The sequence below is a fragment of the Sceloporus occidentalis genome, unplaced genomic scaffold, assembly GCF_023333645.1.
Source record: "Sceloporus occidentalis isolate IW3139 unplaced genomic scaffold, rSceOcc1.0.p SCAF_198, whole genome shotgun sequence".
Taxonomy (NCBI): Eukaryota; Metazoa; Chordata; class Lepidosauria; order Squamata; family Phrynosomatidae; genus Sceloporus; species Sceloporus occidentalis.
In genome coordinates, this window is record NW_028317178.1 from 844316 (window position 1) to 916404 (window position 72089).

At 46.6% G+C, this 72089-nt stretch overlaps 1 protein-coding gene across 1 annotated transcript; it reads right to left on the reverse strand.

Moving 5' to 3' along the window:
- Nucleotides 1–766: 766 nt before the first annotated feature.
- LOC149278201 (zinc finger MIZ domain-containing protein 1-like) lies at nt 767–24826 on the reverse strand. The gene is made up of 21 exons (XM_089502207.1): nt 24767–24826; nt 24332–24445; nt 23880–23985; nt 8398–8542; nt 7748–7862; nt 7019–7236; nt 6700–6898; nt 6161–6430; nt 5672–5854; nt 5341–5418; nt 4228–4406; nt 3886–4023; nt 3574–3784; nt 3353–3458; nt 3010–3170; nt 2824–2891; nt 2589–2657; nt 1967–2214; nt 1569–1732; nt 1173–1412; nt 767–874 (listed from the first exon to the last, which is right to left on the reverse strand). Exons 1-21 carry the CDS (start codon nt 24824–24826, stop codon nt 767–769), a joined length of 3180 nt encoding a protein of 1059 aa, XP_089358333.1.
- Between the last annotated feature and the right edge of the window lie 47263 nt (nt 24827–72089).

Consider the following 72089-nt stretch of genomic DNA (forward strand, 5'->3'; position numbering starts at 1 on the left):
TCCGTGGTGTACGAGGTCAGGCTATAATGTCCCTTGGATCCTATGATGTTGATAAAAGTCTATGCACTAAGGGGGATTGCGGACTCTTGTGGGACTAGTGTCTGGCCAGAAACCTGGTTTTTGCTTTTTTTTTTTTTTTTAACTGCCATGATAAAAAGGGGGGTAATTCAGCCATGGAACAAGCAAAAGCAGGAGGTCCCCGACAAGGTTGTCCTCTATCTCCGCTCTTGTTTCTTTTTCTGCTGGAAACATGCTGCCTGCCCGTAACACTCATGTCTTGGGAGCTTTGTGCTTTGTGTGTTCGTGCATTTATTCCATCTTTTTTTATTCCCAACTTCCTGGTTCAGTTCTTCCTCTTTTTTTTTTCTGTTGGTGGTAGTGTGGGGTGGCAGAGGGGGCAAAACACCGGACCTCATGAGGTAATGCCCTTAAGTCTTCCCGTCACTGGTTTGCCTCGTTGTTTTGCCTGCTGAAATAACTTTGCTCTTCAAGGTTTCCCGTTTTGCAGTCTCGACAGGGAAACACCAACAAGTACCAAGTTTGTTGCCCACGGCCTGATTCCTCGTTGCCTATCGGGGGCGCCACTGAAAACGTGTCAGTCTGAGGGAAACAGGGACGCAAGAGCACCAGTAAATCAGCTACGACCGGGTGGTGGGGCATTACGTAGTGGAAGGGGTTGGAGTTACCAGAGCTGTCCCCACCCGCGTGTGGCCAGGTGGGTTGTATTATGGATCAGAGAGCGGACAGAGAACCGCCATCTCTCGCATTAGTTGTTCTCAAAGAGGGAAAGTAGATCGTCATTGCTGTTGTTGGGAAGATCTGGTGGATCCAGGTAGGAGAGAAGCTCGTCTGGATTAGTTAACTCCGGAAGAAGCTGCAGGAAAGAAGTAGAAATTGCCATATCAGTAACGTGGTGAGCTATAACTAACGGGCTTTTAGTACGTCTTCCCAGTCTCTAACTGGTTACCGGAAGCGAAGTCCCATCTATTAATTTGCGTTGGGAACAGAGGTGTTCCATTGCAGAAAGTGCCTTCTGTCAGCCGATCGAGCTGTTTTTTTTGCTACCTGATCGGCCATTAGAGATTTTGAGATTTTTTTTACGCATTGATTTGGACCAATCAGATAGTGGTTACTTTAGAAGTGCCCAAGATATGGTAAAGCATGAAACTTACATCCAGTGATGGTTCTGGCATGTCAGGGGCTCCCTGTCCACCAGGTTGACCTTCTAAAACTGAGGAGGGGTTAAAGGTCATGTCCCCGTGCGGGTGACCGGCAGCTTGTGGTGGGTGCCGAGACTGAGGTGCTGGTCCGCCGTGATGTAAAGGCTGCCCAGGCTGGCTACCTGGGTGAGGCGGGTGTAAGCCCTGAGGCATGGAGCCGTGGGGAGGCTCAGAATTTCCCACGTGCGAAATCTGAAGGAACAAGTGGCAGAAAGAGAGATTCAGGGTTAAATTAAACTCGAGCTGAACACGTATGCCACCCAAACCAGGATCTACTCTCCCCTTTAATAGATGCGAGTTGGATGAAGCCACCGACAATAGCACGTGAATGACGTAGATGGTACTTACTGGGTCCTGCATGGAGTGGCTGAGTGGTTTGTCCAGGGAAGACATACCCCCGGGCATATCAGGAGGGTGAGACAACTGAGGCGCGTGCATGAAATCATTCATCGACGTGCCACCTGGAGCTCCGTGAGGGAAGTCAAAATTGCCATGGCCTTGGTAACTGTTTCCTGCAAATAGGTTTGGAACACTGGATCAGTCACACAAGCCTCGAAAAGAGCACCTTAGGGTTCTCTACCACCAGAGCCAACAAGGTGCCCAAGGCTTATAAAACAACATGGAAGACCAACAACAGGATTACGAGACACCGAGACAGAGAAGCTCCTCATAACCTGGTCTGGAGGCTACGTCTTTATCGCTGTTCATGGTGTTATCTCCTGACGTTAGGGCGTCACGTGTCTTACCTTGGCCGACGTACTCTCCGGGGTTATTACCGCCGGGTGGAGGGGGAAGCGACGGATAAGGCGAAGGGCCCGGACCAAGTGCCGCAATCATCTCCATAACATTGGGCATGATCATTTGACTGGGACTCATGGTCTTGAACCTCTTGGAGGGCATCCCGTCAGGGTCATCCTTAATGTGAATCTCAGACTTGATTGGTACCGGCCGCCAGCTGCATGTGGGGTCGATAGTCACCTCTTCAAACTCAGAACTAGGGCGCGAACAAGAGCGGCATTAGAAAACCGAAAGAGGCAACCAACTTTTTGGAAGACTCTGCTTAGGAAATGGAGTCATTTCGTTTCGGCAAAAGAAATGGAGCCATTAGAAGAAATATTCTTTACTTTGTACTATAACTTCTCCGGTCAATGATGACCCAAATCGTCAAGGCTTGGGACGATGAAAACAAGGGGCGTCCCTTGTAACATTGCTACTTAACAACAAAATATATGTGATTCAAATGCATAACCTGACATTTTATAAGGTGAAATTAATCATCGCCCAACATGAAAATGGCCCTTTGTTTTCAAAACCATATGCCACCCGGTAGATGGGAATAAAGTTGGGGTAGTTGAGGGTGATACTTACTTCTGTATGGCGTTCAGTATGCCCCACATGTACTGATCGACTTCCAGACCCTCCAGAAGAGCCGTTTTACTAAGAAAGAGAAAAAAAATCAAATAATAAATATATATATAAATTAAAAAAATGTATTTTCATCCTTTTTAGAGGGTTGCTTAAATTAAACAGATTTCTGGAATTATGAGGGTTTGCGAAGATGTTTGGGGGTTGATGTTTGGAGGGTAAGAGCCGCCATACTTACTTGCAGACAGGACACCTCCACGTCCCCCTCTCGCAGTTCAGCTGTAGGTAGGATTCCAAGTCGAAGCACTGAAAATGCACAGAAGCAGTGGGGGAAAAAAAGGGTTCATTTCTGCTGTTCTGCTCTTGAAGGAAGCGTCACAGAGACAGAGAATAAACGGAAGGAAGTATGGTTTTTGAGACCTACCTGGACGTGTTTGCAGTCGTGCCCCCGCGCCGGGAGCTGAATCCGCCGGAACGTGATCGGACATTTCAGCGAGACTTTAATCGCCGTTTGCTCCACCCCGTCTTCCCCGTTAAGAGCCGCGTTACCGGATGACGCTGCCACGCTGCTAAAATTCCTCTTTACTGGGGGGGGGGGGGGGAAGGAAGAGTCAAAATATGTAACAGCGATAACCCAAACGCCTTCTAACAGTCGACCAAACTGCTTTCCTGGCTGGTGGAGCAAGGCGCGAAGCGCGTTGGGGACGAGCTAAGCCCAAAAAATCCACCCCAGAAGAGCTGAGTGTTGACATGGCGCCAGGACTTACTCTTTGTGATGCAGTGCTCCGCCGGAAGCAGCCTCTTTTTCAGGAGACCCTGGAGTACGGAGCGTACCGACGGCCGATGAACCAGCTGCAGCACGAACAAGTGAGACTGGAAAGCAACGTGGAGGGAAGGCGTTATAAGACGGACTGATGACCCAACAGCAAGTTGTGGGGTGGGGGGACAAGTTAATGCGGAGGAACCATTGCTCCCTATAGGCACTTACACAACAGCAGGCGGTGACTGTGATCTGGATGGTATTGCGGCCCGGCTGGCAAACGTGCTTGAGGTGAAGAGGTTTGTGGGAAGTCTTGTTGTCGCCCCGTTCGATGGTCAGCGGCGTGGCGTTGACACTGACCTGTACCGACGCCGGCCAGTTGGTGTTCATCTGCCGGTCTTCGTGGTGGTAGCATTTAAACTGCAGCTCCAAGTCCGACCTAACGTAAGATAGGACTTTAGATGATTGCATCCAAATACTCTCCAGGCTTTAGTGCCCTTACTTTGAGCCCATTTTGACAGCCACCCACTCCTGACCTACCTCCACATGAGGGTCTGGTGGACCGTTGGCCGCAGGTGGAACACGTGGTTGCTGACGGCCAGGTTGTGCTCCAGTCGGAAAGGTTCCAGCACCACCCCGTCCCGAACGGGAAAGGTCAGGCGCAGCTCGTCCGCGTGGCTGGCTGAGATCGAAGAAGGAGAGAAAGCGTGAACTTTCCCTTTAGCATCTGCGGTGTGACAATGCAGAGATGGGTCAGCCAAACACAATAGGGTTAAAAAAAAAAAAACCACAACCACCCGTCACGGGACAACGTCTTATTTTAGGGTCTGCATACGTATCAAACGGAAAGAGACCTTCTGGGTCTCCTGCATCAGGTCCGACTTACTTGGAGGAGGAGGTAAGGCGTTCATGTTGGGCTTGATGTCCGGGGGGAAGGGAGGCTTGACATCTTGGCTGGGGGACAGGTATGGGGGCATGCTGTTGCCGGGAGTCATGGGAGGCGTGGGGTTCCCTGGGACAGGCGAGTGAGGATAGTTCCCCACCGGGCCGGGCCTGGACGGCTGCAAGACAAACAGAGACACGGAATACAACCTGGAACTAGGATGCAGGCTATGAACCCAAACACATAATTCCAGTCTCCTGCCTTGTCCTCTCTCTCGTGGCTTCAAGAACATCACTGGTGACTCCGCGGCTCCATTCTAGATCCCTCCACCAGTGTGTCCTCCTCCTGAAGACCCTAATTCTTATCACACCCCCCACGACCAGTTTCAATTTCCACGTTCTGCTACTAATCCCATTTCCATACCATTCATTAAACCAGTAAGCGACCAACTAATCTTAGCATGTCTATGGGGCAAAATGGGCCATACCACTTCATAACTGCCCCAGCAACGTCTAGGGAATGATGAAATAAATCATCATATATTGTTATATGTCCATCCGTTGGTGTGGTGGCCCATGGTTTGTCTACGGCCACTATGTGTATGCGCGAGTAAAAAGCATCTGGACGATGAAAACACGGACTGGCAAAGCTTCCCTTGTAACGTTACTACATATATGTCATTCAAATGCACAACCTGACATTTTATAAGGTGAGATTAATCATCGTCCAACATGAAAATGGTGGCAAAGGGAGTGTTATCTGATCAAATTCCTGTCCTAAACTTCTCCTCCTCCTCCTCTCGCTTCCAAAGGCTGCCTGAACCAATCAGCAGAAACCAGCAACTTAACGATAGGGGGGAGATGCATTAATAGGGAGGAGCAAGCCTGCGGATCACGAGAACAGGAAGTTAAGGTGGCCGCTCCCATGGTGTACATGTAAGGGGGGGGGGTTCTAATACATAGATATTGCTTATTGTAATGCATAGTTACACCGGTTTGCTAAAAAAATAATTATTTGTGGGTTGGTTTCAGTAAGTTTAGCCAACCGGTAGCAGGACCCCCAACCCCCTCCGTGGATGACAAATTTGGTAGGATTTTTTTTTTTACACTCACCCCGTTCATACTGCCTTGGCTATAACTATTGTATCCGCTCCCAGAAAAGCTGTTATTTTGTCCATTAAACTGCTCTGGCTAGTAAAAAAAACAAACAAAAAAACAAACAATAATGAATTAAAAAATGCTATTTAAAAAAAAAATAAAAAAAAATAAATGCTAACCAAACGAAAGGAAATTGGGCAAACGGAACGGGAATTGGCTGCGATATCTCGCTAAATGACCCCGCCAGAGACAGTAGAGTTGACTATTGATCTCGTATAACCATCTCCTTGGGTAAAAGAAGCGGCCAATTCACTCGGCAAAGCGTTAACGTGGAGAATTGACTCACCTTATAATATTGCCCCATGTTGACGCTGGGAGGCGGGTACTGTCCCGACGGTTGCTGCCCCGCCATCCTTTGACCGGGGTAGTTAGGGGACGCCATAGGCCTGGAAGGGTTTGGACTCTGGTACTGCCCCGGCTGACTGGGAAACTGGCTACTTGGTCCGTATTGCTGGTTGCCATAATTGGGCTGTTAAAATTAGGGGGGAAAAAAAGAGGACATAATGTAATTTTGTGTTCTGGTTCCACGTGGCGTTCCCGGCTAGGTCACCAGAACCAGAACGCCGGTCAAGAAAATCATGATAGCCTTTGGTGGGCCGCCATATTGTTCAAGTCAAGTCACGGCCTCGGAGGTCCCAGACCCAACATCGTTAAGACAAAGAAGATACTGGTCCACAGAAGATGCCTATTAATGACCAGATGGGGCTTATTACTAGCTTGGTGGAATCCTTTTTGGGATGATCACAAAGCTCTCTACCATCTCCCCGGCGCTCACCTCTCCTGGGTAGGGCCTCTTTATGCCTTGCATGGGCATGGACTGAGGCCTGGGACCTGGGTAGGCTTGCTGGGGCATCCTCTGCCCGTGTGCACCAAAGGGGTTCATGCCAGGCCGGGGCTGGTTCATCCCCATGGGCGGGCCGCTCATGTTGTTCGGCGCCATGTTTGGACCCATGCCTGCTGGGTTCATGCTTCCCGCCATGGCAGAGGGGACCCTCGGGCCGGGCTGGTTCATGAACTGACTGTTGTAGGCCTGCGCCGGACCCATCTGGAAAGAGGAACACACCTTCAACAAAAGAAAGAGAGAAGAGTAAAATGCGACATGCGTGTCAGACAGGGCTCGTGGATCGGCGGCGACAAAGCTGGTATTTGGGTCATAGGGCGATGGGTGCAAAGGGATGTCGCATTTTTTGTAACCCAAACGACGTCGATTGACCTCTTAAGACACAGAATCATCAAATACGTTACTTTTAGGAAAATCACAATGCTTTTAAGTAAAATATGCTGTAGTGGTGGAACTGCACCGACTAGACTTACCGGGCCATACTGGTTCATGTCCTTGTTTTGCGTCTCCTGCAGTGCCGCCACCGTGGCGGTGGCAGTGGCGGTGGCAGTAGCAGCGGCTGCCGCAACTGCGGCCGCAGCGGCGGCAGCTGCCGGCTGCGTGAAATCCGCAGGGGGTCGAGTGTGAGGAGGGATGCCCATTCCTGATGGGTTATTGGGGCCGCCAGGGTAGCTGGGGGGATAAAACGGGTTGTTGTGAGGATACCACGCAATCAGACCGCAACGTGAGTCACTATATTGTGCGGCTATCCCGCCAATTGCCTCATTTATAAACATAGGATTCCAGGCTTACCTGCCACCAAAGCCACCTCCTCCTGGGTAGCTGGGGCGCCCGTACATGCTCTGTTGCATGTATGGCTGGTTGGATCCCCCTTTTGTGGGAAAGGGCTGTTGCTGTCCGGCAAACTGCGGAGAGTTCATCCCGGCGTTGTTGCTGTTCATGCCGGACGCCATAGGATTACCACCTGGGTTCAGCGGATTGTTGGCGTTCACCATGGGGTTCCCCAGGACCTGGAAGGAAAACCAAGGAACATGGCGTCCTTAGAAGAGCAGACTAATAAACTGTCCTCATCATATAGCATGGAACAAGCTACCCAAATACTAAAGGGTCAGTCAAAGAGGCCTCCCAGATCCCCATGATGAGCCCCATGGTTGTCCAACTGCGACCAGAGTAAGAAGGTCAGGTAGAAGGTCTTCTTGGTGGCCAGTTCTAGGGTTTCAGGCTATGACCACCAGTAATCCTCGAAGGACATTACAGTTGTGGACTTGGGGTGGGAGAATAAAGCTGAACTCAGGAACCCCCCCGCCCCAAAAAAATATTGATCCATCAAGTCTTCTACCCACCAGTCCTCCAATGCATGCCTCTGGAGGTAGTTATGGGACCTAAGTATGACCTGGTAGGCTACAACCTGTCTACAGAACCAAGTTTACTTTTGGATATTAGGAAGGAGACCTCCAAGACTCTGTGCATATGTCACCATTATGACTACAACGGAGGTTCCCAGTCGCGTGGTGGACTTACCTGGCTCTGAGACGTATTTGTGACTCCCCACACCGTAGTGACGACAGACAGGGAACCCGGGGGCTGACTGCTGTTCTGCTGCCAAGGGACAGAGTCGTAAGGGAAAGACCCATCACTGCGGGGAGGAAAAAAGAAACAGTCAGACCTATAAATCTTAACAAGAGAACAAAAACGTGTTTTTTTTTTTCTTGGGGGGGGCCGTTTTAAAACAGACAGGATATGAAAAATTCAGAAAACTAGTATTACTGAAAATAAAAGGAAAAATCTGAATTATTAATCCACTTTTATATTAAAACAGCTGTGCTCATTTCAAATGGAATGCTCTGCACGCTATGTTTTTTTCTAGGCACTTCCTGTTGTAAGATGAAACAGGAAGTGCTGTGTGCATACAAAAAATCCTTCCCCCGACTAGATGGAAGACAAGACATCTCAAACCCCTCAAGTTAACAAGGTGCTTCAAATATAAAGCCATATAATCAATGGGTTTTTTCTTTAAATCATTAAAGGTCTGCAACAGAAATGGAAATGGGGGGACAGGAGAAGACACACGTTGTCTCAACCTACTCGAAATGACCATGCAAGTCCCGGCAAGACGATAGCTCTGGGCCAAATGGAACCGGCCCTGTTTTCGGGGGTCAAGGCGTACTTACCCATGTGACAGAGAAGGTTTCATAGAGGTCAAAGAGTTCATGGGAGGCTGCATAGGGATCTTCCCCGGCTGCTCGTTCTGTCTGTTCTTCTGGTGGCGTAAAAGCAGTAGCCTTCCCAATTCTTCACACCACGAGGAAAGGAGTGCTGGGGGAGTCAGAAAGGGTCAGAATTTTAGGCGAATTCAGAGGAATTGGGACACAAATAACACATCTGAGTGTCTCTCAGAGACATAGAGTGGTGGTGGTGGTGGTGGCGGGTCATATATCTTGGCCTACACCAAAAAAATTTAATTTGGAAATTGGGTAGACAGAGGCAATACCCAAAGCATCCACATGGTGGCGACAAGGATCCGCTGCGTTGGACTGGACTGCAGTGCTGGGCGTCCATGCGCAGCCCGCTCCCCTCTGCGTATATATAACGGAGGCTGCAGACAGCAGGAGGCTCTCCTTACTTAGCAGACGAGGCTTATTTATCCCAAAAGAAAACGCAACGTGACGAGGGCGAGCGGCAGCGGGCTCCAAACACGCTAAACAGACACAGGAAGGGAGAGCTGGTCTCAACTCATCCTCAGAGGTCGGGCGCCTCGGGTGAGCTCCCGCGGGGGGCGGGGTCTGCTAGCCGCGCAAAAACGGACGCCCGCGAATCCCGCTGACCGAGTCAAGCTTTGTGAGAGCCCCCCCCGGAATGTAGAGTCAAGGAATGGCCTAGGGCCCCCCTCGTTTTGACTGTAAAATAGCCAACGCGACGAGCATATCGGAGAAATCATTTGGAAAAGGCCACGGAACCCACCTTCGGAATATCCGGAACTTTATCTCCCCCCCCAGATTTCTCCAGAATGTCCTATTCTTTGAGAGGTTTTTTTTGGAACCCTATTGCCCCAGGACTTTTTTTTATTATTATTCTTTTTCGAGGGTCTCGCTCCTCCCCCTGCTGACTTAAAGGCGTGAAAGGATTTGCACATGTTAATGCGGGTCTCCAGCAGAAATCCGGAGGGTAAACAATCGCGTCCCCGCTGCATGCCTTTTAATTGTGCTTGCAAACCGCTGGAGCTGATAATTAGCCTGCCACCGATGGGTTAAATCTAAGCAGGCTGGTGTGTGAGTGTGTGTGGGGGGGTGACACTTTTACCACCACCTCCCATCCCCCCACCAGGGGAGCTTAAAGCAGCTGCATGTAAGGGAGAGATGGAGGGAAAGGGATATGGCTGAGCCCTCTCTGTGCCATATGGCAATACCTGCCCTCCCTGGCCTATAAATAACCCCACAATGGGGCAGAAAGAGTGGGGGGGGGGTGAAATTTCCCAAGCTACCCTGTCTTCACATGCAATACAGAAACTGGGTTACAGCTTATTAGATAAACTGTAAAAAAAAAAAAAAAAAAATAATAATAATACAACAAATAAAAAATTGGTAAAAAAAAACCTAAAAAAGTTCACTAATTATCAGGCTATGCTGTGGAAAAAAAAATGTAAAAAAATGTTTCCATTTTTTTTTTTTGTAATTTTAAAGAAAATATATGTGAACACTACGTAGCAGCGCTGGGTAAATAACGGCCGCAAGTGAGCGGGAAGGATGCTGTGGCCGTATCCGGCCCCAGGGGCCATAAGCTGGACAACCACCCATGCAGTTTCAGGTTATCTCAGCCCTCCAGCACAAAACCTGTTTTTGTTTTTTCTAAAGTTAGTCTAGCACCCCCGTCCACGTTTTCCATGGGAATTTACTAATTGAGAAACACTAACAGTTTGTTTTTTTTATTGGGAGGGGGTGAAGGTGTGGGTGGTTAGGTTACCACGCTGATTAATTACTGGGAAATTACAAAAAAAAAAACTAATAGTAATTTTGTCCTTATATATAAAAAGTAAGCCTGCATGGGGCAAATAAAATTAATCAGGGCATCCCCCCCCTCCTTTACTTTTATAATGGTGTATAATAAAATTAAAATAAATAAAATTAGTAACTAAAGATTGACTTCTAAACACGATTAGAAGTGTTTTTATTAGCTTAGGAACCAGGGGAATGTCCCTGCTGATTGGATGATGCTATCAGTCGCTATGACAATAGGACCACTTTTCAAAATAACATTTTTATCCAAAACTCACTGGTAAAATGTTCTACATTTATTTTTTTTAATATATTTAAGTAATACTTTGTACTCAGAAAGCATCTGAGAAACAATAACACCTTTCAAATAAGCAAAAAATAAATATAAAGCAGAAGTGCCAAAAAATGTACAAAAAAAAAATCTAAAATGTAAAACTATAATACAAATATAAAAAATAGAACAAAAATAAATATATAAAAAATCATTAGAAATCTATAATATAAAATAAAAACAAAAAATAGAAATATAAAAAAAATATAGCACAAAATAGGAAATCAAAGTATAACAAAATGAAAAGAAATCTATAATATAAAATAAAAAATATAGAAAATATTAAGAAAAATGGAACAAAAAAAAAAAAAAAGATGGAATGAGTGCATTTAACATTTTTTTGCATTACCTATTATTATTATTATTATTATTATTATAAGAAGTCTCTTTTTGTGAGACTCGAGACACCGGGTGACATCCTCCTAATTGGTGGCCACCTCTGCTGGCAGTGAGGAAGTTAACAGCCGGACCAATTAGGTCTTGAAACAAAGGAAAGCCAGGAGACAATGTCCCAGGTGACGCGCAGAACGGCTCAGACGGCTCCTGCGCGCCCGGCTGCCAGGCGATGGGATCGATTGTGAGAGGCAAGGGACAGAAATAGCATCCACCTACTGATGAGAGAGGGGGGGGGTAAATGAAGCAATGGCGTGGGGGGGGGGGCAAAAGCCAGGAGATGGGAGAATCGTGTGCTCTGAAACCGGCACGCACCGGGGCTTTATGACAAACACGAGACGCAGGAACAGCAGGAAAAAAACAGAGCATGCAGCATGCGCGAAACAGCCTCTGCCGAAAAAGATGACATCACTTTACACTAAGTCCACGCTTTGCAGGAGAAAAGAACATTCGTTGCACCTGACTTCACTGCGCAGTATGAGGGGCCGACCCCGGACAGTGATTCCGTCATATAACCCCCCCCCCCCTCAGCACTGTATACACTAATATAACCCCCAGCGCTGTATACAGTAATATACCCCCCAGCACTGTATACAATAATATACCCCCCAGCGCTGTATACAGTAATATAACCCCCAGCGCTGTATACAGTAATATAACCCCCAGCGCTGTATACAGTAATATAACCCCCAGCACTGTATACAGTAATATAACCCCCAGCACTGTATACAGTAATATAACCCCCAGCGCTGTATACAGTAATATAACCCCCAGCGCTGTATACAGTAATATAACCCCCAGCGCTGTATACAGTAATATAACCCCCAGCACTGTATACAGTAATATAACCCCCAGCGCTGTATACAGTAATATAACCTCCAGCGCTGTATACAGTAATATAACCCCCAGCGCTGTATACAGTAATATAACCCCAACGCTGTATACAGTAATATAACCCCCAGCGCTGTATACAGTAATATAACCCCCAGCGCTGTATACAGTAATATAACCCCCAGCGATGTATACAGTAATATAACACCCAGCACTGTATACAGTAATATAACCCCCAGCGCTGTATACAGTAATATACCCCCCAGCACTGTATACAGTAATATAACCCCCAGCGCTGTATACAGTAATATAACCCCCAGCGCTGTATACAGTAATATAACCCCCCAGCGCTGTATACAGTAATATAACCCCCAGCGCTGTATACAGTAATATAACCCCCAGCGCTGTATACAGTAATATAACCCCCCAGCGCTGAGTATATTTCCCGGCTCAAACACCGCACTGAGCTGATGCTTTATGGCGATGCTAATGAAGTCCGTTCCTCCATAGACTTTCATTAGTCAGAGAAAGTCCTGTTGGTGAATAAGACTGAGCCATTCTATTGCCCCCCACAGGCAGTATGATAAGGAGTCAGGGTGTTTAGTAGATCTGGGATCAGATAACGGAGCGAGAATCATACAAACGGCTGATATGCAGCTGCCTGAAAACTTTATATTATGGGGCAAAAAATACAACTGGGGTAAAAAAGAAAGAGCGATATTTCAGAAAATGTATTTTTAGTCTGATACTAACAATCCCCCCCCCCAAAAAACCAACATTGGAGGGATTTCACCCTACATCAGCAATAAGTAGAAAAATGTCACCGGTTCCTACGGCAACCCCTCCACATCGTAGAATCCAGACCTGCTGATACAGCCTCATCGGCAACAGGTGCAGGACTCATACCCTCATGTAAAGCAGACACCCCGTCTTTTAAAGAAAAACAAGGACAGACTTTTTCCTCCCCGGAGACTGTTGTTAACGTGATTATCGTTGCCGCCTCTGCCGCGGAGAAGGTTAAACCGATGCAGAAAGCCGCGTGTCACCGGTTTAAAAATAGACGCTAGCGTCCTCGGGGACGACGACAATGTGACACAGAAGGCATCCACGGGCCCTTCCTCCATCTGACACAGGACCCTGTCTGCAAGCACAAGTGGGGGGCCGCCCCCCCCCCCCGGGGTCTACCCGCTCTCACCCTTGTTAGCCCTGCGTATTTATCTGCTCATCCCCCTGTGGTACTCGAGGGGTTAACCCCGCACGTAACACTCTCACACGGCGAGCGTCATGCGCTGTAAAGAACCGATGTCAATGACTATTGTAACAGAGCTTTTTTTTTTTTTTTTTATGAAAATGATAAAATTTCGTAAAAAAATATTAAAACGGACCATTTCTGAAATATATATATATATATACACAGAAAAAATGGGAAGGCTTCTATACCCTAAAACGTTTTACATTTTTTTTTTAAATAATTCCATTCATCGACTTTCAAAATGAGTGAACAGGAAGTGAGGTCACCGCCAGGCTTTTGGGCTCTAAACCGGCAAAAAAAATTAAATATATATATATATATGAAAAATGAACAAAAAAACATCACAAAAAGCGCAAACTTTTTCTGTTTTGTGTTAATTCCCCCCCCCCCAGACGTAGCCTTGTGATACCCGCGCTGGATAATGGCCCTGACCTGGCACATTATCTACTCAGTGAAATCCCCACGGGTGTAAATTCCGTGTTGCGGGGTCTTTTTTTCAAACGACACCCCCCCCCCCCGCAGCACATCTGGCGGGGACGTTTTAGAGCTGGTGTGTCACAGGGGAGAGGCATATGGCAGGATGGGGGCCGTCAAAGAGCAAAGTTGGGCTAATGGAACGCCGTAGTCAGGTGCATTAACCCATAGGGTCCCACGGAGCTCATGTAACGGGAGATCTGCCATCACCCACGTCACGCTGACAGCAGGGAGGCCGGGGGTACGCGTTAAACGCACGCCATTATTACCGCGATTACAAAAATCACTAACGCCGTTCTTCTCCAGTTTCAATTTCTAATTTATCTATATATTTTTTATTTTTCTTCCCCACTTTTATTTTTTATATTTTTTATGTTTTTTCTAACTACATTTTTCTCCAGTTTTATTTTTTCTATATTTTATTTATTTTTTTCTAAATTTTCAAATTTTTTTTCCTAATTTTTCCCTTTTAATTTTTAATTTTTAAATTTTTTTTTTAAAAAAAAATTTTTTTTTTAAACAAAGATAAAGTAACTGAACATAACGATTCTTGGGGGCGGTGTCTACTAATGAAGTGGATTGCCTATTGTTTTTGTATGTGCCCGTGGAAAATAATCTTAACACCTTATCACTTAAATAAAAAATAAAAAAAAAACATTAGAAAAAACATCCAATAGAAACAAAATAACCACGCTTGGTGTTATAACCATTTCCTATTTCTCATCACAGGACTCCGGCCGTCCCAAAAGCTACAGATTATTCATTAAGTCCTATATCGCCATCGTATTCTGCAGCGCTGTACAAGGCGTTTCGGGTGACGTGAGTCAAACAGGACCTGCCCCCGTCGTTACGGGCAACAGATGCTGAGCTCGGGATTTCTCACGCCTTTCAGTAACCGCGATACCATATCTCGAGTCTAGACAAACCCCAGGACCTGGGAGGGGGGGCTTCTAAAAATGTTTTAAAAGTAAAACTTTAGGCCAAAATACGAAAAAAATATAGTTCTAAATATATCATAAACATGATAAATCTTTCCAATAAGGACCCTGTTTTAGTGTCTTTTTTCCTTTTAGGAGTCCCCCTGGCCTCTTTTCAGTCCCAGCTCCACGTTCCTGTATGAAAAGCACTGTCCCTTAAAAAAAATACTTTTTTTTTTTTTTTTTAAAGACCCAAATCTTTAAGTATTTTCCCCAAAATTTCACAGGGGACCTTTCCCTTTAGACGCGGACGTATAATACGCACCGATATGGATCTTCTGATGACCAATAACTGATAGAATCGCCCGGAAGGATACAATGTGTACTCTTAGACATCATGGATTCCAAGTGAAGAGATCATCTCTAGGGCCCTCTGAGAGGGCAAGAAGAAATGTGTATGAAGGGGGGGGGGGGTTAAGCACCTGGCCCCATTGATATGCCAATTTGTAACACAGTAGAAAGGATTGAGGACAAGCCCCTATTCAGAAACGGTCACTTTAAAGCCCCACGCTTTCTATGGGACAATAATCCCATCACAGTGGGAAGCCCCCAGAAGGAACTATCTGTCTCTAGTTAACAGAGCGATCTGATGGGGGGAGGGAGGACTTTTAGCCCTCTCCATACCTCTCGGTTCTCAAGGTTAAGCAGGAGAGTTCCTGGAGGAGTTTGCATCACCAGGAAGAAACGGAGATGCTACAAGGAAGGCGACGGCCTCTGAACGTTCTTGTAGAGCGGTCATTTTAATGACACCGGAATTCTATAGAGAATGTTCTCCAGAAACCAAAAAGAATTTTACAATGAATGAAATACTCGTTTACGGATATAAATATATTCCTGGTCTCATTCACGCAGGGTTTCCCAATCAAACCCAATGAGTTGTCCGCCGTTAGTTTCTCTTGGTAACACCAAAGAAGTATCCAACCCAGTGAAGGCCACCTAAGACTCCAACGTGGTGTAGATGGGTCTAGATTTGTCCACCCCTGCGGGGAATAAACCCCCTGTTATTAGTCTTCTGAGATCCAGAGCTTTTGATTATGAACTCAGATGCTGGCCTCACTATCTTCTCAATATGGACCCTGTATTTCCATAGCTTCTCCGCCAGGAGCTGAACTTGAACTTCACGGGGGACGCCATGACACTTCACGTTCGATATCGCTTTGGAGTGTAGGTCTGCCATCTGCCTGCTATCAACTATGCCCACCATCAACACGCCAAGAGGTCAACTCAGGCCTCCCAGGGGTCTGGCTGACCTCCCAAACGAGTGGTCCTCCCTTTGTAGAACACTTCCTATTTGGCTTTACCCATTATTATCTTCTTACGAACCTTCTGAGCAGCATCGTGAGGAAATATTTTGGGATATCTTGATACGTGTGAAGGTGCGTTGCGTTCCCAGATCTCAGCTACGCCCGTCCTCGATTATGGCACAGTCTAGCGATCCCACCACTACTAATGGCAGATAAGGGCCGCGCAGGTAAAAGAGGCCAACATTCTCAGATAACAGGGGACACAAGAGAGAAGGGGTCTTAAGAGTAATGGAGGGGACATCATCAATAAAGTCCTGATCATGAATGAGAAGAGAAAGTAGATCACGAGTTTGTAGAAAGTGAAGAGATTCTAGAAATCTATGAACGTGTTGCGTGGAAACGCTTCTCAGATTAGGTCATAAGAGCTCACAACAGACTTTGTTCTACCAAACATCCACCCCACCTTCTGATGGCCTTCACCTCCATGGTGGTCACCAACATCTTGGTGTCTGCTTACTTTTAGCGAATTTAATTTTTTGGGCGTGAACAATACTGGATCATTTTCGACCTGGCGTGAGGTCTACTAGAAAAGCAAGATGGCAAGAGGGCTATCACAACACCAAAGCCGGCTACGGCATATTTGATGGCAACCTATCGGCTTCCACCTATTCAGAGAAAAGCATTTTATTGGAACACATTCCGGGAGAAGGAGTTCTCTCTGAAAAGTCTACTTTTAACCAATAAACTTGTGCAAGATGGATGTATACCGGGAAGTTAACTCAAAGGGGAGGAAAAATACTTAAAGAAAAAAAATAAAATTAAATGAAATTAATTAATGGTTATTACGTCGCGACTTTTTGCGGCACACCACAGACAGAACTAGTAAGACGCACGCAGTGTACATATACGATTACTGCATCCGGACATCGACCAATGGGAGTGGAGCTTCATGCCCGTGTCACTCGATGGCTCACCCCAATTCCCAGAGCCCCGTGTCAGCCATGCGTGGCTCCCAGGAACAGACGCGAGTCCCTGCCAGCAATTTACAGCCGCGTCTGGATCACCGGCGTACACCCTAAACAAGTCACGTCACGAGCTGCACAACGCTTGTTTACTACACCGCGGGGAACGCGGCCAGGAACCCAAACCGCTGCTTATCAGCCTCAAAATGATGCAAACTGTGCGGGGGGGGGGGGGTTTAAATGCCACATGGAGAAGATGCCTACTGCTTACTTCTTTTGGCTTCATGGGCACCTGGCGTGATCAGTTATTGCCCCCCCGCTGCCCCGACCCTAATCTAGATTTGGGGGGGCCAATGGCATCGACGCTATCCAAGAATACCCGGCCGTAACTCCGTACCGGCGGGATCACCAAAGCAAACCGCCGAGAGATGCCACCGAACGCTTCGATGGCATCGCGGGCTACCTGCATTAACCCTTGCCCTCCTGGTGCCATCGAAGGGGTGAAATCCCTAATTGCCACCCCCCCCAACAACAAACACATCATGCAGGGCATCTCTTCACCCACAATGCAATGCTTTACAAGCGCACAACAGAAGAAAAAAAAGAGGCTGCACCCCTCTGTCGTTCTCTCTAATCCTCCAGACACCAACCCCCCCCCATCTATAAGCTACTTGCCCACAAGTTTATTGCCACCTACACTTATCCTATAGAGAGGGAGGGCTGCGTAGATCCCAGAAAAATAAAATGCATGCAGGTCTTCAATCCCGGCATTAGACGGCCACTGGCTGCCCATAAGGTGTCTGTCTCTCTCTGTCTCTTTTCTTTCCCCCTTCTCCTAAGGACACAATGCGCTCTCCCCTCTCCCCGTCTCCTGCCTGTCCGGCTACCGCACTCATCAAATATTAATTGCGCGACTCCAGATTTCCAAGCAAAAACCAAGAACAGATGGGATCCCCGTTCTAATGGCTCGCTGCGTGCCAGCCAACTGGCGGTGTGCAAGTGTGTGTGTGCGTGTCCGAGTGTGTGTGCGAGTGTGTGCGCGTACCCAGCCGCCGGAGACAATGAAAGGAACCGCGTTAAGTTCACGCAGACACAATGTATCCCTCCCGGCCGCGGTTACCGCAGTATGGGGAGCCACATCGGCCGGCTTGGTGGGGTGGAAAAAAAATAAATAAACGGATTAAAAGAAAAGGGGGGGGGCTTTGCATCTCACCTCTGCAGCATGCGGCGGGATCGTTGCTCCAGCTCGCCTTCCTCCGTTGCTTGTTCTATCCGTGCCGTTTGCTCGTACGCATACATACACACACGCAAACCACACAGCAACCATTCACACACATACATTCACACTCAGCCTAAGTCATTTGCCAGAAGGCAGGGAAGAGAGACAGAGGAGGAGGAGGAGGAGGAGGAAAAAGGAGGAGGAGAGGAGGGGAGGGGAGGAGGAGGAGGTGTGTGTGGGTTGGGTGAGGGGGGGTGAGAGAGAAAGAGAAAAAAAAAAAAAAAAGGAGAGAAGCCATGCAGCTCACATTACAAAACTTACACAGAGGGGAGGGTCTAAACGCCATCCTTTAACCCCTTCTTAGACAAATACCCCAGGGTGGAGGGTAGTCTGGTTCCAAGCTGATCTCATGAGGTAGCATCTCCGCCACCCTCGTGGGTGATTCTGGCTCAAACCAATGCAGATTTGTCTAAAAAGCCCCCCCTCCCCGATCTTAGGGTACCTCTAAGTGGCGAGTTAGCACTCCGCGCATGACACCGGTTCAATCAGTAAGACTGCGGTTTACCTCCCCAACCTGATCAATGGACATGGGGTGGGTTACAACCAGAGGCTGACCTCGGCACTAGAAGCGCTGATCGTCTAAATGTGGAGTTATCCGCGAGACGCCCGCTCTGCTAAACAAAAGTATTCCACCGGCCGGAGCATCTGGACGGTTCTCCAGCTTTATAACTGGAGACTCAGCGGTTACCCGGCGCCGATAAGCCAATATGTAGTCACCTAATGAGGTTCTCATACTGGTTCCTGAGGACCATCGGTGGTCCTCAAGACGATACCAGGAGGTCCAAAGAGAAGGAGCCGCATGTCCACGGCGGGGAGACGGGAATATATCGAGAGGAAGACAGAGTTTCTTAATTAGAACCTCGGAGTTTGTAATATATTTGAGTTGTTAATACTTCTGTTTTCCTACGATGGCCACCAAACGTGGTAGGACGGAGGACCTTGATGTCCAAAGTATTCTCGAAATGGTCCCTGACCACAAAAATGTGTTCCCAACCCACATGCATCTATCAGGACCAATCCAAACTTCTTTTTTTGTTGTTGTTAAAAGGGAGACAATACATAATTTTTGGACAATGGGTCATGAAGCTCATGGAGTTGGGGCCATCAGAGATGCCACCAGGATCTCCCTCATGGACACTTTGTAGGGACTTCTGTGAAGATGATAGGAAGGTTCAAAAGACATTTATTGAGCAGAAAGGACCGAAGGAACCTTATCCAATGGTAGACTATGTGTTAAGAGCTGCCCTGCTTGAGAATAGGTGATTATGGTGGCAATAGAAGCAGAGCCTGGTGTCCCTGGCCGGGAGCACAGCACATGGCGCGTATGTTGTTAGGGAAAAGGAATCTGGTTTTGTAGAGTGAAGTCTTCTTTTTTATGGGACGTGGGGGGATGGTAGCTTACTAAGCACATTTTACAAGAGCTTTATAGCTGGAAGGCGAAGGCCGATGGAATCAGTCCCTGCACGGACCCCAAGAGCTGACAATCAGAGAGCAGACGTTACAACACACAGTTATCGCAATAAAAATCTGCAGGAATATCGCAAGATTTGTACCGCTACACGAAACGTTAAAAACTTTTGGAAACCTAGAATCTGCCGGCGGATCGGCCCCATTCGGCCCCCGTCTAGTCGCCCGTTTCTCCTGCTGTAAAGACTCAAACCTTAATCAGTCGTTGGTCTCGTCTTAGATTCAGGAGCCGTATGTCTATCCCATGCATGTTTAATCCCCTCACTGTATTACCCTCTACCACTTATGCTGGGAGACCGTTCCACTTACCTACCACCCTCTAAATAAAGTGTTGATGGACATTTTTTTTCTAAAACTCCCAATAGGGGTAAAGTGTAGATACTTTAGCTGTGGGGCAGGGAAGGTACCCTTTTACCCCAAAAGGGGTAAACCTTAAATTCCAATGTTAGAAAGCCTGTTGATGGAACTCCCCCCGGTGGTCATCATGAGGAACTACAACAAAAGCCTGGCTTTTAATTCTTTGCTGCCCCGGGGGGGGGGGGGGGGGGGTGGCGGCGGCTAACAGGTTTATCTTTACTTGTTTGTGATCTATAATTCCCACTGGGCTCTCTCGGCTATACCATGGCTGAGCATCATGGGATCTGTAGTTCGCCGACAGCTGGAGAGGCAAATGTTGGCCGTCCCTCAGCTACATCTCTACCTCGTCGGTTCATTGGGTGCCTTTAAAATGTAATAAAAAGGGTTCGTTTTCCTAACAATCTATTAAAACAAGTAAAAACAACCATGTGCTCCCAGCATGCACCTGGCTTCATAATTAGCCTAATCATGTTCCTTTCATTATTGATAATAATATTATTAATAATAATATAATAAAATTAAAAAAAAAGGGGGACTCTTGAGTTCTACAGAATTTATATTCAAAATTTCTTCATAAAAGTTAATGAAAATATAAAAAAAAATGTAATCAAATATTGAGGCCAGTGAATTTTTATGCTCTGATAATATATATACTTTTTCAGGCGACATGTAACGAATATTTAGGAGAAAAAAAAAAAAAACTAGAAAAAAAATATATTTTTTTAAAAATTAAAAATAATAATAAAAAAAAAAATATATATATATATATACACACACATCTGTCTCCTATAGGATACCCTGGATGGGCATAAATAATGAATAATTCTATTTTGCGACTCGTCTCGGGCCGGTATATCCGGTTTCGGCACGGATACAGAAACATGCGCGTTCCCCTCTAGGACAGGAATCTCCATGTCTGGGAATTTTGGGATGAAACCGGGCTGAATTTTAGCCAATTCATTGTAAAGGCGAACGCCCGAGGCCGTGGAACTTGTTGCTTGTGGGGCATTAACCCCTTCCACTAAGTGGGGGGGGAGGGGGCAATTACTTGTATTCATGGCACACGTGGTGTAAAGGAGACGAAAGTCCCTTCTTCTGGGGCATGTTGTTGTACTGCATACTTCCCAAGCGTCCCTGTTTAGTTTGACCAGTCCCTTCTTCCTCCCCCGCTGCCCCCTCTTTTCTAGGAGGTCAGAATGTTTGCTGGGTATGAGGGGATCGCAGGGTTCTACAGCCGTAAAAGCCCCGATAATGTGTATAGAAACAGCAGGAAACGCCTTTATCAACTAAACGGGGTAAATAAAATCTGGCTAAAGCTCAGCCCACGGCTGCACCCCCTAATGTCAAGTCAATAAGTCAGCGAAGTCTTGGCAGAAGAGCTTGCCATCAGCCACAGGCCAGCGGGGTCTTGGCACGGAAGGCCAGGAGGAGACTGAGAACCAGTAAGAAACGCCAAGCTCTCCGAGCTCCACGTAACCATGGCGACCATTCTCCGCGCTCGCTCGACGTGACGGCCGGCCGGGAAAACAGGCGCTCAGCCAACCGTCCACCTTCTTAACCCCTTTGTTGCCTGGGTGACACCAAAAAAGTGCCTAGTGTCACAACCCATGCGAGATGGTACTAATAACGACGCCCTATCACGCAAGGAACATGGGGTATCCTACTTGGCCTCCCTGAAGGGGTTAAGCTTTTGCCAAGACACACTTTGGGAGATCCAGTCACCGACCCGGTTCCTTGGAGGAAAGTAGAAGGCGGAGCCCCAGATCGCGTTACGCCCCCGCGGAGCCGGTGGTTATACCCCTGCGGCACCCAAGGGTGGCCCAGACGGCAGGGACTTCCTTCCGGGATCCTCAGCCGTGATTTTCGTCTCAGTTTGTAAACACAAGTCCCCCCCCCCCCCTATATAAAGCCTCCATTCGAACTAATTGAAAGCTCTTGAGCCAAGCCAGTATGGCAAGCGACCTTGAGGGGAAAGGGGGTTTTCAAAGGCCCTGTGGCTCATAGTAAGAGCAGCGCTCTGATCAGAACTAGAATTTGGGACTGAAAATTTTATGATTTTTTTGTAATTTCAACTTTGCTGAAATTAGATTTTTTATTTTTTTTTAACATTTCTGCTCCTGTGTCTTATACGGTTTGCGGTAGATACAGGGAACAGCTCTCCTGCCTTGGAAGCCCCATTGAATGGCTACATTAAGGCTAACGATATCTTTGCAGCATTACGGTAAAGCAAGGGAACATTTTTCTTGCCCAGAGGTTGGGGGGGGTTGGACCATACCACCGGCAAGTTCAGGATGGGGGCTCTCTAAAATCAAAAAGTATATGAGAACCCCCTTCTCTTCAGATACTGAACCGGCAGCTGGATGGTGCGAGAACAGCGAATAGCCCCATAAATTAAGTATATTCATTTTGGGGGTTATTACGCTACACTCCCCGATTTTTTAATAGCAGTCCCTCTCTAAGAGGCTATTACTGCTCGATTTCAGAACTTTCCTTTCCACCCGATAAATAAAAAGAATAATAAAAAATTCTGGGAATTTCAAAATTAAAATGTCGATTTTTTTATTTTTTTTTATATATCTTCCCAATAGCCGGGATGCTCTAAACGTGGAAACCTCCTCCGCCAGTAATCTCGGGAGCGGATATTTTTAGCCCTCGGCGGTTATAATTCTGCGCGACTTTATCCGATTCCAGGAACGGCGCTTTTTATAAAGTGCTGCTGAGTGGCGGAAGTCTTAAAGGTGCAGTACGCTTTAAAATTCATAAAAAAAAAAATTAACGACCATTATTAGCCTGTATTTTAAAAATGTTTGTGTGGGTCGAGCGACACCACAATAATCCCCTAAAACGGGAAAAATATCCTTAGTATTTTTTTATTTTTCTTTTTTTTTTTTAATAAAAAAAAGATTTTAATAAATAATTTTTTTTACAAAATGAAAAATTCCAAATATAAAAAGATAATATAAGTATATATATATAAAGAAAGCCCTGTCTGGCCACACAGGAGTTAAACTGTCTCAGAGTAGTAGCTACATAGCCCTTCCCTCCAGGAGGGATAATGGAACCCCCCCCCTCTATCCCTGGAATTCCCAGACACTTTCCATGTAAACAATACGGAATGTACCATTATAACTAATTACACGGGGGGGGCCTCACATGTAAGGCCATATGAATATTCCCGTGCGTGTTTACATGTCCCCTCACTGTATTAGCCTCTACCACCTCTGCTGGGAGGCCGTTCCCCCTATCCACCACTCTCTCAGCTAAGAAAAAAAAGAAGGTTTATTAATATGACTCCTCCAGGTTCCGGGAGGATAGAATGCGCTCGGGAGATGAAATTGAAGGGTATCGCGTTACCCCAGCGGCGTAACCTACTCCGCGGGACACAGCAGAGGAGGGAAATAAAACGACCCAGACCCAATTAAAATAATGGCTGCGCGTGGCTTTAAGGCGCACACGGGAACAGCTGAGCCCCACGTGGCGCCAGAAGAGATACCCCACCCCTGTGACCACCTCGTTGCATGTTTACGCCAGAACGGGACTCGCGAGGTTTCTCCCCTCAAACTGGCTGCTTTACAAAAAAAAATAAAAAAAATCTAGATTTACAGCCGATTTCCCTCACTTAAAATTCTCCAAAAAATTTTGATTCAAGAACTGATCTGATGCAAAGCGGTAAAAGAGGCGAATTTCACTTTATAATAAACAAATACATTTTAAAAAAATTTCAAATAAACATTAAAGTTGAAAATTTCAAATTTAAAAAGTTCCTCTCTGCGATGATGAATGGAATCGGAGTAAATTTTTCAGGATTACTAAAATCATATGGCTTCCGTTAAAAGTTTACAAAAGAATATTTTATAAATGGGGATTCAGCCTCACAACATCCAGGAAGCGTGCGCAGCCTCCACCTGCTCGCAAGCAGGGGGTCGATTACGCAACGACCGCCTCCAACAGACAAGCAACAAGTCATAAACATTGGCCAAGCAACACCGTGAGAATAATACACCCGGGTGGCCTCAACGTGCGCGAAACCAGAGAACCCCGGCCTCCCCGACAGATCTCCGGCGACACAGAGAGACAAGGAACGCGCCCCCTACCTGCCGATTTCGGGGTGAATTTGTCCCGGTTGGCCGCACACACGGCTAGTAGCCGGTAGCCCAGGTCTAAATCGAAGCCTTGCTGCGCCGCGACTCTACTGACCACCTGTGAGAAAGAGAGAAGCGGGTTACCGGGTGTCAATAAAATGATACGATGCTTTACGGCAATGCTAATGAAGTCCGTTCCCCATAGACGTTCGTTAGTCAGAGAGTCCTATTGGTGATAAGGAGTCGGGGTGTTTAGTAGACCGGGGGTCAGATAACAGAGCGAGAATCATACAAACGGCTGATATGCATCTGCCTGAAAACTTTATATTATGGGGCAAAAACTACAACTGGGGTAAAAAGGAAACGTTTAATGTGAGGCTAGGAATAAAAGAATGTGGAAGGCCCCCCCATAAGGTTTTCTTCTGATAGGGACGATCCACTTTTCCAAGACTGCCCCTACGTACCGTTAAACAGCCCATAAGGCTCTGCTCGAAGGGTCTCTGAAAAGCGCGGGGGTCTCCACACCAGTCCAAAAGTTCTGTGGCTGCATTGTGGAAGTTTGCTGGGTTCTGTAAGTGCTGAAATAGAACAACAAGCAAGAATTACCGCCAAAAATCCAGGATACCAGGGGCCGCGACTCCCCCACAGCCTCCAACCTCCCGGGGACTCTCTGTGAAATCCTAACATTCTCCGACTGTCACAGCGCTGGAAGGTCATGAGAGCTCAACAGTAACGCCCTTCGGTGCTACTAAAACGGGGTGGATGGCCTGCTTTTGAGCAGGTTGATCCCCAGTTCCTTCCTGGAAAGCCCTGGCAAGAAATGTCCGTCTCTGTGACCCGGCTAGAGGTTCGCTGTTACTAGTCATTCTTGAGTAGTAACAATGTTTCGAGGAGCTTACCTGCTTTATGCACTGCAGACGGTCATTGGTCTGCTGTATGTGTCTGTCCATAGAATTCATTCTGATTGTATCTTCTCAAAGTCTACCTGAAGGCCATGAAAGGTCCTCGAGCCTGCAGGGAAACAACAGGGTCGATACATGTTTAACGTTTAAGGTCCGTAGGGAACAGCCTATCTCCGCAAAGTCTTCACTCAAGTCTGGGGCTCTTGAAGTCCATGAGGAACCTCAAAGTTCCACTTGAACGAAGAGACCATTGATGGTCACCAACCAGATTCAAACCCTTGTCAGAAGTTCTGGGTACTCAAGGTCAGGACACTGGTGGGGAACATCAGAATCCAGTTGGTATCCATGAATGACCTCGTTGGGTCAGTCACATGTCCTGGTGGACAGGAGGCATAGGTTGAGAGGTCACAATGTTCTTAGAGTATGTAGGTCAACATTCAAGCTCTTCTCTGTCTAAAGAACCCATAAGTCATTCAGCAGGAGGACTTTAATGTCTATCCATGTCCAACCAAGAGAGGCCTACACTGAAGGTTGACCATTCATGACCGAAAGCCCAAGTTCTTCAGCTGGGAACCATAAGATTTATTATTTGGACTCCATAACCAGGAGAAGTCACCGTTTGGCAGTCACATAAAATTACTATTTTTAGTTTAATTTAAAAAATTGTTTAACTCTACTGCTCCAGGTTTTTGGGGTTTTTTTTTGAAAAAGCATTGGATATTTTAAGTAATTTTTTTTTTGGAGCGTCTGGGTGCGAATAAACATCTGACATACTGAGTGATCCCAGAGGCAGATGCCACCCTGGAACACGCGCTGATAAGAGGGCTATTCCTGACGCCACCGGATTAACCCTGCGAAAACCTCCCAAGCAAACACCCAGAAATTTGTGGTTATGTCACAAAGGGCATGCAAAGGGTTAATGCCCCCCCTCCAACTCTAATTACCCAAATCCAACGTTCCCAATGACCAAAGAGGGGGTGTGGTTAGAGGCGTGGCTCATACATCTAGTAATGAGGACAGAAGGAATATTAACCTATTGAGGTAGTGAGGAGAGAGAGAGAGAGAGAGAAGAAACAACTATTTTTAACCCCTTAGTTTCTTTTCTCTTTAACACTGTGGGGTGTGTAGGGGGGTTATTCTGCCGGCCACTGCTGAGGAAGTCTTTATGTAAATAAACACGGCCTCTGTGTTAGAGCTTCCATATCATATTACCCCCAGGGGCAAAAAGGAAAGACACGATGTAAGACTCTGTTCATTCACTGGGAACGTTCTGCCTCTGATCCTAACCCCTGTGCGTATGTATCTATGTATGTGTATGTGCGTGTGTGTGTATGTGTATTTGAATGTGCATGTATGTGTATATGAATGTGCATGTATGTGTATATGAATGTGCGTATGTATGTGTGTGTGTGTGTGCGTTTGCATGAATGTCTGTATGTATGTGTATATGAATGTGCGTGTATGTGTGCGCGAATGTGCGTGTATGTGTGCGCGAATGTATGTGCGCGCGAATGTACGAGCACAAAGCACAACCAAGCCAAGGCGGATATACTTCATAACATTCCATTGATACATTTCTAATGTCAGCATTCCGAGACACCCCAACCGAAACCTCGGGCAGTCAGCTAACGCTCTGTGGGCCGCATACGAGACGGCAGGCATTTGAGAGAAGCAACGCAGCCGACGCCGCAACCCTCTACCGCCGCCAACCGCAGGAGTTCATTACATAGATTCCGCAGATACTGTAGCGCAGTTACAGAAGGAGCTGTAAATGATGAATAACCTTAAGATTGACGATGCACAGAAGGAAGAGAGGGGCCTGACCTTGTGAGCTTACAATCTATTAGTGAATACGTCCCTGAGAGCGCTGACCAAATGTGCATGATGTTGTTGTTGTTGTCTTTTTCCTTGCCGGTAGGTGTCTCCCTTCCCTACCAAAGCACGATCCATGCGCGGCTGCCCAGACAGCCGGCATCATGTTCCTTTAAGCCTTTACAAGCCCAGATAAAGCCCCTGCTACCGCTTCCTAACTGCGAGCTCCAAAGCCGAGGCTGCCTGTCTGACCTTGTGGTTATTGATTAACTATCTCCCCGCTCCCTGCCATCCTTCACACCTCCAGGGCCTGCAAACAGAGGAGCTTAGAGGAGCGGCAGCCAGCAAACAGGCCGACAGCCACACAAAGAGAGCACGGGCACATGCGCGACCACAGGCGCACACAATAAAAAGATACCCCCGGTGCAACAGGAGAAAGGGGCGGGGGGGGAGAGAGAGACCCCCGCGGGAAGAACATAATGCAAAATGAGTTGGGGGGAGTGGAGGAAATTAGAAAGGGACAAGAAAGGAAAAAAAGAGGAGGAGGAGGATAGAGAGGAGAGATCGATGAAAGAAGGAAGGAGAAAGGCCAGGCGGAAAGGGTTAAACTACATTTAAGGATGCAATTCTTTATTGTTATTATTGATTTTAATCATCATTTTTCTTTTTATACAATTTTTACATTTATGGTTTTTTTTTTTTTTTATTGAGATGGAGCGGCAGGTGGAGAGGACTCTGTCCCGAAAAGCTTGCGATCTAGAGGAAAGGAGGGAGTGAACGGCGTGGCGTAGGGGGAAGGGAGGAGGGAAAAGGGGGCCAGATGGCGGCGCCCAGCACCCCGCAGGGTGTAATATTGACGGACAGAGTGGGGGGGGGGGTCAGGGGGCGTCAGTGTCACTTTAAACACGGAGAGCGGATCTTTCCGGCCATTTAAAACGCAGTGCGATGAAAGGGGGGAGCGAGGAGACAGAGCGTGCCGGGGGGGGGGGATTGGGGCTCCTTGCGCGTGCCCTGTTGGGGGATCCCTGTGTTACCGGCCAGAAAAAATGAAATAAAATAAGGAAAAAAAATAATAATAATTTACTCTCGGGGCGGCCCCTTTAAGGAGAGAAGCGGAGAGCGGCGACAGCTTGCGCGAGGCTTCTGCTCCCCTCCTTGGGGAGGAATAGCGGAGAAGCTCAGAAATTGGTTCATCACCAGGCACATCTGCAGCCGAGTTTTCGGAGGAACAGCGCGAGCTCTGCGGCCGCCACGCGGGGAACATGATGGCGCACGCCCAGCGCGGGATCTTAACTCTTTGCCGGCTTTCCTGGAGTTTACGAGGAGCGGCCTCCCAGCAGAGGTGGTAGAGGGTAATACAGTGAGGGGATTAAACATGCATGGGACAGACATACGGCTCCTGAATCTAAGACGAGACCGACGACCGATTAAGGTTTGAGGTTTCATTCAACATACATGACTCCGAGACCCTGATATTTAAGTGTTAACCCCTTAATAGCCAATCACGCAGACCCTATTGCAGCGACTCTCCAATGGCAGCAGTCGGATGGCTCTTATGATGGTCGCTATGGAAACCGTGATTGGTCAGGAGGTGACGAAATTCTGAATAGAGTCACCTGTGTTCAAGCAGGGATTCAAGCTGTGATAAAGCAGGGAGAGAAGCACCAATCGGGACGCTCAGATATTATTAAATCAGAGGAGACTGTGTGACTCAGAATCTACCCCTTCACCCCGAGATTGGGGTAAAAACCCTGAGAATCTGCCCCTTCACCCCGAGATTGGGGTAAAAACCCTGAGAATCTGCCCCCTCACCCCGAGACTGGGGTAAAAACCCTGAGAATCTGCCCGTTCAGCCCGAGACTGGGGTAAAAACCCTGAGAATCTGCCCCCTCCCCCCGAGACTGGGGTAAAAACCCTGAAAATCAGCCCCCTCCCCCCCGAGACTGGGGTAAAAACCCTGAGAATCTGCCCGTTCAGCCCGAGACTGGGGTAAAAACCCTGAGAATCTGCCTGTTCACCTCAACACTGGGGTAAAATCCCAAGACATGGAGCAGATCCTGACAGTTTGCAGGTATGACCGCGAAGCAGAACATTCCACGTTCCTCCACAAACATCTGTGGGCTGCACGGCGGTTACGTAACACGGTTAGAAAGCACACGCGTGTTCTTCGGAGAATTCCGAGGACAGAATGTTACGGGTGAGATGGGTCGCTCGGGGCAGGAGTCCCGTTTCCAGCCTCCGGACGGATTATTGCTGGTAACTTTCACGGCAGGCGATGAAAAGTCTCCTGTCTGAGGGGCAAATCACACGTCGCCCTCCAGTCTGCCCGCTCCTCCTTCTGTAACCTTAATCAGCCCTGGCTCTCCTCTTGCACGCATGTCTAAATCCCCTCACTGTATTACCCGCTACCACTTCTGCCGGGAGGCTGCTTCGCTAATCTACCCGCCTTCTGGGTGAAGTAAAACTTCCTTGACATGACATCTAAGCCCCCGACCCTCTAGTTTCAGATTATGGCTTCTTGTTCTTACAAGTTTCTCCCCCACCCAACCACAAAACGTAGACCTTCTTGTTATTCCTCCCCACGCTCAGATAGACGAACACGCATATAAAGCGGCAGGCCACCGATCTGTCAGTTTATTAAGGATCGCTTGCAGGCAGAAATGCTAATTCTCCGTCGGCAGTCAGAGCTTTAAGTAAATGATCCATTCCTAATAGGCAGCGGATCATGAGCAGCCATTATTACAGCTGCCCCTGACCACACATATTTCAAGCCCCGCTACGGCCCGGATGAAAAAGCTTCATTCATTCGCATATGCCGTGTATGTAGATATTCCTGTATTTTTTATCCATATACCCCGCCAGTAGGCAGATGCACCTAATACACAGAGCAGATACCCCGGCTTCATTGAAGACGGTTAAGAGAAGTCTTGGGATGCCATTAAATCTCTAACTGGTGTGCCAACCGCGGGACCTCTGGCGCGGTCTGAGACACGGCAGCTGAATACTGGAGCCAGGAAAGAATGTAAAAGAGGAGATGAGAAAGGTTAAACGTGAAAGAGGGAAGGAGAGGAGAACAACTAAAGAGAGAGGTCAGGGTAAAAGGATGGAGCCAAGGAAAAAAGGAATAATGTATGCGGGAAATGATAAAGTGAAACTGGAAGAAGGAAAAGAAAAAGGTTAATGAATGAGAAAAGTAACGGAGAAATTGAGTTAAAGAAAGGAGAAAAGATTGAGAGAAAAGAGGAAAAAGGGAGAGAAAGGTCAGAGAGAAAAGAGGAAAAAGGAGAAAGAATTGAGCAAAAAGAGGAAAATGAGAGGGGGAAAAAATTAATGAAAGGGATATAAAGAGAAATGTGAAAGGAATAGGGTGAAACAAAAGAGATAGCAGAGGAGAAACAAAAGGGAAAGGGAGAAGAATGCCGAAAGAGGAAGCAAGAAAGTTAGGAGGAATTATTCATTAAAAGAAAGGGAAAAAAGTGAAAGAAGAGAAAAGGGGAGAGGGATGTGAAGTAAGAAAAGCGAGATTGAGAGGGAATAAGAGTGGAACGAGGAAAATTAACCATCAGAAGTTACAATGAAGCAAATGAAAGAACGGAATGAAAAAAATTAAAAGGAAAAAAGGAGAAAAAGAATGGCTGAGAGAAAATTGATGGAAACCAATGGAACAGAGGAGGATAAGGAAAAGAAAGGATGAAGAAGAATAAAGGATAAAGTGAAAAGAAAACCGAAAGAGAAAGGAAAGAAGTTAGGAGGAATGACAAGGTGAAAGGAGACAGGGATGCGAAGGAATAACAGCGGGACCAAGAAAGAAGAAGAGGGAAGGAAGCGAGACGAGAAATGGCCCGGAGTAGTTAGAAGAGAGACACAGACGGAAGCCGCGCCAGCCCCGGGGGGTTAATTACCCCAATCAGACGCATTTGCTTTCTTTGGGTTCTTAGAACATCCCAAGTAGCTCCTGATTTACAATACCCCGCGTTTGCTTTACAAGCCGCGCTGTAGATTAAGTGGCAGTTGCATATTAATTACAGAGTTAATTAATTAGGTGCTATCGTGTAATCACGTTGTAATTCATTGGTTTACTCTCGAGTGTATGAAGCGGTACTCGCCGATGAAAGCAAAAGGAGAGAGTCACATTACTACCAATTAACGCAGGGGGGTATTCCGTATTTAGGAACGGACTCGCCGGGGGGGGGGGGGGGTTGTCTCTGGTGGTGACATCTTTCCATGCGGCAAGCAGACCAACAAGGGTTATTTGTCGTAGTAGCGCCTGCATATGCCGTAGTGCTGGTTAGCGTTCTTAAAGGAACAGAACCCATTTTTGGTTTTTATAGAGGGATGCTCCCAGGACCTCAGGCATCTTAGGTCAGGAGGCAGCCGCTGGGGAGGTAACAGAAACCCAAAATGCCACAAAATGCTGTTCCTGGGCAGAGGGTGGAAGTGGTCTGGTGGGGGGTTAAACACGAGTAGAAGTCCTCCATTAGGGGTATTTAAGGTTTTCAATGTGGACCACAGCTTCTATCTCCACCGCTTGTCGTCGGGAGCTTTGAGGAACGTTAGTGTTTTGGGTACAAATTCTCCCATTTTTCTTTATTTTTTCTCCAAAAAGTTCTACATTTTTCAGTTTTCTTTTTACCCAAAGTTTACCTTCAGAAAACTGGGGCCGTCACAAGCTATTTAGCCAAGAATAATGAAAGAAAAGGTTGACTCGATCAACATTGAACTTGGCAGATGTCCCAGACGTACTGCAGCTTCTACACACACGGGGATTCATCACCGGCCTGGCACCTGGCCAAGGACAATGCAACAACGTTAGAGCGCAAAACGCATCAGCGCTCTACTGTATGTACCATCGACGAAGTGGGGGGGCTACTTATCCCGCTGAGGGTTATGGGTGTTCTGTAGTCTACCTACAGACACGTAGATAGGTCTCTTGCCCTCCGGTGGGCTGAAGGACACTACTATCCTGCTGAGGGTTATGGGCGTTGTGTGGTCTACCTACAGACACGTAGATAGGTCTCTTGCCCTCCGGTGGGCTGAAGGACACTACTATCCTGCTGAGGGTTATGGGCGTTGTGTGGTCTACCTACAGACACGTAGATAGGTCCCTTGCCCTCCGGTGGGCTGAAGGACACTACTATCCTGAAGAGGGTTATGGGCGTTGTGTGGTCTACCTACAGACACGTAGATAGGTCTCTTGCCCTCCGGTGGGCTGAAGAACACTACTATCCTGCTGAGGGTTATAGGCGTTGTGTGGTCTACCTACAGACACGTAGATAGGTCTCTTGCCCTCCGGTGGGCTGAAGGACACTACTATCCTGCTGAGGGTTATGGGCGTTGTGTGGTCTACCTACAGACACGTAGATAGGTCTCTTGCCCTCCGGTGGGCTGAAGGACACTACTATCCTGCTGAGGGTTATGGGCGTTGTGTGGTCTACCTACAGACACGTAGATAGGTCTCTTGCCCTCCGGTGGGCTGAAGGACACTACTATCCTGCTGAGGGTTATGGGCGTTGTGTGGTCTACCTACAGACACGTAGATAGGTCCCTTGCCCTCCGGTGGGCTGAAGGACACTACTATCCTGAAGAGGGTTATGGGCGTTGTGTGGTCTACCTACAGACACGTAGATAGGTCTCTTGCCCTCCGGTGGGCTGAAGAACACTACTATCCTGCTGAGGGTTATAGGCGTTGTGTGGTCTACCTACAGACACGTAGATAGGTCTCTTGCCCTCCGGTGGGCTGAAGGACACTACTATCCTGCTGAGGGTTATGGGCGTTGTGTGGTCTACCTACAGACATGTAGATAGGTCTCTTGCCCTCCGGTGGGCTGAAGGACATCATGACTGGGATGATCCTCACCTAGAGCCAATACTAGATCCCGTCTTGGTCTGAAGCTGGTTGCCTGCGTGGGCTACCCGGCCATCTTGAGAAGAGAAGAAAGCATAATAATTCCATTTATGCTGCAGGAGATCAAAGTGCCTCTCGGATTTCAGGACGAGACGTAAGCCGTTCGATGCCGGGGAGGCTGCTAATAGCTCTGCGCCAGTAATGTTATTAAAGAGCCGAGCACGCGGACGCCGTGCCCAATATTTCATTTTCAAAGTGAAATGAACTAGAATGCTCGGAGAGATTCATTGGAACGCTGACAATCCGGCTAATGTCTGACTTTATAGCCGAATGCCAACGGAACGCAGCCGCCGGGTCCACGAGACCCCATCGAATGAGCGCGGGTGGGCTCCGGATATTAAGCCTCGGCAGCAATGCTTGGCTAATTTGGTATTCTACCTGGTAGCCCCCCATATTCACGCCCCCCCCCCCCCCAACGCAAGACATTTGCAGATCAATTATAAGATCACGTATTCCGTCTCCTGCCATGGCCTCCCAAGATAACGTTTGTTTTTCCTCCCCTGTTTCTATAATTAGAGGTTGGCGTCAACGTTTCCATCTTCTATTGTATCAAGGGCACTTTGAATCCGAACGCCACATTCGTATATGGTTACCAACTAAGCTTATCACGTGGCTCTCTAATTAGACAGACGTCCTACACAGCTCTCAGGGTCCTCTGTCCCGCTGCTCTCAGCCTTAACTTCCTGTTCTCTGGATCGGCTTGATTTTTTCCTCCCCATTAAGTTAAACCTCCCCTGTGGTTAAGCTGCTGTCGGGTAGCCTTTGCAGCAGTAGTGAAAGAAGCTCAAGAATGGTCAGAAATGCTGGCTCTGCCACAGGCTGCCACCCATTTGTTTTGGGGGGGGGAGGTAAATAGTCATTTACTGTTAAAAACCAAGAATTTCCAACACTTAACTACGTAAGTGCCATGGGGATGACTTCTCCAGTAGTTTCTGGCTGAAGAGCTTGCACTCAATATTAAACTTGAGTCTCGGTTGCTTTCGTTTTAAAAAGAAATACTCTGAGAAAATAAGAAGGGGCTTTGTGACTCTAAGGAGTTAATGTTTTCTGGGGTCTCTTTGGCCCAGATCCCGGTATAAACGAGACACAGGACCTGGAACGCGAAGGAAATTTCAGCACAAGAGCAAAATCAAAAAAAATAAAAAAAAGTTTTCATAAATCGAACAAAATTGAAAGTTGCATTTCTTTCTCTCTTAAAATAATAAGAATATTTAGGTTTTTTTTTTATATTGTACATTTTACGTATAGCATCATTTATAACATTTTTAAATATTCCATAATTTGTTTTCTTTTCAAACTGTTGCTCATTACTTTTTTTTCCCACCCATAAATCAATTTTTCTCTCAGGCCCTCACTTTTTGGGGAGCACCGATAATTATTTTATAACAAAACTTGAGTATCCATGGAAATATTAAATCACCCTTAATTTTCCTTGATATTTTTTTTTGTATATATATTTTTTTTTTTTTTTTAGGAATTAGAAAAGTTTCAAAAATTTTCATTCCGTTAAAATAAAAAATAAAAAAAAAAAAAAAAAAAAAAAAAAATCAATCTTGGAATATTTAAATACTTTCACCCCACAATAAAATGCTTCCAGTTCGGGTTCCTTTATTAAGTCGCAGGAACGCCGCGCCGTTTAGCAAGCGCGAGGATTATGCCCTTCCGAGTAATATATCGCGTCTGCTTAAGCTTCAGACCCGAGACCAGAAGCGAAAGATTTAAAGTGTGTTCCTGAGCGTGTTAGACACTTGTCAGGAGCACCCTTCATCCGCCTCTAAGTGCCATTATATTTATTCATTCACACACATAATCGATCGGGCCCCCGCCGCACTCGCGCGCAGGATAAATCACACACGAGCATTCTGCTTCTCCCGCTTGGTTTGTCGGGGGTTAATATCATAAAAATATATATATATATATATATATAAAAAAAAACATTAAACTCACACTAACTCATCTGTAATCCAATACATTTTAGATCAAACGCAGAAAAAAAAAAATATTATTTTGAAATGACTGCTAATAATATGTTTTTTTAAATTTTTCTATAAAATCTATCCTTTTACCGGTTCGGTTCTAAAATATACATGCAGTTCCTAGCGTACAGGATACGTTTTAATTAATAAAAGTTGATTAATTATGAATAAAAAATAAAAATAAAAATTAATGAACAGAAATTTTAAAATTTCCTTTATTTTATGTTAAAATTGTAGCAAAATACTTCCAAATACAAATCATGAATTATGGCCATTTTATCATAATCTCCTACAACCAGGAAACGCTGATACTTGCTACTTCCTCCCTGGTGCGACGCTAACTCATATCAACTTCCTGCTTTTCCGATGGTCCCCTCCCACTCAGTAAAGCCACACCCCACAGAGGGGCGTAATAGCACCCGAGTGTCTACTTTTTCTACAAACCACAGAAATTCTCATTCGTCGAAGGAGCCTTTAAGTCGAAGTTGATAACTTTCACTGAACAAGTCCGATATATTCTCAAAAAACAAAATCTAAAATATTTTGAAGCAAAATAATAAAAAAATGCCAAAAGTGAATTTATTTATTGGTTAATATTTGGGGATATCGGATATAGGCCCCCCCCCTGTTCTTTACTTTTTTTTTTTTTCTTCTTAAAATTGCTTAATAAAAATTCTTAAGTCCAATTTTGCAATGACAGTTCTTATTTAATAAAAACATATAAAAAATATATATAATATATGATATACAAAAATTCTGACACAAAGGATCCTGGCTCGTTTGGCATTTTGATCCCGGCAGAATGCGCTAGCGTCCACGCGGAATGGATTCAAAAAGCATTTGCCCACCGTAATGGGATAAAAAAAAAAAAAAAAAAAAAAAAAAAAAGCGAGCTGGGCAACGGCCCATTTTTTTGGCGATTTTTTTTTTATAATGATGCAACCAAAATAAATAAATAAATGTAAAAAAATTACTAAAATTAAAAAAAAAAAAATTAAAAAGGCGATTTGAAGTCCATGACACTTTCCTGCAGCCGACACACTCGAACATTTTTTTTTTTTTTCTTCCGCTAACAAGATTTTCCGATCTTAAACCTGTCTTGAATGAATAGCGATTGTTCCCTTCTGGATAGAAGGTGCTGCATTTTCTCAAACCCCATTCACTGGCCTAGAATGAGCCAGGCCTCAGATGGCTGTTTCCATGGCAACGTGGCTCATTCAATACAGGCACATAATGAAGACAATGTGTTTTCCATTTAGATGAGTTTTAGCGGGGAGGGAAAAAAAAAAAAAAAAAAAAGACAGAGAAAGAGGGAGAGACGGGGAAAGAGGCCAAAAAAAGAAAAAAAAAAAAAAAGGGGAGAGAAGACAAGGAAAGCCAATTATCCGTTACGAGGATCTCCTTGGTTTACCAACAAAACAAAACCTTAACTGGTTTCTTATGAAAGACGTTAACCACGAAATATGGAAATTCTGGGGGGGGGGGGGAAATAATAAGGACAATAGTCTAGATTTCATGCTGTTTTTGAGGACTAACGTCACCGGGTATATCTCCTCTGGGCCAAGCGCATGCACAAGTTACAAAGCCAGCACATTTATTGGGCACAGCAGCCTCTCGTCCAATGACTGGGACTGAGCTACGCCGCCATGCTCGGAGGTTAAACCAGTTGTGGGTTTTGCCCCCAAAATATGTTTTCAGGCAGCTGCATATAATTATCGCTCTGTTATCTGACCCCCCAATCTACTAAACACCCCGACTCCTTTTCATACTGCCTGTGGGGAACAACAGAGTGACTTAGTCTTAATCACCCAGTAGGACTCTCTGGCTAATGAAAGTCTATGGAGGGACGGACTTGATTAGCATCGCCATAAAGCATCAGCTCAGTGTGGTGTTTGAGCCGGGAAAGTCACCCAAAATATCACATGACTGACAGCAATGGCGGCTCCAGGTCCAACAGTAAAATAACAGACCACAGACGGAGCGATCCCCGCGCTTGCTGCCGGCGTATCTTTGTGCCGTATTATCTCTTGCTTCGGAGCACAAGCGATCATTTCAAGCATTGCTACTCGAGATCTTTTTTTTTTTTTTGTTCCGTGGTTATATTATTACAGAGAGAGCTGAGGGCTTTCTATTATGTACAAGGACTTCTTTGATTTCCGTCTCCGACACTTGGTTAACGGAAAAACAACATCTAAACGATAGCTCCTGATAAATGGGATAAGTAATCAATACCCTACGAAGCTGGTATCAGCGCAGCTCCTTCCACGCTGCATGAAACAGTTATGGAGAGCAAGCCCCAAAATAATTCCTCCGCCCAGGAGCTGACCATCTCAAAACGTCAAGTCCCAGATCACCCTGCCTGACGGGACAAATGATCTCAAGAGACCCGTGGCCCTCAAGAGTCCTATCTAAGCTAGCTCTTGACCTGCTCCAACAGAAGATGCCAAGAACAGGTTGTCCACCTCTGCCCTCCGCCACATTGGCCCCAAGTTGTTTTGTTTAAGAGTCCTGTTGCTCAATAATTAGACGATGGGATTTTATTTTTTTTTTGTTGTTTTTTTTTTTTTTGCAGGTTTATTTTTTTAAAGCAGAGAAGACCATACACTTCCTGAGAGGGTAACGGGAAAGAAGGAGGCGGGGGGGGGGGACTGAGGCTTAGGATTCACTCCAATCACAATTTACAGCTGCGGCAAACAGGAAACGTGTTGTTTTTCCATTTTCTCGTTCCTACGCTTAACCCGATCTCTGCTGCCTGCCCTGGGCTTCCCCCGGCATCTCGTTCTCTTGAAAAAGATAATTGCGAGCAAGAAGACAGACGGGAGACTACTGTCACTGCAACGTACACGCCATCGTTCTTGTAGACAGAACTTCCCTCCAAGAATTTTACCTCTTTCGTGAGAATTGTCCCCATTCCGCTCGGTTTGGGGCAGGTGGAGACCTCAACGAAAGGTCATTCCACTTCTCCTAGTACTGGGCATCCAACGTTGACTTCACCAATCCTTCCAAAAGGCCGATTAATGCCTATGGTTAACCAGGAATGGTCAAGACCTGTGTCAAGACCACACCGTAATGCGTTGGCTCATCAGGGCGTGAACTAAGAACTTACCAGTCTTCCCAAAAGTTCTAATAGATCCTTTTTTATATATATATATATATATATATATATATAATTTATACCCTAATCGAGTGACCGGATATCATAGAAAGTCACATCTGCTCTTTATTCCCTCCTTTTGCAATAATTCTTCTTCTTTTTTTTTTGTAAGGAAATCTCAAAGCCCCACACAGTCTGGAAAACTTTACATAAATCTCAGGGAAGCCAAGATTTATAAGATCTCGACATTAACCCGGCCAACTCCCTGAGCAGCTCCGAACATCTTGTTAGCCGTCTACCGCCGATGGAGTCTCGAAGCTTCTGGGAATCTCCGTAACTTAGACGTCTCGAAATCTGCTACTGAGGGCGTCTTTGTACCGACTTCCAGCTAACAGGAGACTTCTCCCATTGTAATCCCCCCTCAAAGGCTTCGTCTGCCAGTGCGTTCACCTCTGCTAAAGGACAAAGAATGGACAGTTCTTGTACTTTGGCAAAACTACGGGAAGACTCTGAGCTCCTGATGTACTCGATATTTTCGGTCGTTCCACAAACAGCTTGAGGGAGCCAAAAGAACATCTTAAAAACCTTGTGGAACTTCCAGTATACAAAATACCAGTATCTTCACACACTGGTCAACGTGGGTCATGTTGGGGGCTGTAATATAATGAGTTACAGTTCAACTGCCTTGGGTTGACGTGGCTTTCTCAAACTAAACGTGGTTTGGGCAACCATCAAGATCAACCCAAACGAAAACCGTCCACAGTCTTGGACTAAGTCTCGGAGCTCATTTAGATATCTCGGGGTGGATGACACTTGTGTTCCCCAAGCCAAAACCTTATTGAGCTATACGACAAATAGTTTAAGAACGCATTGGGGCACCCGAAGTCGAGAAGGTCCCATCACCATGATGGTTCCAACCTAAGTGTAGCATCTTAACCAGGGCCTAGGAACGAGCAAGGCCTTTCTTTTATGACTTATTACCATTTTAGGTTCCAGGAGAAGAACAAAAATGACTATTCCACCATCAAAGGAGGTATCCGCGCATATGTTGTAGCCTCCTCCAGGGTCAAGGGCGTCTTCTCTGCGCAGGGTGGAGAGGGTAGGCTTCCCTGTTTAAATTCCAATATATCTAGCTTAGGAGCTTTGCTTACTTAACAGAGACACCCAAATTCTCCCGAACGCGGAAGGCCGAGCCTAAATCCTAATGTAAACTCGAGGATGAAAGTTGTTACTGGCTTTTTGTTAGCTGTCCGGCGAGGAGCTTTCATCTCAACTCAGGTTTTCTTTTTCCGATGCAAGTTTATCATTAGAACGCCCGTATTATCCAGGATTCCGTGACGAAGCGTAACCCCCCGGAAATCTAAGGAACGTAAGACCCCCGAAGAATCGGGGGGGGGGGGGAGGGTGCCAATTTAATGGGAACTTCTGGGTTTCATCAACGTCTTGACTGCTACAGACGCCTGCAGATAGCTGGAATATTAGACATTACCCGGCCTAACGGATTTAAGGAAATCAATAAGGTAATGAAGCAACACAAATCAGGAAAACAAAAGCTGTAGGGTACGCCGGGGATGTGAAAGATGGAGGCTTTAGAGAAGAAACAAGGATTAGATGACTCTGCAAAGAAGACACTCGCGTCGGGCAGAAAAAAAAAAAAAGGATTTGTGTGAAAAGATGTTCAAAAAACTACAATATGGGAATTTAAAAAATAACCATTTTTTTTTTTTAAACCTTTGCCGTAAACAAGCATAGGGACGGAAGACGGGTCGACATCCCGCATTGGCAGGGAAGCCGAGTGGGTCTCGCGGGTCAGAGTAACAATATCAGAATAATGATTTTTTTTTTGGGGGGGTTTTCGTGTTTTGTGCATATTTTTACCCAAATGTCCATCATTTTCGGAAGCAAGCAGCTGGGTTTCGTATAAAGAAATCTGACCCCCGAGATGTCTTTAAAGGAGACGCTCGCAGGCGTCCGAGGCGATGCCTATTTTTACTGAATCACGTAGCATCCGGATGTGTCCTTTTGCCCGAAGTATTTCTCCGCATGCGAGGTTTACTCGATCCATTTGTACAGACAGAGGCGGGGTTGAGAAGGCGCGCACGCACACTGCCGCACTTAGATGGTGGGGAGGAGGGGGGGGCAGTTGAAGCTAGGACACGGCAAAATTTAGACATCGCTCAAATGGAAAATAACTGGTTATTTTTTAATCCACACCCAGGTCCGACCATCCAGAGGCCGAAAGGAAAAACAAAATCCTCGTCCCGCTATCCGGGAGCCTCCAGGCAGCTGGGGGGGGGGGGGGCGGCCATGCTGCAACTTAACCTCTTCTTAACCTCGAAGCGAGGAGCTACAGCAAACATACCTCTGCCCTTCCTCGGGATGGAACCAGATCAATCAGCTCGGCCGCTCGGTTTCCCGAGCCAAGTTTTTAACCCGTTGGCGAGCTGTTGTGGCCTCTGCCTTCATAGAACAGTCTGCGGCTCCAAAAGGGTTAAGCAAACGAGGCAAATGGGTTCATTTTGGCCTAAGCCCGAATCGTCAAACAGATTCATCTTAGTTAGCGGGAACCAACCTAACAAGAGGGAGTGATAACTTGACGGGGAGGAATAACCATGCAGGAAGTTCAGATGGCTGCTCCCGTCTTGTTGTTTAGAACTTTGGAAGTAGCCGGGTTCTAAAAAGAGTCGATTGCCAGCCTGGCATTGCTTGCCGCCTCCGATTTATAAACTGGGGTACAGGCCAAGCCGTGATGGCGGCACACGGACACAATGCCGCTTTACGCCCTCTGCCATGTCTCTGTTCCCGTCTCTCGGCCCCTCTCCGTCGGTGTTTGTGTGACAGCTGCGACGAGGAACACTTTGTGATGGTTTTACTCACGCTTCGATAGGGCCAAATGTCCACATCCCTTCCAAAAGAAAGCCTGCACCTGCAACCGGCAGCTGCCCCCCCCCCCGCCCCGGAGACCGTTCTGGCTAAAAAAACAGGAGGCCAGCAGCCAGAGAAACAGAGGGAGGCTGTGCTGTTCTAGCAAGATAACACCCTGAGAACGTATTCAAGGAACGTAGGACGTTCCTCCACCATATTCATCGAGGGCTGACGGGGACGACGTCCCAGACGCCGATGAAAAGGTTTTATTTCTAACCATCGTTGACTGTTTTCCCAATAGAGTCTTGAATCCCCCCCCCTTCAGACTTCATTTGAGAATTTTGTGCCAAATTCCTAAAATGCATATTTTTTCTTTATATTTTTGGTGGTAGCTTAGTGCAACATTTTTAAGGAGAAAGGTGGAGGTTTTGGTTGCTCACATCTGTTTGGGAGACAGGGCTGTCCCTCTCAATGGCCCAAGACTAATCCAGGTCAAGTGAGTATTTCCAATATGGCGGAACATCAAAATAAAAGGAAATAATGAGAAGGAAGCTGAAAATCCCCGTTAATGACCAAAAATAAAATTGATGTTTTTAAATCTGCCAGAACGATACGGAGAATTCCATAATTCCATCATTTCCCATCACGAGAAACAATGGCCTTAGAAGTGGTGTCTGATGGACCAGAGGCTGTCAACGGTCAACTGAGAACTGTGGGTAAAGTTCCAACCGTGGAACTATCTTTAAAGTTATGGGTGGGGTAGACTAACCTTTAGACAACTATCGCCAAAGGCGCTTTAGCCACATCCTAAAGGACCTGATAGAAGGGACAACCCCGGGGAAGGAGCTTCTGGACTTTCCCTTTTCTGATAATCTCTGCGGCTGTAAGACAGAATTAACCTTAGCTGCCCTTTGAATCCCGTGTCGTAAATAACGAGCTCCAAGGAGTAACCTGGAAAGTTGCTTCTTCGTCCTAATCTCCACTTGGCTGGGAAGGGAGTTATGGTTGGCCAGGTTGCAGGTCCTTCATGAATAAAGACCAAGGAGCGCACCTTCTGAGGGCTTCACCACCAGGGCAGATAAGGAAGACATTTAGCAAAGTCGAATGGTTGACCTCATTGCTGCCCACAGTTTCCTTCTTCTTCTGGAGAAGGACCACCAGACATGTCCCGGCTCATTCTGATCAAAGCCCACTTTAACAGGTGGAAATACACTTCCAAAAGGGGCGTCTTCAGCAAGCTGCAGCGAGGGAGAATGAAGCAACTTAGACAACTTGACTTGTACCACCTCAAAGATTAATAAGCGGGGGTCGGAATTCCTTTTAACCACGCGGCTTCCGTATAGATGACTAAACACTAGAAGTATTTAATATAACTTTAATCCTGTGTTTATTTTATGAATCAAACCAGTCCAACTAAGGTCTGTTTTTTAAGAAGTGGGGGGGGGGGGATATCATTTCTGGAGAAATAATAGGAAGAGGTCATCTGCAATGCAAAATATTTTAAAGGCCTTCAAAGAGGAAGCTCTAATGATTAACATCTGAATTTTGTCTACCCTTGGCCCTTCCCTGCCTTCCTCTTTTTCTAGGGTTTAGCAAAACAAACGTATCGGGTTGATCTAAGACAGAGGAGTCTTAAATCCCAATAAATTCTCGGTTCCTCTTGAAGTCCTAGGTCGACTCGCCGGTGGACAACCACATTTGTTTTGAAGATCTAACAATCCTGGTCAAGTGACTTAGCTCGGAATTATCCGTTATCTATAAAATTGCCCACACGTGGGACTTTACCAGGTGGACCTCTTAAAGGAATTAGACACCGGCCGACAGATATGGAGAAGCCGGCGGATTGGAACGTTCCACGAGTTCTAGGCTGCGTGAAGTTTCAGAACTCTTGGCTCCTTTTATCGTGGGAATATGCCAGGTACAGAATGCCAGTCCGCCGATGGAAATGCAGAATATCGCAGGTGCCGGGCAGAGCCCATTACCGGAGGTGAAATCTGCACATTTCATCTAAACAGGTCGTTATTACGTTAGAAACGTCGCAAACAGCGAGTGTGGATGTGTTCAAAAACACATCCAGGGCCGCAATTACTTGCTGTGGTGTGTTGGAGAGGTCTGGGTGTTTGGTGCAGTTGCCCTTTTGGGGGGGGTTAGCAATACCTTCTCTGGTGGCGACCTCTACGTGACCTTGTCTAAACAGAAAGCCCCACACAAGGCATTCCGATTGTGTATTGATTTCAGGGGGATTGTGGAGTTGTCTTATCTGCTTAGAGGAGTGGGGGAGGTGAGCTTGGTTACATGATTACAAGGATGGTCTTCCTCCTATGGGTTCTCTGACTCTCCCAAAGAGACCCTTCCAATAGGTCCCTGGATATGCCCCTTAACCCAACTGGTACTTAGAACATACCCCCCTAAAACTTTACCTATCCCCCCCAAAAAACCAATGGTTAACTAAGCCAGTTGTGGTCTCCACCTAAAAAGAGTAGGGCCTAGAGGTCCCAAGAACGACCCCTTTTGCACCAAACGTGCACTGACGCTAACAGGAGGTCCACCAACCCCTCTCTGCAAACCTAAGCAGCAACCACGGCGTTATAAAAAAGGATCGGCAAGGACAATGGCTCCTCCATAGGGGCGGGGCTTACTGGCACCACTCAGTGATGTCGCAGAACGAAGAAACCAGAGTATGATGTCATAACCCAGAAAAATTAGCCAGCGCTAATGAAATTCAGACACAAGGAATTTGGTGAACGGTTTCTAAGCGTTAAGACATGGCCCCCACTTGTGGTTCAAGGCTTGGTTGCCCCCCAAAAGATGTTAGAACCTCCTTTTTTTTTTAATAAGGAAAAGTAACATTTATCACATAAATATTTATCAATTTATTACAAAAAATAAATGTAGCAATATCTGGAATTCGGCGATTAATAATGCGTTGCGGACCCTTCTGGCAGAAACGATGTTTACCCCCTACGGGTCTTAATGATTAAATAATTAACTATATTAACTGGACTGCTGCTGGTGTTTTTATTCTACTGGCCAAGACAATAACCATAAAGACCAAGAACGAGTATTTTTGGTCTATTCCATCGGCAATTACTTTTTAATAATTTTTAAAGCATGCAAAAAAAAAATAAAAAAATTTAAAAACATATTAAAAAACCTCCAATCTTAATATAATTTATTTTTTCCTATATAAAAAAGGCACATAATATCTACTGATATAAATTCTAAACAGGTTTTTTTTATACATATAATGTCGGAAATAAAGTTCCAGTTGAACTATTTTAGGTTTATTATTTATTGATTAATGTAGCGCCATCATGTTCTGCGGCGGTGTACAACGGGAAAACTTTTGGTTGAAATGGTAACCATAAATTCTGCACAGCATAGCGACAATGTTTTGGGCAAAAAAAACCACACTTGAAATGGACTGCGCGTGCAGAAAGAGGACCCAGTCCTGGTGGAAATGCCTAAAGACCAAACAGCTTTCAATTCAGGAGGTCCCCTCACTGTATTACCCTCTACCACTTCTGCTGGGAGGCAGTTCCACTTATCTCCCAGCCCCTCTGCAGTCCACAGACTCTGCTAGATTCTCAACTCCTGCCCCAAAGATATTCACTCTCTTTTCCCTCTCCTTCTCTCCCCCCCTCCCCACCTCTTGTGTCTCTGTTTATGGAGTCTCGCCAAATATCTGGCCGGTGAAAGGAGCCCCATGTGACCTGCGATGACCTGCGTTTCTCACAGGGAGATATTTCATCCCCGGAGCCAGGCACAAGGAGCTTGCGACTCCCCCTCCTCCCCGGCCTCCCTCTCCTCTCTATCACTTATTTTTTGGCCAACCTAAAGATTTCTCCCCTTCGTTCTTGAGTCTCGCTGAGACTGGTACTCGGCCCTAACCAGCCTTTTACGATCTGACCCGCGTCACCGCCGTGTTCCTCCTCCGAGGACGTGCAAAAACACTCCAGCACTCAAGGGTTAAACATGCCCCAGCAATGGCCGGCCACCAATTGCCCTCTTGGGTTAGCAAATCACAAAGAGCGATCCTCACCTGCGTATTTTAGTGCGCCCGTTCCCCCCCCCGGGCGGTCCGCTCGCTCTCCCCCGCTTCACTTGTCAGTGTCCATCGTCCTGAAAAAGATGACAAGAAGATCCGGGTCAGAGAAAGATACAGTAACAATGATACAATTCGCAAAACTTCACGGCCAATGGCGGCCAACCGAGAGCACGGGAGAATAATGGGGGGGTCCTGACCAAGACTGATCGATGGACCGGGGCTGACCGACGGACCGGGGCTGACTGACCGGTGCTTACCGACTGGGTTTAACAGCAGGGCCTTGAAATCAGATGTCCCCATGTTGGCCCCTGGACAAGATGGACACATGACTGCCTGCCGAGCGCAGGGGTTAAACTGGTGGTTTTCCCACAAAATTTCACAAGATAAAAGAAAACTCTAAAAATATCTATTTCCTTGGAGGCATCACACGGTCCAAGTTGCGAGGCCAACCTGGCCAGATGCTGACCGGTTAGACAAGGCCAACCGTCGGTCGGCGACTTAAGAAACCTGTAGATCTTTAACTTGACCGCCATGGCAGACGCCATGGGGTATTGTCATGGGACACAGGGGGGGCAAAAAAGGAGGTTAGGGGGGTAGATAAGAGCAGGGGGGGGGAAGGGGGCAAATTAAACACAACGCTGCTTGTGTATTCCTTACTGGAATATCGAAGGTCTAGGTTGGGTGCAATGCCGACTCCGGACAGACTGTGGTGTCAGTGATCACCCATGTCAAGCACTCACAGGGCCAGATGGAAATTTAACCCCTCCATCACCAGGGCCACCACAAAACCAGTCATTTCCTTTTACTGCGCAAAAACAGAAACTGTGGAGAAGCCACCACCAAAAAAAGCCATCTCCCTTTTGGCCGGTAGGTGATGGTCATTCTACACAACAGGATACATGATAACAACTTCAGTGTGGCAAGTCCGGAACGTCTGGGGTTCTAGGAGGTTCTAAATGCTGCGACACCCCCCTCCTTCCCCTACATAGAAATTGGGCTCGGATGGATAAGCAAGAGCGGTGATAAAGCGGCGATAAAGCGGCGGTGTTAAACTCGAACAAAAACAATTCAGTATAAAAAAAAACAGGTATACAAATCAGTTAAATCAAAAACGAAAAATAAAAAGATAAAACAAATCAGTCTGGAGAGGGTTAATAAGCAGCCGGGGGGGGGGGGGCTACCCCAAAGCCCTGTGCTTGTTAGCAACCCAGTCTGGCTGTGGAGGCATAAGGAGGGGCAACCCCCCCAACAAACCCCAGGGGGAGGCAATAAACCTGCAGTTACTTAAAGCGCTCCGTGATGTGAACTCACAGCCAGCAGAAGCCAGAACAGTCCAATATAATAACATGTGATTTATATAGCGCCAGCATACGCTGCAGCGCTGTACAGAGGGTGAACTGGACAGAACAAGTAGTGCGTCGCACAACAATTGGGACAGAAAGAACAGGAGAGGAGGGCCCCGTCCCAAGGAGCTTACAATCTAGAGGGAGGTGGCATGTATATCAGGGCAAAAGGTACCCTAATGAGGCATTTATACACAACACATAACGACAGCACCAGGGATACAGGGCCAAAGAGGGACTTGTCCGGACTGAACAGGGACACATGGCAGGCGCTTTCCTTACGCCTTCTGTATCCAGCGCGCGTCACGCTCCTCAGTCTCAGATCCAGGAGCCGTATGCCTATCCCGTGCATGTCTAAATCCCCCTCGCTGTATTAGCCTCTACCACCTCTGCTGGGAGGCTGCTCAGGTGAGCCTCGCCGGGACGCCGCCGAGAGCTAAATACGGAGCAGGCGGTCGGATCGCGCAGGAATTGCCGCGGTGAAAACATCATTAAAAACTTGATTGAAGTTAAACAGAATTTGCATAACACAGCAAATTAACTTTTAACACAAAGGCGTTCGGAGGCTTTATTCAGACAATATAGAACGGAGCGGAGAGACGGCCTTCGCCTCACTGCGTTGGCGTCTACCACCTCCGCTGGGAGGCCATTCCTCTTTTCTACTACCCTCACGGAGAGGGAAATAAATAAGGCTTAGCGGGGCTCCGTGAAACACGCCTGCGCAGAGAGGCCGCGCTCTGGCCTTAATCATTAAAGCTCTTGGTGGTCTTGTTAATGCTGATGGGATAATCAGCTTCTGGCAATCAATATGTTAAGATCCTTTAACAAGCGCTTTGAGGGCTCGGGGGGGTTGCCCATTAGCCCACCAAGCGATTCTTCGGCCCTTGGCTTTAAGAGTGGAGTCCGTGACGTGCGCCCCACCGGGCTAGGACATGACAGGACCAGGAAGAGACCGGCTTCTAGGAGGAAGAACATTGATGGGTCTCAGCTCCATAGCGTTCCAAGCACCAGAGAGACACTGGCCACTCAGCATGAGTTACGAGCTGATCCACCCAATCTCATGATACGTCTTCTTCTGCAGCTTCAGACCGGTGGATGATACGTCTTCTTCTGCAGCTTCAGACCGGTGGATGATATGTCTTCTTCTGCAGCTTCAGACCGGTGGATGATATGTCTTCTTCTGTAGCTTCAGACCGGTGGATGATATGTATTTTACTGTAGCTTCAGACCGGTGGATGATATGTCTTCTTCTGTAGCTTCAGACCGGTGGATGATACGTCTTCTTCTATAGCTTCAGACCGGTGGATGATATGTCTTCTTCTGTAGCTTCAGACCGGTGGATGATAGGTCTTCTTCCGCAGCTTCAGACCGGTGGATGATAGGTCTTCTTCCGCAGCTTCAGACCGGTGTATGATATGTCTTCTTCTATAGCTTCAGACCGGTGGATGATATGTCTTCTTCTATAGCTTCAGACCGGTGGATGATAGGTCTTCTTCTGTAGCTTCAGACCGGTGGATGATAGGTCTTCTTCCGCAGCTTCAGACCGGTGTATGATATGTCTTCTTCTATAGCTTCAGACCGGTGGATGATAGGTCTTCTTCTATAGCTTCAGACCGGTGGATGATATGTCTTCTTCTATAGCTTCAGACCGGTGGATGATATGTCTTCTTCTGTAGCTTCAGACTGGTGGATGATATGTATTTTACTGTAGCTTCAGACCGGTGGATGATATGTCTTCTTCTGTAGCTTCAGACCGGTGGATGATACGTCTTCTTCTGTAGCTTCAGACTGGTGGATGATATGTCCTCTTCTGTAGCTCCAGACCGGTGGATAAATAGGTCCTCTTCTGTAGCTCCAGACTGGTGGATGATATTATTTATTGTTTTATATAGCGTCATCAAATTCCATAGCGCTGTACAATGGGATATCTTCTTCTGTAGCTTCAGACCGGTGGATGATACGTCTTCTTCTGTAGCTCCCGACCGATGGATGATATGTCCTCTTCTGTAGCTCCCGACTGGTGGATGATATGTCCTCTCCTGCAGCTTCAGACCGATGGATGATATGTCTTCTTCTGTAGCTTCAGACCGGTGGATGATATGTCTTCTTCTGTAGCTTCAGACCGGTGGATATGTCTTCTTCTGTAGCTCCCGACCGATGGATGATAGGTCTTCTTCTGTAGCTCCTGACCGATGGATGATAGGTCTTCTTCTGTAGCTTCAGACTGGTGGATGATAGGTCTTCTTCTGTAGCTTCAGGCTGGTGGATGATATGTCTTCTTATGTAGCTTCAGACTGGTGGATGATAGGTCTTCTTATGTAGCTTCAGACTGGTGGATGATAGGTCTTCTTCTGTAGCTTCAGACCGGTGGATATGTCTTCTTCTGTAGCTCCCGACCGATGGATGATAGGTCTTCTTCTGGAGCTTCAGACCGGTGGATGATATGTCTTCTTCTGTAGCTCCTGACCGATGGATGATAGGTCTTCTTCTGTAGCTTCAGACCGGTGGATGATATGTCTTCTTCTGTAGCTTCAGACCGGTGGATGATATGTCTTCTTCTGTAGCTTCAGACCGGTGGATATGTCTTCTTCTGTAGCTCCCGACCGATGGATGATAGGTCTTCTTCTGGAGCTTCAGACCGGTGGATGATATGTCTTCTTCTGTAGCTTCAGACTGGTGGATGATAGGTCTTCTTCTGTAGCTTCAGGCTGGTGGATGATATGTCTTCTTATGTAGCTTCAGACTGGTGGATGATATGTCTTCTTCTGTAGCTTCAGGCTGGTGGATGATTTGTCTTCTTATGTAGCTTCAGACTGGTGGATGATATGTCTTCTTCTGTAGCTTCAGGCTGGTGGATGATTTGTCTTCTTATGTAGCTTCAGACTGGTGGATGATATGTCTTCTTCTGTAGCTTCAGACTGGTGGAAGTCTTCTTCTATAGTGCCCAACTGGTGGAAATTCCACTTTTTGTCAAACTTGGTCAAAGAATATGGTTCAGGTGGCCTTCAAGGCTGTTAATACATCTTCCTTCAATAACCCAAGGCTTCTGTTGCCCCTGCTGGTAATTTAAAGCCCTCCGAACCTTAATCCTACGACGGCCACGGACCTAAATACCATTAAAATATACAAATTGTCTACTTTTGATAAATGTAAACCGGTTTTTTTTTCACTACACTTTAATAAAACATCACGAAAGTACCTAAAAAAGTTTTTATTACATATATTGTATATTTTTTTATGTTTCAAAAAAATATTCTAACGACACAATCTTTAAATCTATATAAATCTAAAAAAAAAATTATACCGTGAAAAAGAAATGTACAAAATCCGGGCAGAGCAATGGAGGAAAATACGCGCTGCGCTACGGCTTATGTTGCTGCAGCAAACAATGGCGCTCCATAAACCACATGATTTTTTGGGGGGTCGGTTTTTCGGGTTGAATTCTGGAGTTTTAAGTGAAATACTCCGACTCTACGTATACAAGCCCCCAAACCCCCCCCCCCCGATTCCCTAGGGAGGCCAGATGTTAAAAGTGGAGACCACCTGGCGTTAGAACCCCCCTCAGCCTGGGCAAAAAGGTATAGATTTACTGACAAGGGGGGCGGGGAGGAAAAACAAAAATTCATACCCTTGATCCTTAAAAAGGGTCCCTTGACAGGGGGTAAGTCACCTCTGCGTCAAGCAGCCCCCGCCATCTGAAAGCCCCAGACTTTAGAACAGGTGGTTAGCCTCGGGTCAGGGGCCCCTTAATGCAAATGCACCAGCAGGAAAGGGTTAAATTCTCACTGTATTTCGGGGGGGGGTTCTAGCCGTGAGAGAGCGTGGGGTGTAGATATTTACGTACTGCGCAGCGGAATATGTTGGCGCTATATATAGTGAATTCTAATACTTAAGAGCTGTGTACTGCGCCATGGAATATGTTGGAGATATATATATATATATATAGTGAATTATAATACTTAAGAGCTGTGTGCTGCGCCGCGGAATATGTTGGCGCTATACGGATGGAGAGAGAGCCATTGGGGTGAAAACATGTGTTTTGGGACAGGGGGGAGGTTCGGGTAAGGATTAGAGCGTCTGTATGAGACAGCAGAGGGGTGGGAGGGGTAAAGGTTGGCGGAGGGAAGGAGAGCGATGGAGACAGAGAGTTCATTTACTGGAGACATGAAAGGCCCCGACAGCCTCTGGGACAGGAAGAGACAGGAGGTGTTTTAAATGGAAACATTTTTTTCCCTGAAGGCGCTCTCTGAAACAGAGACCGCCGTTTAACCCTGTCTCGAAAAGAGCGGCAGAGAGGGCCTGAGGTACCGGAACCCGGGGTAAAGAGACGGCCGCCGGGGGTAGAAACGTCGAATTTGGCCATCGGTCTCGTGGATCAGTATGTCTATCCCATGCATGTTAAATCCCCTCACTGTATTACCCTCTACCACCTCTGCTGGGAGGCTGCTCCGCTTATCCACCACTCTGTCAGATATACAGACTGCCCCGATTAACATTTGCCCCAGAATAAAAAAAAAAAATGCAAAAAACTCCCACTTTTAAAATTGACCCAAATGTAAATTCTGTGTATATCCCTTTAAACCCCCCCTCCATGAGCGTTAACCCTTCGGCCCGTGTTTATGGCTGGCTGCGGGGAGGGGGGGGCCCAGCTGGGATTGTTCTAGCACCGGTGGTCCCACTTTATTTCCTGGAGTCTTAATAAAGAACAGAGTGAGAAGGAGACTTTGATGGTTTGCAGAGTCTGGGCGTCTCGTTTACAGCCCCTGCGCCTGGCGGAGGGTCCTCTCTTAAAGGCAATGGGGCAATTCAAGAGGTCAAAGTACCCCCTGTGAAACAGTTACAGCCTGCGATTAGGGCTCAAGGTTAAGGGTTTGGGGGGGTTTTTTTTGTTTTTTTTTTTCTCTCTTTCAGACAATGCCTACAATTTGTAGAGAGCCCTGCATTCAAGGCTGCGTGTAACAGAGAGAGGGAGAGAGAGAGAAAGTAAAGAGAAGAGAGGGAGAGAGAGAGAGAGAAGAGAGAAAGAGAAGAGAGAGAGAAAGAGAAGAGAGAGAGAAAGAAGAGAGAGAGAAAGAGAGGAGAGAGTAAAGAGGAGAGAGAGAGAGAAGAGAGAGAAAGAGAAAGTAAAGAGAAGAGAGAGAGAGAGAAAGTAAAGAGAAGAGAGAGAGAAAGAGAAGAGTGAGAGAAAGTAAAGAGGAGAGAGAGAGAAAGAGAAGAGAGAGAGAGAAAGTAAAGAGGAGAGAGAGAGAAGAGAGAGAGAGTAAAGAGGAGAGAGAGAAGAGAGAGAGAAAGAGGAGAGAGAGAGTAAAGAGGAGAGAGAGAGAGAGAAGAGAGAGAAAGATAAAGTAAAGAGGAGAGAGAGAGAAAGAGAAGAGAGAGAGAGAGAGAGAGAGAGAAGAGAGAGAGAAAGTAAAGAGGAGAGAGAGAGAAAGAGAAGAGAGAGAGAAAGTAAAGAGGAGAGAGAGAGAGAAAGAGAAGAGAGAGAGAAAGTAAAGAGAAGAGAGAGAGAAAGAGAAGAGTGAGAGAAAGTAAAGAGGAGAGAGAGAGAAAGAGAAGAGAGAAAGTAAAGAGGAGAGAGAGAGAAGAGAGAGAGAGTAAAGAGGAGAGAGAGAAGAGAGAGAGAAAGAGGAGAGAGAGTGTAAAGAGGAGAGAGAGAGAGAGAGAAGAGAGAGAAAGATAAAGTAAAGAGGAGAGAGAGAGAAAGAGGAGAGAGAGAGAGAGAGAGAGAAGAGAGAGAGAAAGTAAAGAGGAGAGAGAGAGAAAGAGAAGAGAGAGAGAAAGTAAAGAGGAGAGAGAGAGAGAGAAGAGAGAGAAAGTAAAGAGGAGGGAGAGAGAGAGAGAGAGAGACAGAGTAAAGAGAGGAGACAGAGTAAAGAGAAGAGAGAGTAAAGAGGAGAGTATAAAGAGAAGAGGAGAGAGTAAAGAGAAGAAAGAAGGAGAGACATTTAGATACATACGTGGAGTTAATAAAGGACGGGAGGGAATTTATTTCAAAGGAGGAGAAAAATGACAACAAGAGAGCGGAATCTAACGCTAGAGGATCAGAGACTGAGATGGAATGGAAGGAAGTTCCTTCCTTTACTGAGAGGCTGGTAGATAAGCGGAAGAGCCTCCCAGCAGAGGTGGTAGAGGGTAATACAGTGAGGGGAAGGATCTGGTCGCTGACTAACGATATCCTTTGCCGAGTTATTAATAAGCGTGTGGAGGGGGAAGGATTTCCACGTCGCACTCGCTCACCTAACCGCTTCCTATTCACAACTTAACACAAGACGGCTCCTGCGCGTAACACCCCTCAAATACACTAACACATACACGCCAAGTGTCCCTGATCAGTGCCGCCAGTCCCTCTCTCCTCCCCCGATGCCCCTAGGGGCTCAGAATGTCAGGCAGAGGGGAGGAGGTTTTGCTCCAGTATTTTGGATCTGAAACATGAGGCTTTGGTGTGATATGAGTTTGTGTTACATTACCGAGAGGGTGGTGGATAAGGGGAACTGCCTCTCAGCAGACGCGGTAGCGGGTAATACAGTGAGGGGAGTAAACACGTATGGGGCCTCAGGAAGGGGGGGGGTCGTGTCTGAAGGAAACCCCTCCGAAAGACCCCAAGGCTTTGTTTTTATGGGGATTAGAGCAGCTGCAGAGGGGCCATCGGAGGGGCTCCGGCAGGCAGGGAGGTTTCAGCTTTCACCCCGAGCAGCCACATAACGGAGCGGGAACTCCTGGCTGAGCCGGGCGCAGGGGGCAGGAGCCGGGGGCAGGATCCGGGCACAGGCACCGGGGGCAGGCAGATGGGGAGCGCTGCCACAAGGCCCTTCGGCGGCTTCTTTTGTGCGGCACCTGCAGATACCCCCCCCCAACCCCTCCCCGGCTTCAAAATCCACACGACTTCACAGAATACAACAGCTGCAGCCCCTAACGAGATCTGACCCCCCCAACACAGAGACTGGCACCCCCAAAAACCATCGTGTTCCACAGCACTGTACAATGGGTATACCAGAAAGAGCTTGCAATCTAAAACAGAGACACAGGAACCATATAATATATATATATATATATATACACACAGAATAATACCCCCAAGAATAATTATATAATATAATAATCTTATATAGTATATAATATATATATATACCCAGAATAATACCCCCAAGAATAATAATATATATAATATAATATAGTATATAATAATATATATATACCCAGAATAATACCCCAAGAATAATATATAATAATATAGTATATAGTATATAATAATAATAAATATTATATATACACACACACAGAATAATACCCCCAAGAATAATAATATATATAATATAATATAGTATATAATAATATATATATACCCAGAATAATACCCCAAGAATAATATAGTATATAGTATATAATAATAATAAATATTATATATACACACACAGAATAATACCCCCAAGAATAATAATATATATAATATAGTATATAATATATATATACCCAGAATAATACCCCAAGAATAATATATATAATAATATAGTATATAATAATAATATATATTATATATACACACACAGAATAATACTCCAAGAATAATAATAACATATATATAATAGTTTATAATAATATATATACAGAATACCCCCAGGAAGGTCACCCAGGGGCCAATCCCTATGTATAGACCTGCCTATATAGCACAGCATACCTGCCAAGTGCCCCTGATCCAATAATGCCAGTCCTGTTCTAATTACCTCCTTAAGTAGTTACCTAAACAACCCCCATCACAAAATCCCACCTATTAACCCATTAACAGCCCAACCACACAGATCCCACTGCAGTAACCACAATGGCTTATTATTATTATTATTGTTGTTATATAATGTAAATATTATTACGCACACAATTTAACTTATTATTATTATTATATTTATGTAACAATATAAGGTAATTTCTTTATCTATACAATGAATAACAACAGCAATAAAATAACACTAATAATAATATAAATAGTAACACCAATAATAATAGTAATAATAATAATAGTACCAATAATAAAATATCAAAAAAATAATTATAAATAGTAACACCAATAATAATAATACATATAAAACCAATAATAATAAAACAAATAACACCAATAATAATAAAACAACATATAATAACACCAATAATAATAAAACAAATAACACCAATAATAATAAAACATATAATAACACCAATAATAATAAAACATATAATAACACTAATAATAATAATAGTACCAATAATAAAATATTAAAAATAATAAACTATTATAAATAGTAACACCAATAATAATAAAACAAATAACACCAATAATATAATAGAGGAAAGCACACGTCCCGGAATCAGTTGGCACGTCTGAGCCGACACAGAAACCTAATACCCACCAGGGTGATGCCCACCGGGGACGCGTGACTGCTGTGACCGGGGGAGGGGCGGGGGCCGGGGAGCCTGAACAGGAAACATCATTAAACTAAAGGCTCTTCTAACAGACTCCCCCCAAACAACAACTTTAACAAGTGAGACCCCCAGCACGGCCCCCACGTCTCGTAATATACAATATATACCCCCCCCCAAAACTCAACTCATTCCAGAGCCAGGGAGCAGGGGGGCTGTATAGACAGACAGATACCCACAAAGGGGGCGGAAAAACTCAATGGGAAGTTACACAGACAGGAAACTTAGCGCTCGCTGTGCTGTTAACCTTTCGCTTACCAGGAGAATGGACTCAAACCTAGAACCTGCCAACAGATCGGCCCCGTTCGGCCCCATCTAGACCGTTAAGACTCTTAATCAGTCGTTTGCCTCGTCTTAGATTCAGCAGCCGTTTGTCTATCCCATGCATGTTTAAATCCCATCTACCACCTCTGCTGGGAGGCTGCTCCACTTATCCACCACCCTCTCAAGACACAAATTTCTAAAAGAAAATAAAAAAACATTTAAAAAAAATGTAAATGAAATAAATAAAAGGAAAAAACGTAAAATCTCTGGATGACTCGTTTTAATCTGGTGTGTGTGGGGGGGCGGGGATTCTCTCTAGGGATTCCTTTAGTGCCGGTGAACAGGACACCTGCATTCAAGAACGGATCCCTCTTCTCATACAATGTTTTTTATTCTAAAAAAATATAATTTAAAAAAGAAATAAATAAATAAAAAAAAACCCCCCAGAAATAAATGGATTCCTTAAGTGAACGAGAAACCCGGATTGAAGGAGGAAAGGCATCGTGACCTTGAGCATCTTCTAGAGACCTCGGAGAACCCCCCCTCCCCCGACACGCTCCGGCGCGGGGGTATTCCGGTCTCCCCCGTGTAACACATTCATCTGGCGGCTCCAAACGGTGTTACGATCCCTGCGCGCGGAGAGGCGCGGGACCCAGGTGCCGAGTGACACCTCTGGAAGGCGCGAGAGCGCCGCTGATTGCTTCCTATTATTAGAGACAAGCGACTGTATTTGGGGAGGAATAAACAGAGCGTCTTTTCTCTCCCCTGTACAGCGATACCGTGATTTAGTGGGGTTTTTTGGTTTTTTTTAAACCCTCACGCGTTTCGCGGCGACTCTCCTGACAGCAGAGCTGGCGCTCTAATTAAAGGCATCTTCCCGAAAGGGGGGGGGCTATTCTCTCAGAAAGAGCGGAGGAGGCACAATTATACCCCTTCACGGCTAATAACAGGGCAGGGTAACAGGTATAACGAGGCGGCGAGGAGCGAAAGACGCCGGGAACGTGGAAGGATTATACGGCTGCCGACGCGTCTCACAGAGCGACGGGGAGGAAAAAAAAAAAGATACGCATGACTGAGCGGGGCATTTAGAGGAATAATGGGGTTTATTTCCCCCGTTTAATTTATAAAGCCCCTTCCTGATGTTTCTATACACATTACCGGGGCTTTTAGGGCCGTAGAACCCTGCGATACCCTCATACCCAGCAAACATTCTGACCTCCTAGAAAAGAGGGGCATCATGGTAGGAAAAAAGGGAGGAGAGGGGTTTGGGAGAGGGACTGGCTAGACGAGACAAGGACACTTGGCAGGTATGAGCATCTCCATCAGGAGTAGAAGACACGTGAAGCCGGCGGGGCTTACCTGTGTATGGGGTCTCGATGGGGCAGTCAATGTTCATTCATGGGTGTAGCTGTCCAGCCCCGCGCGGGAAGGGCCGAGTCCTCTCGTGACTGCCGAGCCGAAGCAAACCCCAGCTTTCCTGCAGGAAGGAGAGGAATAGGGTCAGAGATAAGGGGCCAAATATACGTTTCCAGAAACATTTCTCACTTTAGTTTTTTCACCCCAGTTGTAGTTTTTGCCCCCATAATGTAACTTTTCAGGCAGCTGCATATCAGCCATTTCTATGATTCTCGCTTTGTTATCTGACCCCCGATCTACTAACCCCCCCGACTCCTTATCATACTGCCTGTGGGGAACAATAGAAAGGCTCGGTCTTAATCAACCAGCCGGACTCTCTGACTAATGAAAGTCTATGGAGGAACGGACTTCATTAGCATCTCCATGAAGCATCAGCTCGGTGTGGTGTTTGAGCTGGGAAAGTCACCCAAAATATCACATGACTGACAGCAATGGCCGCCTCCCGCTGTATACATAAAAGTTATTCCTTGAGACTCCCGTTAAGTCAGGGGTTAATAGGCCGCGGTGTCACGTGATGGGGGGGGGGGGAATCAATAATTCTCATCATCTGGGAAAGTAGATAAGAGTCACTTTAACAAGAAACGGGAGGATTCTGAAACCGGAGAAATTATCGGACTTTCTAAAGGGAAAAAAATGGCTGCAGCTGGAAAGGCAATCACAGACATTGAAAACAAGACTTTTACTTTACTGGGAGGGTGGTGGATAAGTGGAACAGCCTCCCAGCAGAAGTAGTGAGGGGATTAAACATGCATGGGATCAGTCAAAAAGTTAACAAAAAAAAGAAAAAAAAAAAGTTTTTTAAAGAGAATAAGCAGGACATAAAGAAAATATGACTTCTAAGTAGTAGTGGGTACACAGCATGACCTAACAGTAGATCTCATCATTAATTTCCTTAATGACACGGGGGATACTCCTGGTTTTCTTGGGGGGGGGGGATAGCAGCGATTCAAATGGCCGAAAAATGTAGATTTTTTTGGGTCATTTTTATGTGTAAATAGGAAACATTATATTTTTTTAAATTTATTAAATTCGGTGACAACCAATGAGAGCCTCTGCTTTTGTGTCACGTGAGAATTCAAGCGTTCCCGGCCAAAATAAATAAATAAACTATATATATATGAATGAGGCATTACGAGATGAAAGAAGTATTTCTGGGATGGGCACCCCCTGAAGGAATGATGCTCCTCGTGGCACCGTCGGGTATAAAAGGGTTAAATTCAGCGGGCGGGGGTAGGTGGAAGGCCAAGAAACTGATCCCGGGGTAAACTGGGCCCAAACTTGTGTTCAGGGAGCAGTGAAAATTAAAAGGAAGGGCCTATAATAATCTGTCACTGCTGACATCTGTTACCACCAGCAAAGGAGGGCGCGTGCCCGATCAGTACTGGCTGCCAGCCGACAGATGAGCTGCCGGTGAATAAAAAATAAATAAATAATAAATAATAAAATAAACAAATAGATTAAAGGAAAAAAAAAAAAAAAGGTTTAAATAAATAATAAATAATAAAATAAACAAATAGATTAAAGAAAAAAAATAAAAAAATAAAAAAAAAAAGATTTAAATAAATAATAATAAATAATTAATAATAATAATAAAAAGGCCTCTTTATCCAGCGGGAACGAGAAAAAAAAATTGCGTAAAAATTCCCCAAAAAAATATTCTGGGAAATCTATGTGAAGTCCCCCAGCGCACAACTGTTTTTTTTTTTTCAATTCTAGAAGCCTAAGAAGTATAAAGCGGGTTGGAGGATTCCCTGGCTCTGGTCGCTCTGGGGTTAACGGGAACGCGGTGAAATTGGATGCGGGTCGGATGGCTGCTTCGGTGCGCAGGGCCGCTCCGAGCAAAATAAACAGGGCAGCAGATTAATAAATAGGAGGATCTGAATCACGGGGAGCTGGGAAAATGTTCCAGAGCCGTATCGGGTGTCAGACAACACGCATCTCTGTGAGGATCTCAGGCACCTCCGGCCAACCGGCTCCCAGGAGCAGGAGAGGACAAAGCAGAGATTCAGAAAGGGAAGGAGGAGCGCAGACGGGCCGTGGCCCCTTTGGACGGGGGTTCATTCACTAAGGGGCCAGACATCTCATCTGGTAGCATTCATTTTATAGTATGAAGGGCACTGTGGGCATTAGACGGGCCAGCAGACGTCAATGAGACGCACCATCACCTGAGAGCGAGAGACTCCCGATGCGTTTCTCCTGTAAGGAGGAATGTTTACGGGGTCTTTCTTCCCGATCTGGCCAATCACAGGGATGAGGGTTTTGGGGTGAAGAACACCTGCTTGATTATACTACAACTCCCAGCCTGCGGACCATGGTGGCAGCCAGCGCTCTGTCTCTGTCCACCTAAGAAACTGCAGGCAGATGCCCTTGATAGCGGCTTATAGTCTCTACCAAGTTCGTCCGTAGAACTTGACCGATGACCTACAAGACTCAGCCGCCGGCTCTCAAGACCAACCCAACCAAACGACTCCAAGCCCAGCTCAATAAATGCCGCATTCCAGTCTACAGCAACTCAGCCCAACTCCACAGAAGACAAGACCCCCTTAAACTGGTGGACTCCACCATCTACTCTCACGAACCCCTCAACAGGTGGACTCTACCACCAACTGTCAAGACCCCCTCAAGTGTTAGACCCATCCACCATCTCTAGATTGTAAGCTTGTTTGAGCAGGGCCTTCCTCACCTGTTGTCTCTGTAAGCGAAATTGTTACGTTACTTACTACTTGTTGTGTCCTGTCCCCCCATTGTACAGCGCTACGGAATTTGATGGCGCTATATAAAAAAGTAATAATAAAGACCTCCTCAACTGGTCGACTCGACCACCAACTCCCAAGTCCATCTCTCAAGACCTCCTCAACTGGCAGACTTGATAAACTTTTAAGACCACCTCAACATGCAGACTCAACCACCAACTCTCAAAGATCAACCTAACTGGTCGACTCGACCACCAACTCCCAAGACCACCTTAATTGGGAAACTCTCGAAAACGAGCTGATTGACAGATTCCATGTTGAAAAGAGAAGTGGAGCTGCACTCACCCTAACTGCATATCGATCCGACCCAAGAGGAAGCTTCCAACGTCCCACCCAAAAGCACTCAACGCAACAGAAAGTTACTCCTGGTGACCTCGTTGACCGCTGTTGAGCGTTCTTGTGTTAAGTCGGTCTTGCTACTTCCGTAACCCAGCTCACATCTCACCGTTTAGTGAACACACCTGCCCGACACCGTTTGCCGTACGTCTGGTGGGTCCACCATTCGTGGACTTCTGCAGAACCAGTAGGCCTACAGTTGCATTAGGCTTCCATCCTTGGACATCTACTTCCCTGAAGAGCTTGCCATGTAATTACTACGTAGCCAAAACAACGCGCCGGCCCGGAGAAACGCTCGTAAATATCCACGTGCGCCGTGAGCGACAGGGTGGCACGCCGTGCGGAATTAACCTGTTAGGCGCCAGGGACGCCTTACGGCAGGACGCACACGCTCGTCATTTAACCCCTGGCTGGCTGGGGGGCCTCGGAGGAGAAGCGGTAGTAGCGGCGATGACCGTCAAAGCTCTCCTGCCATTTTTCGAGGCCATCGGAAAGATAGAAAGAAAAAAAAAAAGAGCGTTTCTCAAAAACATACAGAAAGTGCTTTAAATTATTCATCGGCCTTAAACAGGATTTTTTTTCATTTTTTTTTTTTTGAACGGCTCTCAGCTTTTATCAATCATTAATGCGCTCTCTGTTTCCAGCGTGCAGCTCGGGCTATTATGCTGCATGCCGGGGAAATAAATAAATAACAACGAGGCCACTGCGGGCACGAAGCCCATTTCCATGGCGTTTGGGGTGGGGAGGAGGACAAAAACGATCTACTTTTCTTGGCAAGGGGGAAGGCGCCGAGGCGGCCAACTAACTCCTTCTGCGGAACGGACCCAAACCTGCCAACGCTCCCGATGCCCCGAGAGGGGCGATTTGGTTTAAGTGGTGTGGGCTGGGGGTACTGGGACTTTTGATGCGACTTTGTGCCCCATCTGTGTCACTGAGCGGGGCATTTAGAGGAAGAATAATGGGGTTTATTTACCCCGTTTAATTTATAAAGCCGTTTCCTGCTGTTTCTATACACATTATCGGGGCTTTTAGGGCCGTAGAACCCTGCGATACCCCTCATACCCCGCAAACATTCTGACCTCCTAGAAAAGAGGGGCATCAGGGGAGGAGAGAGGGGTATCAGGGGAGGAGAGAGGGGCATCAGGGGAAGAAAGAAGTGAAACACGACAAGAAAGAGGGGCATCAGAGGTTTGCGAGAGGGACTGGTCAAAGTAAACAGGGACTCTTGGTCGGTATGAGTCCCCATACAAAGCTGCAGGGCTAACAAAGTTGGGAATTTGCTGCAAAAACAAGGAATCTGCAGGTTTTCCAAAAATATTCAGAACTGACAAAAAATAAAGAAATAAAACGAGATGCAGTTGTTTGGCTGCGTGTCTCCCCTACCTTTACCCAGGGTGTAGATGTGCAGGGGGGCTTCTGGTGTGCAGGGGGCTTCTTTTTTTTTTTTTTTTCTGTAAACTCCCCCACCCCCACCCTATGCAGCTATTTTGTGATGTCAGCAAGGGGTCTGGCCAGGCTTTTGATGAAGTCACTCAATGGAATGTTCAGAGTTAACACTTCCTCTGCTGGAAGGCATCGAGTTCTTAAGTCACCTGGGATCACCAATAACCAGTAGTAACCCCTCACCCCACCCCCCCTCGTGGGTGGATGGTGGTGCAGAAAAGGGATTTAAAGGGGGGGGGGACTTTCTTTATGTTTTTGTTTGGTTTACATACTACATACATACGACACGGCTAACATGAAACAGGAAAGCTTTAAGAACGGCAGGGATCGGTCGCAGGGTAAAAGGAGACGGACCGGTGGGTATGACCAGCGAGGTCGTGGCAGTTTGACAGCCCGTTTAAGGGACAGCCTGGCAGGAGGTTGCAGCTGAAGGACATCGGTTGAGTTTCTCCAGCTGGAGATTCCCATGAGCTCCTCGGCACCAAACCTTGGCACGCATGGCCGCCAGCGAGCGAACGGGCGACCTGCTCTTGGCTTTTGCTTTTTGCGTCTTATCCCTGCGTAGCTCGTGGGAATTTGTGCTACCTTTTCATGTGCCACCCAGCAGAGATGGTAGAGGCTGACACAGTGAGGGAATGTAAACACGCATTGGGATGAGAATATGAATTTAAGCCGAGAGCGACGACTGATTAAGGTTTGAGTCTTTACATCAGGAGAAGCGGGCAGACTAGATGGGCCGAATGGGGCCGATCTGCCGGCAGACAATATGTTTCTCTAATAAAGGGTCTGCGGATTTACGAGGCAGCGGCTGAGGCGATGGGGGTGATACATTACACCGCAGCGTCTGCAGCTCCCCCGTCATCCTCCTTCCGAGCACGGAGAGGAAGCAGTGACAGCTTCCCAAGACGAAGCAGCCCTCCTTTAATAGCATCTTGTTATACGCGGCCACAGATCACAGGGCGCCCGGCAGCTTGATGAAAGGACTCGACGGCTCCAGGCAATGGTGCATTGAAAACAGCTGAATAAATGGGGGGGGGGGGACGCAATTAACTCCTAGGTGCTTCTCTATGAGAATGCAGCAAAAGCCATTTCACAAAGCGGATACGGCCATTTTTAATATATGTACGAGGTTACTTTTCTCCCTAAGCGGAACCCCTCCAGCACCGTAAACAGCAACAACCCCCCCCCAGTGTGGTATACATTGAGAACCCCCCCAGTGTGGTATACATTGAGAACCCCTCCAGCACCGTAAACAGCAACAACCCCCCCCAGTGTGGTATACATTGAGAACCCCCCCAGTGTGGTATACATTGAGAACCCCACCAGCACCGTAAACAGCAACAACCCCCCCCAGTGTGGTATACATTGAGAACCCCTCCAGCGCCGTAAACAGCAACAACCCCCCCCCAGTGTGGTATACATTGAGAACCCCCCCAGTGTGGTATACATTGAGAACCCCACCAGCACCGTAAACAGCAACAACCCCCCCCAGTGTGGTATACATTGAGAACCCCTCCAGCGCCGTAAACAGCAACAACCCCCCCCCAGTGTGGTATACATTGAGAACCCCTCCAGCGCCGTAAACAGTAACAAAAAAGGAAACCGAGGAATAGGTTCAACCTTCTACTAGGAACATCTTGAAACAAAGACTGTCCATGCCGACATGGTTGCCCTCCTAAGGCAAGGTCTGGTCCTTTGCATTGGAAACCCCGGTTCCCACAAAGCATCTCCGGCTCCGTCAAAACCCGGATAATTGAGACGGCGCGGTGTATTCGGCAGGGGACGGGCATCATAGTTAAATTGACAGCAATTGACGCGTATCAGGGGACATCCTTGTCATATAATGTTGATGACCTAACCAGCGCAGAGGGGGACGACGGCCATGCACGATTCCAGGGACGCCATCTAACCGCGGGTCTACAGCTCTCGGACGCTCATGGAATATTAATTAGGACTTAACACAGATCAGCAATTGTGAGGTTAACGCCGCAATCTTCCTGCAGCAGGGCGAGCAACAACTGCTCCGTTTTACAGCCCAATTTATACAGCGACACCGTTGATTAAGTCACAGTGGAATCATCGAACCTAGGAAATAGCTAGTGTCTTATACATGAAGCCCTGCATTGCTGAAAAGCAATCTTGCTCAGCTGTGATGTCACGATGACATCATACAAGTGACGGGAAAGTTTTGGAAGAAACCAGACAATATTTTCTTTTCCTTAGCTGCTATATTTAGAAGATCATATAAAAATAGTCGACACCTCAAAAGGTCCCAGCTACAACTTGAAAAGCCATCTCGCTCAGCTATGATGTCATGATGACATCACATATGCAATGGAAAGGTTTTACAGGAAATTAGGCAACAGTGTCTTCCCTTTCCTTAGATGTTAAATTCATAAGATCATATCAAAATGTTGTTTTTTGGGGGGGGTCAACCATGGTCCCAGCAACAAACTTGAGCAGCCATCTTGCTCAACTGTGATGTCAACAAAAAAACTGTGATGTCACAATGACATCGTACAGATGATTTTACATACGAGGAAATGAAGTCATGTTTTCTTTCCTTAGATTGTGATTAAGATTATATCAAAAATTAGATCTTCTGGGCGGAAAGAGCGCAGCCCAAGTTCCCGGGTACAAGGTTCCTACAAGATGTTCTGGGACTTGTTCCTACTAGAAAATGGGGGTTCCGGCTTCTTCTACCCTTTCTATTTCACGTGCTACCAGGAACGGTAAGTTCCTCCAGGGAAAAAAAGAAGTTCAAAGACCAAATTCTCTGCTCGGTTACAGACAAAAGTGGACCAAAGACTCGTCACCCGGAAGGACAAAGCCCAGTTCCTAAGTGGCCTGGCCTCCTCGGGTTTCACAAGAGGTGAAGTCGGTTCTAAAGTTTCTCCAAAGCATGAGAATTACTCCCAGACAAGCTATATTTACCCCGGTGAAGAAGAGGTACGTTCGCGAAGAGCCCGTGGAGACCGGAGCGCTACGTTCATGGCTATTTTTATGCTGTCACCTTCTTCACGTGCTGGAGATGTGGCACCTGAAGAAGGTGCTAATGAGACTGCGTAGGGAAGTTCCAAAAATACACGCGAGTCGAGAGGCTTTCAGATTCCTCTCTCTAAAAGCTTTTCAAGGGACGAGACAAGAGGACAGCCAAGAATTACCACCAAAAATGTCACTATAAATTTCCGAAGCCCGTTCATGCGTGGTCTTCACCTGCTCTTCACACGCTTCAGAACTTGGGACGTCACTGAGCTCTCGCACATATTTGCTTACAATAGTAAAGGAATAGCCAAAAGTAACAAGAAAGAAAAAAAAATTACCACAACGGGGGAAGGATTTTACGTCGCGCTTGCTTTATTGAGCACAGAAGCTGCTGTATCACACTACAGGAAGTGAAGAGTGCAGCAGTCAAATCATTCCCCCCCCCTCCAAACCGGCTGGTAAAAAATCCCCCAAAGTCTGCCTTTGCTTATTAAGGTAAAACCAACTCACTATCGTCGGCACCATCAACATCGATAGAGTCTCACTCTCTATGAAACATTCACGAAAGAAACACTACAATCTCACAAAAATTGGTCACATTCTACACTTTTTTTATGTAATACAAGGATTTTTACAGTGTTTTTTTTGTGTAAAAATTATTATTTATATTTAGAGGCTGAAACGGAAACCAAGAAGTTGGTACAACCCGTCCATCCCTGGGACGGCCCTAAGCCCGGCACACGTGTTCTTGGGTTGGAGCGTTAATTATTTTCCTTGGGTTCCGGAGAACAAGACGCCCAAGCTGAAATCCACCATTTATAACAAAATTATGGCCGTTAATTAAGATAAGAAACGGAGGAGGAGAGGTCGGATAAGGTCTTGTCACGGCTGAGAATGACTGTGGAGACCTTTGTCTTACAAAGTCAAGCTTTTAAGAAGTTTGATGGTTTCTTTAACCCAAAAATGATCTCCGATAGATTTAAAATATGGTTACGAAACCATGGCAACCTTGGCTTATGTTTAGCTACGTGGCAAGTGTACTACTGGACAAACACGGAGAAGTTCCAGATGTTTCAGGCTTATGGCTGGTGGATCCTGGTGGAAACGTTTTGGATCATGGTTTCAGACCAGGACCATCTCAGGTGGGCCGCCACCTCCTTCTACGTTCAGAAGGAAGTGTGGAAGCCATCTCCAGAGGAGTTGAGGGACGTGAGGCCTCCAAGAAATCTTCGTCCTCACGAGGAGCCTCCATCTTCCAAAGAACGTCCTCCAACAATAAAGTTCCACCAAGGAATAGTAAAGCAAGGGGGACCTGGACGTCCGACACGCGGGTAAACAGAGGCCGACCTACGGGCGGTAATTAACCAAAAGGTCCTAATATTTCCTATTTTTACGGTGGGACTCGAGAAAGGACGAGAGTACCGGTGATTACGGAAGCCGAATTAAAGTACAGGAACTTCTCAAAGGTGAGAGATCCTCGAGTTCAGGGATCTCCGGAGGAGAAGTTCCCCTTTGAACAATCCGTACATTAGGACCCGACAAAACGAGCTGGAAGCGTTGCCGCCTGTTAACGTATACTGGGATTTAACCTACAAGAGCCACCACTAGAATCGACCTAGAACCGGCCGGCAGATCGGCCCCAATCCGGCCCCCGTCTACTCACCCGTTTCTCCTGCTGTAAAGACTCAACCCTTAATCAGACGTTGGTCTCGTCTTAGATTCAGGAGCCTTTTGCATACCCCATGCATGTTTAAATCCCCTCACTGCATTACCCTCTACCGCCTCTGCCGGGAGGCTGTTCCACTGCCCCAGTAGCTTGTTGCGGTGTTTGCAGGCATGTGGAATCCCAGCTCCTTGGCCCATTGTCTGTTAATCTTGCGGTTTCTCCCCTCTTATCTCTGTCTTGCAGTTACAAACCAAAGAGGAAAGCTCTGCTTCCGCTCCCCCCCCACAACCACCCCAGTGGCCCCCTCCCCGGGCTGCTAGCTGACCCTTTCTCATGCGCGCCTATGCAGAGAATGCCCCCGAACGGAAAAGTACAGAGATTCTGCATTTCCTGACGTGTGTACACATCGCGGCGTGTAATAGCTGGGGGGCACACACGTGCCAGGATATCTCGTATAATTACACGGATGAGGAATTACACGCTAACTATAAAATTATACTGTTTTGGAGAGAAAAAAAACACTATATTTTATCATTCTATTATTATTATTATTCATATATCACTATTATAATTATTAATTATATTACTATAATTTACATATTAAATTTCATAAAAAATAGTAAAAAAAATAAAATATTAAAGATAGTAATATAAAAAATAATAAAATATTAAAAACAGCAAAAAAATAATAGTAAAAAACAATAAATTATTTTATATTCTATACAGATCTATATCTTTTTGGCTCACTATTATTTTTAACCATTTATGATCAGGAAGCTGTATGGCGCGGGGGGGATATTGTGGTATGGCTCTACGCAGACAGGTAGGTGAGCTAAATAATTAATTACAGAGGATAACTGGCGATTTTATTTTATTATTTCTTAATATAAATAACAACATTTAAATAAAAAATAAAAATAAAAAAAAATTTATATTTAAATGATAGCAATACAAATATTACTTAAATTTACACATACATTTTTTTCTAAAAAAACAAAGGATGCTGCGGCAAGGGTTAAGAGGCGGGGCCCGGCAGCTGACGCACCCCACCGGCAGCAAGGCACGGGCGCCTTGTTTATTCGCCAGCGTTGCCCAAGAAACGCCACTCTGGCAAAACAAAGAGCAGGAGACAAAAGGTCTGAGGGATGCCAGGGGGCAGATCCAACACGTAACGCAAGCACTCCCACCCCCAGGACTCCCAGCCGACACAAAGTTTGTCAATTCTCCGTTGAGCCAGGAATATCTCTTAGCAAAAGTTTGGTGATGGAGGAAAGAGACAAAGGGATTTGGGAGTGGGACTGGTCTAATAAAAGCGGGGCACGTGGCAGGTACGGCTCAGTGGGCTGCGTGGGGGCTAGCAGTCCATAAACAAGCCAATCTCCAGCCGGCTCGGGGTTAGTCGGGGCAGATACGGCTTTGTGGTGTATTGTAGAGGGAGGGGGGTAATTATGCTCCAGGGATGGGGCAGGAAGTGTGTATAAACATGGCAATGGGCCACGGGGGGCCTCATAAAGCCGGCGGAGTTCTGCGCAGGAGCACAGGGCGGACAGACAGCATAACTCACACTAACAAGCAGGCACATCGGCCCCATCCGGCCCCCGTCTAGTAAAGACTCCAACCTTAATCAGTCGTCGGTCTTGTCTTAGATTCAGGAGCCGTATGTCTATCCCATGCATGTTTAATACCCTCACTGTATTAGCCTCTACCACTTCTGCTGGGAGGCTGCTCCACATATCTACCACTCTCTCAATAAAGTGAAAAGTGAGACGGAACACAGCATTCTCAGGGTTTTTACCCCAGTCTCGGGGTGAACGGGAAGATTCTCAGCGTTTTTACCCCAGGGTCACACAGTCTCCTCTGATTTAATGATATCTGAGCGTCCAGATTGGTGCCTTTCTCCCTGCTTTATCACAGCCGGAAACCCTGCTTGAACGCAGGTGACTCCATCCAGACTATCGTCACCTCCTGACCAGTCACGGTTTCCATAGCGACCATTATTACCATCATCAGGGGCAACAAACAGTGCAGCAAAATGATAATTGTTGCCATGGAGACAGCACTACTTTTACCAAGCAACAGGAATTATTCCATGCGCACCCGCAGCTCACGGGGCACGTCTCCTGATTCCATGCGCACCGGTGTCTTCTCCCCGCGCCTCCTCTTTATCATTCATTGTTCTTTTGTTTGCAAAGTAATTAAGTCGCCGTCATTAATCAGGGAGATAAAGGAAAGGAGCCAAATACCCCAGACGAGAGCAGCGGCTAATAACATAGATACGTGGAACAGCCTCCCGGCAGTGGTGGTAGAGGGTATTACAGTGAGGGTATTACATATGCATGGGATAGACATACGGCTCCTGAATCTAAGACGAGACCAACGACCAGTTAAGGTCCGAGTCGTTACAGACGGGGCAGAATGCTAGGCGGTCGGTGGACTAACCTGCTATCACGGGGCATCGCGCAGGTTCAAGGCGCATCCCCAGCACGCGCCCGGAGCCGCCTTCCAGCAGGTGAGGGGTTAGGCGCGAGGTCCCGGGGTAATGATTAAACGCGCAGGGAGTCGGCGAGCGGGTACAAGGTCCGGCGGGGGTAGAGAGGTCTCGTAAAGCACCCTTTTACCCCCGCCTTCTCCACGCTGCCAAGGAGTCTCGGGCCCCGCACGCAATCCTTCCTGCGCACGCTATGGGGGGGGGGCCTCGGGCCGGCTCCGTACGGGAGCAGAGAGATCTTTAAATGGGGGCAAGTAGGAGACCAGCTGCTCCTCTCTCCCCCCCTGCCCTAAACTGCCCTCCGTCATCCCTGTCGGCAGGAAATCTATATCGGCTTCAGCATACGGCGTCCGACCTTTTACCCCCCGGCGCATCGAGGAAAACAGAATGTATCAATGAAAAAGAGAAAAAATTGGGGCAAAAATATACAATTTAACAGAAAATAAGCAAAAAAAAAAAAAAAAGACAAAACAGTGAAGATATTTTTTGGGGGTAAAATAATAAAAATAAATAAAAAGCAAAAGAAAAAGTAAAAAAAAAAAAAAGCAGGCAAATTTCCACTTTGCAGCCCGTTAAAAAAAAAGAAAAAAGCCAAAAAGTAGAAGAAGTGAGCTTCTACATTTTGTAAAACATCCAAAAAAAAAAAAAAAAAAAAAGAATTTTAGAATTATGTTTTTTTTGTTTTTGTTTTTTTTAACTACTAGTTATACATTGCTTCCGCGTTTCTCTCATATCAGAACTGGCCTCAAAATATTTGCATTTTGGGTCAAAAGGCCAAAAATTCAGAAGAGTTAAAAAAAAAAAAAAATCAGAATCCCCCCCCCCCAAAAAAAAAATCTAAATCATTCAATTTAGATTATATTTTGAAAATTTTTGTAAAAGTAAATGGCTGCTGCTCAGACAGAGACCACGAGCGTTCAGGGGACCCCCCCGCGACGCCCCCCCCCAAAGCCGTATGAGAATTCCGGCGGTCAGCGCTGGGTATGAAGGAACGCATGCTTCGTTCTGCGAGGTACGTCTTCTCGTTAACATTTTATTTGCATTTAAAACAAAGTTTGGGGCTGCGTTTGCATCCGAATAGGAAAATGCCCCCCCCCCTGTGTGCGCCCTGCCCCCGTAGCCCCAGGCAGAGTGTCTGCCCAGTAGAAACCAGCTGATGCTAATCACCAGGCTATTCTTATACACCCCTCCACCCCCCCGTTTTAAAAAAGATTTCCCCACCATAGCTGGGGAGGAAAAAGGAGCCATTTTCACTCCCACTTTCCAAGATGCCCCAGCTTTCTTACTGCCCCCCCTTTCTGCCCCACGAAGGGCAACTCAGCCACAATCTATGAGCCCACAATATACCCACGACGACCCCCCCCCCCCCCGCCGGGGACACACTCCTCATTCCCGAAATCCAGACCCGGTTTGAGCGTTCCGGATTCGTGGGTTCGAATTGAAGATCAATTGCAAGCTCTTATGCCCAATGACGTATACAATTTGATTGCAAGCACACTCGCCAAGCACCTGACGCAGGAATTCTTACACCCCCGTAATTAGGTCAAAAGGGAGATCTAAAGCTGCGGTTCCACTAGTATCTACGGCCTATCAGTCCCTGCTATTGCATCACATGACAATTAAGCGTTTCCCGGCATTAATCGTAAACGAGGCCGAATTGTAACATAAACGGTGCTTTTAGGGTTAAACCTGGGATTCTACGCCCCGCTCCACCCCATTATTATTTAATCGCTATATATATATTTAGGGGTGGGGGGGGATTTCAGCCTGGTCGCGGCCCCCCGAGACACCTCGCGCTAACCAGAGCCTGAAATTTGTTTGTTTGTTTCCTAAACCAGCCAAGTGGCTTTTTTTTTTTTTATTATTATAATTTTTTTCCTCCTCGGTTGCCCCTGCTGTTGCGATCTCTTTATTCCTCCCCTTCTCTCTCCCCTCTCCGCGCTGCGTGTCACACAGCTCGCTGGAAATGCCTAATGAGAATTTGATCTGGCGTCCAAAACATTCCCCGCTCCCTCATGGGCAGCTGCTTAAGTAGCGTATTCGGTGCAGTTATAATCTGCTTGGTCAATTCTCCGGGGAGGAAAAAAAATATATAAAGGAGGGAGGGGGGCGAAACGGTGGATAATGTATGCCTTCTCCTCCTCGGCAGACATGATTTTATAACGAGAGACAGAGGGGGGGTGAAGGAGACTTAAGGTTCGGCGCCTATAGGCAGCGCTTGGGCCGAGAAGAGCGGAGAATTCCCACGGTGGCCTCCAGAGCAAAGAAGTCGAGACGTTCCAATGGAACTCGATACATTGTTACACGTTAGAACACGTCTGCCCCCGGCGGGGGGTCCGGGCATGTCCCCAGGGACGGGGGGCACGCTTGGTTTAGAGACCCCAATGTTGAAAATAAATGTTAGGAAAGCGACCGACCGAGCGTTGTAACGCGTGGACCATACCAACATTCCGGACCGCGGGGGGGAGGGCGCTGGACAGGCCCATGGAAAATGCGGAGTAACCAGAGCCTGTGATGAAGAAACCCTTCTCACTCGTGTTGTTTTCGTCGTATGAATATTTCATTCCGTGTTCTTCACGGGTCCGTTGACTCCACCAAGACGAGGCCAACGCTTTCTGAGGGTGGGGGATAGGTAAGCGGAGCAGCCTCCCAGTAGAAGTGGTAGAGGGTAATACAGTGAGGGTATTAAACATGTATGGGATAGACATACGGCTCCTGAATCTCAGACGAGACCAACGACCGATTAGAGTTTGAGTCAGAATCAGAACCTACGGGGGGGGTCCATGTCCCCCATTTTGTGTAACGCAGGGGGGTCCGACTACGTCCGACTGGTAGCTTGGTGTTACTACGTTATTAGCCATGGTGTGGGGGGAGGGGCGTAAACCTGGTTGATCGGCAGCCAAAGAGTTAATAGAGTGGTTTCCTGACACCTCAGATGCATCTCCCACTGCGACGGACAAACCCACCGGTGGGGTCAATCGGCAAAATAAATACGCGGGTTGCGTTGGGGCGGAAACGCTGTTGAGGAACACAATTTCCACCCCCGCAGCCTGTGAATGGGTTGGGAATACAGGCCATGGAACCGACGTGAACCGTGGCTTCCTCCGCAGTGTCGCACGCTTCCTCCTGGTGTGTGTGTGTCTCTGTGTTTGTGTGTGCGTGCGTGCTCTGCCTGGCTTCTGCTCACACAATAAACCACAACAGCCGAGAGGACACAAAGCAAGAATGGAATGCATTGAGACTCTGTGTAGACCCTGCAGAGGTGCGAGAGGGTGGAATTCAGCAAGACTGGGGAGGGGGGGGGCTGTAGACCCTACAGAGGTGCGGGAATAAATTAGGAATCTCGTTCCGGGACATCCCAGGACCTCACAAAACAAACCTATGGGCCACAGTTCTCCTGGAGGCCACCATCTGGCCGTAGAACGTGATCCTCAGAGTTTATCATGGACCATACCATTCTTTGTCGTGACCACTTTTAAAACTTTACCCCGGGATAACTTTCTGTAGAATAACCGCCAACGTCTATCGGCGTTGAGGGTTAAATTGTGTATTATTTTGAGGCGTTCACTTGGGTCTGCTCATTCAGTCTTCACCGTCAGTGTCGGTGGAGGCCCACAAACCATAACTGGCCTCGAGTAGGCCGAGTGCTCTCACAAAAGGACCCTTCAATGGCTACCGAAGGTCGGAAGCAAATGACCCAGAAGGTCGTCGAACGGGTATTTACTGAAGAGCTGACAAAGGCGGGTGAGCAGACGCGGAGTCTCTACGTGCCGGGGCTTTATCTAGAATCGAGAGGTTGCTGGCATATGAATGTAGACCTTTCCACCGCAGGGTGACAGAGACAGATGGCCACTTTCTTTCAGATGACAGAAACAGGGACGACCCCTCGGGTCTTCCTCCTCCTCTACATCTCAGAGTGACAGAGACAGATGGGGGGGAAATCGGACCACGGTATCTAACCACCGGAGACAATCAGAGCTCCACATTATCCTAGACGTTTTTCTAGAGCACAATGATCACCACCACATACCGATCATAAGAACAGAAAGCAGGGGCCACGTATCTACACAGAAAGCGGAGAAAGCCCAGCTCACGGGAGCTTACAATCTACACGATGACATCATGTTTCTCGATGTTCCTCTAAACGTTGGAGGAAACCAAAAATGGGGGGGGGGGGGCGATTGACAGATAATCTTGGTTTTGTCCCCTGGCAGAAGGTCACGGTTAAGAGGAACAAGGTCTGGTAGAGAAGATTTCTGACAGCCCAACATTAGAAAATCTGCTAAAAGTCGTGTTTCGGTCAAATAACCCATTACATTCAAGAAAGGGACACATTAGTAGGGAGTTGGTTGAGGTCACCAAAAGCTTAGGATGCCGGTTCCTGTTCTCAGGGGTAGTAGACGAGGACTGAACTGCTACTTATCTTCTCAGAGGTCCATCCACAGGCCACCAGGAGCTCCGGCAAACACGCCAGGCCA

Coding starts and splice junctions, on each gene's coding strand:
- LOC149278201 (XM_089502207.1), bottom strand. CDS start 24,826: ATGAATTCTATGGACAGACACATACAGCAGACCAATGACCGTCTGCAG. Junction 23,986..24,331: donor GCCTTATGGGCTGTTTAACG/GTACGTAGGGGC, acceptor TCTTTCTCACAG/GTGGTCAGTAGAGTCGCGGC. Junction 8,543..23,879: donor ATTCACCCCGAAATCGGCAG/GTAGGGGGCGCG, acceptor TGACTCCCCCAG/CACTCCTTTCCTCGTGGTGT.